General features: G+C 40.8%; 1 protein-coding gene across 1 annotated transcript; it reads left to right on the top strand.

The window, feature by feature from the left end:
- The first annotated feature begins 40,408 nt into the window (after positions 1-40,408).
- Positions 40,409-43,978, top strand: SCL3 (scarecrow-like 3). The gene has a single exon (XM_087694286.1). It carries the CDS (start codon positions 41,584-41,586, stop codon positions 43,318-43,320), a length of 1,737 nt encoding a protein of 578 aa, XP_087550412.1. The 5' UTR covers positions 40,409-41,583; the 3' UTR covers positions 43,321-43,978.
- Positions 43,979-72,089: the final 28,111 nt, after the last annotated feature.

The raw sequence follows: 72,089 nt of genomic DNA, 5'->3' as shown, positions 1-72,089 counted from the left end.
TCATGAGTGGGAGTGTTGAGATGTCAAGCTCAACATGAGATAACACCCATGTACCTGGATAAGTACTTCCATATTTATATTATTGATATGATTGGTACTTGCATCGGAATATCATTCTAGTGATACTTCACACCTATTAGTTAGCTCACCTACTCAAGTTACGAGATATCTATCTAGAAACTTAGCATGTTCATGCTACAAACAAATTGTATACTATGTATGTTTTACTCTTTCTTATTCTTGGTGGACTCATATAGCAAAGAAGAAGAAGAAGAAGAAGAAGAAGGCTAGGATTTTCAACTTCCTATCAAGTGTGCATTCTATGTGCACTTTGTGTCTTGCAAGAACTCAAGCTCCCTCTCTCTCCCCCCGTCCATTCAAGACAAGATCATGGGCAAGGCATGCCTTCTAATGGAGACCCCATTGCTTGTTGGAATTATGGGCAATGAGGACATGTTTCCTCAAGATATCACAAAAATAAGAGCAAGCTAAGGAAAGCAAAGTTGACTAGCAATGCCTTAAATATGGAACCTGTCAAGAATTGTGTGGTGGGGGGACTTGCTTGAGCTCGTGCACCAAACACACACTGTATACATAAGAGGAATCTCACTCAAGAACACAAGAAGATTGATGGAGGCCAAAACGTTTTTTTACTGATTTTTTCTTCTTCTTGCACACATTATACAATGTACACAAAGTATAGATAAGATACAACAAAAAGGAAAGTGGCCTATTAAGTCAAAAAGTGCATAACATACTACACTAATCAACTGATGTTATATCTTTACCAGTTGTAGGTAGGTGTAACAAACTAAATATAATAAGTGATAAGTTAGTGCTCATGTGAGTATCATAATGACCACCAATATGCTAACTGTAAACGTGCGGACCCATCTAGCTAGGCGGTCCATCATCAATGTCTGCACATGGTGAGCTTGCCATCTCAACACTCCCCCTCAAGCTCAACTCTATCTCTGCAACTCCAAGTAAGCTTCAAAACTTTTGAAGCTTCTCTGTACCCAATGCCTTTGTGAAAATGTCAGCTATCAAATCATGTGTGCTGGCATATACCAGGTCAATCTCTTCGGCAAGTACCTTCTCTCTCACAAAGTGGTAGTGCACCCCTCAATGTGTTTTGTCATAACATGGAACATTCGATTCCTAGCTAGCTGTATGATGCTCATGTTGTCACAATGAATGACAACTCAACCATCTCCTTGCACATCCAAATTACCTAATAACTTTTGTAGCCATACCACCTCACATGCTACCATAGCAGCACCTCTATACTCAACCTCTGTACTCGATAAAGCAACTGTAGGTTGCTTTTTGCCGCTCCATGTAACTACTGCACTATCAAGGGAAAACATGAATCCACTAGTAGATCTTCTGTTTGACATGCTACTAGCCCAATCTGCATTTGTGTATCCAAAGACTTGTACATCCTTACTTTCCTCATAAAAGATTCCATAGTGTAAAGTGGACTTCATATACCTCAATATACGTCTAACTACATCCAAATGAAGCTTTCTAGGCATGTGCATAAACTGACTGACAAGGCCAACATCATAGCTCAAGTCTGGCCTTGTGATAGTCATGTAAATCAAACTCCCTACTATCCTCCTGAACATAGTAGAGTCTTCTAACTCATCCCCAACGTCAGCACTCAACCTCACATTTTGCTCCAATGTGGTGCTGAAAGAGGCTTACATGTTGTCATACCATACTTGCATAACATATCCAAGCCATACTGCCTTTGGGATAGCCATATACCATCATCACATCTGATCACCTCAATACCAAGAAAGTATCTCAACTCACCCAAATCCTTCATCTCAAACTTCTTCAAGAAATCCTTAACTTCAGCAATCCCATTGCCACTGACACCTGTAATAATCAAGTCATCCACATAGATGACTATGATGACCAAACCTGCATCTCCCCTTCTCACATAAAGTGAGTGATCAGCATCAAAAATACAAAATCCAATATTAACAAGATACACTCCAATTTTGTCAGACCATGCTCTAGGCGTTTGCTTCAGCCTATAGAGCACCTTCTTTAACCTGCACACATATGTGGGATGCTCTAAATCCGCATAACCTACTAGCTGCTTCATATACACTTCTTCTTAAAATTCACCATGCAAGAATGCATTCTTAACATCCATTTGCTACAAACTCCAACCTTTGGTTGCTACCAAGGCAATCACACATCTAATAGTTGCCATCCTAGCAACTGGACTGAATGTCTCTTCATAATCTATGCTATATATTTAAGCATAACCTTTTGCAACTAGCCTAGCCTTATACCTGCTAATGGAGCCATCTACATTATGCTTAACCTTGTAAACCCACTTACAACCAATAGCTTTCTTAACCTTAGGCAAGGGTACCAAATGACAAGTCTTATTGGCTTCTAATGTAGCCATCTCCTCATCCATTGTTGCATCCTAATGAGCATGACCAATGGCATCCTCAAAACAAGTAGGCTCAAAGTCCTTAACTACCTTCACCATATAAGCATAACAGTGAGCTGCATAACCTTCAAAACCAAATCTTTTAATAGGGTATCTGACCCTGCTAGACCTATGTGTCACTGGATCACTCGATGGAGCCTTTACATTACTATGTGCTCTCTGTACACATGGTGTACTAATTGAAGGAATACTAAGCTCATCATCCAAACTCTTTGAACCACTAGAATCTCCATCAAATCCCAAATGACTAGTAGATGCATCATTGCCATCTAACACTTTCTTCTTTCCTTTGTCTTTGCCTGCAACACTTATAGATACACCTAAAGATGTGGGGCTACTCCTTAGTCTCCCAGACCAAGGGTTCACCGTAGGTGTAGTACCAGATGATGTTTGTAGTCCACTAAGAGTTCGTGATTCTTACTTTTCTTTATGCACATAGCTATCATGTTCATTATCATCATCTAATACATCAACAGCAAGCAGGTACATACCAACTGCTAATCTCATAAAAAATAACATCCTTGCTCACTCTGAACTCACCTACGTGATAGCGTTATAACAATGATAACCTTTCTACTCTAAAGAGTATAAAATGAAAATACATTTTTCAGTATTTAGATCAAGCTTCTTCTGTAACTCACCTAGCACATGAACATATGCAACATAGCCAAATACCGTCAAGTGTGATACATCGAGCTTCTTGCCTATAAAGAATTCTTCAGGAGTCATCCCATGAACTGCAATTGTGGGAGTTCTGTTCATAATATAGACAATAGCATGAACAACTTCAGACCAAAAATATTTTGGCATATTCTTTTCAACCATCAATGCCCGTGCAGCTTCTGCAATATGCCTCTTTTTTCTTTCTACAACCCCATTTTGCTATGGGATATACCTGCAAATAAATTGCCTCTTTATCCCATGAGTCCTCAAGAAGCCACTAAACTCATTAGAGAGGTACTCTCCCCCTCCATCTGATCTTAAGCACTTAACTTTCAAGCATGTTTCTATTTCAACAATTGCCTTGAAAGATTTGAAGTGCTCGAATATATCACTCTTTTCTTTCATGAAATATACCCATAGCTTCCTTGAATAGTCATCAATAAATGTGACAAAGTATTTGCTGCCACCAAGAGATATATTTTATGTAGACCCCTGAACATTTGTATGCACTACATCAAGTATATTTTTGCTCACTTCTCTATCATGCGAAAATGGTTGTCTTGCCTGCTTACCAAACTGGCATGCTTCATAGACTTTATGAAATTTTGCAACTCTAAAAGAAGGCAACTCTGTAACCAATCCTTTGGACTGCATTAATTTTAGCCTTTGCACATTTGCATGTCCAGTACGTTTATGTCCTATTTCAATGTCTGCAACCACTCCTTTTCCTTTAGCATACATAGCACCATCCATTGCAAGAATTCTATATTCTAAAGTGAACATGCAGCCAACTCTACTTCCTTTTGTGACCAACCTGCACTTATAATTAAAGTCTTCTACAAAATAACCTTTTGCATTGAATCGAACCTACAACCCTTACTCTACCATTTTGCCAACATACACTAGATTATTTGTGATTAATGACACATGTAATACATCTGTCAAACTCTTTGTCCGGCCATCATGCAAGGACAAGGGAACCTTTCAAATGTATGAAATTTGGTGGCATGAATCATCACCAATCTGCACATAACCTAGATTTTGTAAGTCCTACATCCCTCCAAACCATTCAACATGATAGGTCATATGATTAGATGCATCTGAATCAACATACCATACATCATCATGTGTCCCCTTTCCTATAACTACATTCATCATATGCTGCATAACAAATAAACACTCATTTTTGTCTTCATTCTGTCGTGAAGATGATGCATAGTTTCCTTGCTGCAATTTATCATTGCAAATATCATCCTTCTTAGCATAACAACGGGCTACAATATGACCTGTTTTGCCACAATAATGATAAACAATATCAAAATTTTCAAGAACCTATGTTCTGCCATCCATCTCTTTGTCTAGAACCCCCCTGACTCTAAAGTTTTCTCGGCCTCCTGAAACTTGCATTTCACCAAATTGCTTATTGAACATGTTTTGCTGGTTATCACTAGCACATTCCATACCACAGTCTCTCAAAGAGGATGTACAACGTCCCCTTTCTGAACTTGAGTAAAATGCTTGGACTTATTCACCATTTCTTTCAAACAAGTCACCTTGCATATTGATCTCTTCGATAATCATGAGAGAGACCAACTCATCAAAATCTAGAAATAGCTTCTGTGCGTATACAGAAGTGACAAATGATTTCCATGCCTTCTCATTATTAAGGCCACTCAAAGTGGATAAAACCAAATCATCATCATCAAGCATTGCATCAATCGCTCCCAGAGCATCTGCCATACTTCTCACCTTCAAAACATACTCATTGACAGACATTTTTCCTTTCTTCAAGGTATTCAACTCTTGCTTGAGCTGAATCTTTCATGCCTTTGTATTTACTAAAAACATGTTCTCAAAAATTGTCCAAGTTACATGTAAAGTTTTTGCATTCTTGATATGTCCCAACATAGTGTTATCCAATGACTACAGATAGCCAATCAATCACCTTTTTGTCTTTTGCATTCTATTCTTTCCATGCCTTTAATTCATCTACAGCAGGCAGTTGGAGAGATACTTAGCTCTAGCTCCCTTTCTTCACTTGAAACAAACTCCTAAAGGCCCTTTTCAATCAATGAGGAAGTTCATTACACAAAACTTCCATAAAGGGTAGTTGTTTTTGTCGAGCTTCCCAATAATGGTATTTTCACTATTCTCTGCCATTATCACAAAAAATGACACAATACAACAAGCTAGTTTTTTGCAGGCTTTTACAACAAGCGCACAACAATACAACAAGCAGCCTTTTTCATTGATTGCTCGATAGTACATGTAATCTGCAACCTGTTTGCAGATAAATCTTATGTTTGCTTCTTGGCAAACACCTCAAAAATTACAGATTTGAAATCTATAACGTATGCACCCACTTTCAGTCAATACAACTGAAATCACAGTACACCCTGAAACTGATATCCGCAACTTTGCGGCTCTAAAACGGGGCCTGAAATGGCCTCAAATGTCCAAAAAAACTATGGGAAATCCTAAAGGATAAAAATCCTCATAATATTCAATGCTCTGCTTGCACACCAAATCTCACAGCAACCTAAGATTTTCACTCTACCCTACTTTTGGTGCCTCCACATGCACTATCTAAGAGAAAGAGTGGAAGAATGGGAGGGCTTCTTACCCATTGCTTGCTTGCTCAAACCTTACTTCTTTTCCTTCACTCCAGTCTTCAAAATCAGTCTCTCTCAATGGCACCTCTCTGATACCATGTCAAGAATTGTGTGGTGGGGGGACTTGCTTGAGTTGTTGTGTCAAACACACATTGTATATACAAGAGGAAGCTCACTTAAGAACACAAGAAGAGAGATGGAGACCAAAACATTTTCTTGCTTATATTTTCTTCTTCTTGCACACACTAAACAATGTACACAATGTAAAGATAAGATACAACATAAAGGAAAGTGGCCTACTAAGTCAAACATTGCATAACAGACTACACTAATCGATTGGCACTATATCTTTGCTAGTTGTAGGTAGGTGTAACAAACTAAATATAATAAATGATAATTTAGTGGTCATGTGAGTATCATAATAACCATAAACGTGCTGAGTGTAAACATATGGACCCATCTAGCCAGGTGGTCCATCATCAATGTCTGCATGTGCTGAGCTTTCCATCTCAACAGAACCACACATACATACCCATACTGTTGTCCACAATGTAAGGCAAATAATAGGAAGGGAATTGTGCCATAAGTATCCTTGATTCTATTTGTAGTGGAAGTAATCAATGATAAATATAGTGTTCCCATTCCTATACATGCTATCACCTACATACAAAGTAAGATAGGGGGAGTGATCATTGAAGGTCCTACAATAGTGAATTGATCAATCATTGGCAAAAACAATGACAAGAAAAGGAAAAAAAGAGACAAAATCCATCTTAAGAGTAAAAAACTCTCAACACTACCACAAGTAGCTGCCACCTCTAGTGCAAACAATGCTAGAAAGGCACATTTGTTAGAAACCCTGGCCAACTGTCTCTAGTGGGTAGAGGTGACACAAGATATATAGATAAGGTGGATCAACAAAATCTTAAGAATTCCAAGCATGTATCACATCTCCCATGCATCTCTTCAAGAAAAGTTGCAAGAACCCAATGAAATTACAATTGAACCCCCAAATGACCAACAACCCAAGGAACAAGATATTTCTCTTGTTCTTGATACAAGACACTCATAGTGTATCTACGAGAGCATTGAATATACTATTATTACAACCCTTGCATCAAAAAAGTTACCATTTCACTTAGAACTCTACTCAAAGAAATCGATTGATTTGGCAATTATTAAAATATTGGGTAGAAGAAACAAACCTTGCTAGACTCCACCACACTAGTTGACTTTTGTGCCCATCAAACCATGCGTGCCTTAGGGATTAACACATTCTAGGAAGGAGATGAATGACATGTTGTTCTTCTTGTAGAAACCCTTGGAGACACTATACGACAAGGAATTGTGGTTACTAGAGTCGATATGAGCATAGTTAATCAAGGAGTAATCCAAACTTGGGAAAGTCCACTAATGAACTTGAACACTTTAATCTTGCCATTGTAGATGGATTTAAAGACCATAAGAAGTGTTAAGGGATTGGTTGGTCAAGATTACTCACGCTCAATTCAAAGTTAACTTCATTATAATGAAAGGAGTTGACTATGACTTGTTGCTCAATTGACCATGGATGTGCAATGCACATCTCATCAGAGACCGGGACAATGGTTTAATCTTCCTAAGAAACAAAAAGAAGGCAACCCATATTGAGATGGAATCTTGGAAAACCTCACTCATTGACTTGGATGCCATCTATATGCTATCACATAGAGACTCTAATGACCCTTAAACCTCCCAACTATAAGTGAGGCATTTTTCCTTCCCCAAGGAAAAGTAGGATTGGATGCACATTCTCATAACCTTAGAATTGTCATTCATTGAGGAGCTAAAATATTGATTTGCCCATGAACGTATGAGTTAGAAAGATGCATAAGACACTTGAGCCATTACAAATGATAAATTTGTTGACTTGCTAAAAGAATATCATGATGTTTTTGCTTGGAACTACCCTGACCTTAAGGGTATACCAACAAAAGTTCTTAGTGCATAATTCCTCTCAAGGCTAATACCAAGCCCGTCAAGGAGAGACCCTACCATATGAATCCTCAATATGCCATCATGTCAAAGAGAAAATCAAAAAATTATAAAATGTAGGATTTACTTATGAAATTGACTATACCAATTGGGTATCATCGATCATCGTGGTACTAAAGAAGAATGGAAAAATTCAAGTATGTATCAATTACAAGAAGCTAAATGCCACAAATAAGAGAGATCACTATCCTCTACCATATCCCGACTGTATAATTGAGGAGTTAGTAGAAAAGGAAGTCTACATCTTCTTAGATGAATTCACTTATCTAAATGATAGACTAAAAATTGCATTCGTCATCGAAAGAGTATTCTCTCATAATGTCATGCCATATGGACTAACTAATGCTCCAATAACCTTCCAAAGGCTCATGTACATAATCCTTAAAGACATGCTAAGAAAGTAGCTCAAGGTGTTTGTGGATGACCTTTTTGTCCATTTGAGCTAGGAGGAACCAACTAGCCTTTGAGAGATGCTAACAATATAACATATCCTTGAATCCTTTAAAGTGTCAGTTCTAGGAGGTGAAATATATAATCATCTTAGGTCATGTCATGTCCAAAAATGGTTGACATTCCTAAAATTAAGGTCATCATGAATCTCTCTCCAATCACTAACCCAAAAGGGATGCAATGTTTCCTTGGCCATACCAAGTATTATTGTTGCTTTATGTTGAACTGGGCTATCATTACTAGACTACTCTATAAGCTATTTATTACCTAGGCTTGGACAAAAGAATTTCAACCTCTTATGAAGCATTGAAAAAGGCTCTCATGTGACTCCTCCTACCTTAAGAGCCCCAAATTGGAGGATACTATTCCATGTACATATTGATGCCTCTAAGATTGCAATTGGAGCAATCTTGTACCAACTTGGTGAACATAATATGGATTTTCTAGTGAACTTTGCTTGTTAACAACTCACTGGTGTGGAGATGAATTATTCCACAAACTAAAAGAGAGGGCTTAGCAAGGATGTATGCTGTGAAAAGTTTTCGACGTTATCTCCTCACTACACCTTTCACATTTTTCATCGCCCACAATCAAGTGTTGCTATAAATTATAAACAAGCCCTGTGCTATCAGACACATCGCTCAATGGCTTCTAATTTTGTTGGAATTTGATTTCTATGTTGTTGTGTGCAAAGCTTAACAAGACTTCATTACCAATCACTTGTCAAGAGTAACCGGTGGGAACATACCATAGGAGTTGATGATCAACTCCCTGATGCTTATCTTTTTCATGTTGAACAAGAATCTCAAATATTTAATGTTGAGAGAATGAATTAGGAGAGAAAAGTTGGACTTGTTGAGCTCAAAGTAGAAAAGGATGCTTTTGCAGCCTTTCAATTAGAAAAGATAAGAAAAATGACGCTATACACCAAAGAAGTGACAACATTGAAAGAGTACCTGAAGACAAGACAGGGTGTAAAGAAAATTTGTGGGACCTATACGAGGAAGAAAGGGAGAGCCACATAGATTTAGAGCAATTGTGTGCCTTAAACTCCAAACAAAACAAATGCCTAGAGTTAGAAAACAAGGATTTGATACGACTAAGGGATGAATTGAGATAAGAAATGCAAGCCATAAAGAAACAAAGAGATGAAGAGGCCATGAAGAAGATGGCCGAGCTGCATAACCAACTCCAAGAAGCACTCCATGAGCAGGGCATCCTAAAGGAGGAGGTGGAACGCCAAGTCCAAGATTAAAAAACAATGCTTGTGATATGGAGAGAACAAGAGCAACTAGTAATCGTCCTCTCACGATAGCAAAACCAAAGTCTCGAGAACAAATGAAAGAGACAGCTGAAGGATGGGCAGAAAGAAATAATGCTAGAATCAGGGATTTAGCAAAGCTTGTGGTGCTATCAAAAAGCAAGTGCATAATGGCTAAAGAAAAAGTGAAAGCAATAGAGACAAGGATGTTGGCACAGCATGAGGCCTTCTTAAACACTATGTTGCATATCACTCAAATGGAAGGAGAAGAAACTATTGATGTGCTCAAAAGGAAATTAGAACTCACAAGGAGAGCACTAAGATATGGCCTCCATGAAAAGACACCCAGAGCCAACACCAGTCTAAGCATGGAAGAGCAAAGGCAACATCTAATCAAGGCAAGGTTGTCTAGCAAGAGCTCGACCTGTTGGAATTTGGGAAACAAGAGCAGCAAGCATAGTCCCCTACCTAAGGAGCTTGTCAAGCCAAATCTTGAAGAAGGGCCTAATTTTGAGTAGGAGAATGATGAGAAAGAGTAGCCTAATGTGCCAAGCCCATCCTCACAACCAGAATTGCAAGCAGAAGTGCATGGCAAAGATCCCACTGCCCTAGAGAGAATTGTGGAAATGAGGTGCAGAAGGAGGGAATTGGTAGAGGTATCACAGAGAAAGCTTAGTACCAAGCCTCAACTGGTATTGCCTGACACCCCCATCCCTCAACGAGAAAAATACTTGCCAATCAATTGGGCATGAGAATTGTCGCTACAAAAGCAATATGAAAGGTGCTTCAATCCATACGAATTCACCTTCTCCTACCCCTAATCACTTGATCAAGTATTGTCACCAAGGGTGCTAGAGGAGTAATCAAGATTTCAATGTGGCTAGGCAAAAGGTGGCTAGAGGAAAGGGCAAGGCAACCAATGTTGTGGCAAAGGGAACCCATCAAATATTGGGAGGATAAAGTGATGGATGAACCTAGAGTAGTCAAGGGCTATGAATCCCAACCAAAGTGGAGAAGAAATATATGAGATGGTAGTATGGATGTATGGGTGGCCTTTTGCAGCACATTGTCATATGAAAAGGATAATCCAACCTACATGCCCTACCCAAGGAGATACAAGAGCAGATTTTGATCCGAAGGTGCACGAAAGATACGATTTCCCTTGAATTTACAATGTTAATGTCACAACCCACCTTGAAGAGTGCATAACCTTCACTAAAAAGGATCTTCACCCATTCTATTATGCACTTCCTCAAGGAGTTTTTTTCATATTCAAATCTGATGTTTATCACCATTTGTAACTATTTATGTGACAGCAACCCTCCCATGAACATAATCAACCACAAATCTAGGGACAAAGCACACAAAATCTATGTGTATGGCTCTACCATTAATCTCAAAATTGAAAAGAAACGATAAATCTTTCTTTTAATAATAAACAAATTTGTCATCTTCATCCATAGCTTCAACCATTATGCAAGAACAAAAGGGAAAAGAGGAAAATCTGCACAAAAGACAGAGGAGAGAGGAGAGAGAATGACTTTTTGCACCACCAAAAGGGAGAATATGCGATTGGACAATAGAGGGAAGGGAAAGAGGCGCATAACCACTCGTGCACTCCACCCCACCTCTTCCCCAAAAAGCACACCCCTTCATATTTTATTATTTCTTTGAAACTTTGATACATTTGATACTATAAGACCTTTGGCCTTTAATTTTGAGTGTTCCTACCCTTTACAAATGCATACACATAACACTTTTGTGTATACCACTTATTTATTATGGATGTGGATGATGGATGTGGATGTGGCCCCCTCATATCTCTATCTCTTTTTGGTGATTTTGTAACAATGTAGTATTATTCTCTTGACAAAAAATAAAAATATGACGCATGCTTGGATTCTTTTGTGCCTTGTTTTTATGCTTCTTTGGGTGTCATCATATTCCTCCCACACTGAAGTGTGAAGCATCCTCGCGAACCTTGTCAAAGAAGAACCACTGTCTAACACAAACACTTCCAAAATTGTTAGTAAAACAACTTTGATCATAAGGCCTAGCCATGGTAGGGTATGGGACTCCAAATCCATGACCACCAGAGTAAGGGAACTCCTGCCTCCACTATACTCCCGCATTGAAAAACTTTACTAGTCTTCAAAGGATAGGGTTTTGTCTTCCACAAGGAATCACAAGCCCAACTTTCTCCATCCCAATAGAGGAAATAATGATGACTTCCTTGATCATGTAGCTCGAAAGGCACTAGGAAGAATAGGATCAAGTTGTAGATATAACTTTACATATTTCTCCTTATATGGAGTGGGGTTTGTTAATGTTATGAGATATGAGGATGAAGATTTTTAGATTGATATCATTAGGGTTTTCATTTGAAAGCTTAATTATAAGTTTTAAGGGTCATGGAGTTTTAACTTGTCTCATTAGGTCATTGCACGGATTTCATAGGATAGGACAAAGGAAAGAGAGGAATTGAGGAAAAAGACGAGGTGGGCTAGGAATACCAAGCTTGAAGGAATAAAGGGAATTTTGAAAGGGGACTCCGTCGACCACACAATGAAAAACTTCTTATCTCTCCTCCTTTCCTTTCATGGGTGTCTTTGGTTGCTCATGATTAGGGATAGACTTCTTCTTCTTGGTCTTGTCTCACTTTATATTGTTGACTCTTCTCATGGGGTATATAGGGAATGTCAAATGGTCAAAGGTCACATAGTATTGCTGTAAGTATATGTATGTTTCTAGTCGAGATAAGGGCATTATTTATTTAAAGGTGAGTTACTATTGAAGGAACCACGATGACCTAGGAGCCATGATGGAGGAGTAATTTCCTATCTACCCATCTGCATCTAGACATTTGAGAAACATGGAAAACCTATTTATATAGTGGCCATAGGAACAATGCTTTAAACACATTTGAAATACCTTGATTATTTTCCTAATCTTTTAAATAGGTGCCATTGCTTAATTATCTTATGGCTTATTGGATGTAGCATGTGTGGATGGTAACGGTGATGGGGAGGCGTGTAGGGCTGTTGCTTGTGCTATTATGTGGACCAGGAGTGGGTTGGTGCAAAAGGATGGGGCATTGGTAGACATAGAGGCTGGTGGCTCTAAGAGAAGGCAAAGGACAAACAAGGAGGGAGAAAGGGAAGCACAATCATTGGACCTACTGAAGAGGGGGAAACCTCTCTCTCTCTCTTACAATCTCAACATCAATAAGGACGGAAAGCTGATCGGCTCTTTGACGATGAACAAGGAAGTGAGTGCTTATCCTTATATTTGCAAGTAGCAGCAGGAGGACCAATCCGCGGGTATCTGAGGTGCTCCCTAGGGAAGGTCTTGAAGCAGGAAGTACAAGCATGATCCCTGCTTAGGAGATGACAACCTCTCTCGAGGAGGTAGAGGGCGATGAAGGAGGAAGGCTCGTAGTTGGGGAGGACGGGAGGACTAGAGGGACATTGGATGGTGGGTACTAAGTCATCCTCAAGGGACATTTCCGATGATAGGTTGTCCAGCTCCCCCCACATCGTTCGAGGTGGGTAAGGGGGCGGGGATAGGTGGGCAAGAGAGTGGAATAGGTCGAGCCTTGATGACTGTCATTAGTATCATCAAAGTTGGTGTGGATGTAGAGAGGCCAGAAGTTGAGGCTGAGGTTGTTGATGGCGTCGAAGATGGCACATGCCTAGCAATAGACCAGCCCTGTGTTCTCCCTCACCACTGGCAAAGGCATTGGGCACTTTTCGCATCTGCAGCACCGGAACACATGACCCTTATAACGGCCGCCAGATTCTCCATCCTGCATAATACAATCATGCCCGTTATCACATACAATATCAGGACCACCAATGCCACTACCCTCTCCACCATGGGCGGTGCCATCCAGATCGACAACATTGAAGGAGTCTCTCCCTCCATAGTCTATCTGTGTGAAGTCGTCACCATTCGTCATTGTCATCCTCGCTGTCATCGTTAGCGTTAGAATCATCGCCGTCGTCTGGAGTATCGAAGACATATTCCTCGTGCACTTCCTCTCCGCAATCGTGAGCTGCAATAGCTACAGCGTTACTATCACTCTTGCGGGGGTTGCGATTCTTGGGAGATGCCCACCAGGTTCGTTTTCTTTCATGAGCGATAGTGGCCTTCTCGATGGAGACGGCAGAGATATCGCAGAGCAGGTTGTCATAGCAAAGGATGGAAGGACTGAATGGACAAACAGACATTTCTCTCAACATGTTTGTCTGCAGTCGAAAATGAGCAGTGTTATAGCGACTCTAGTAATGATAAAACCATAGAGAGTTTTTCTCTCGATCTCAGTCACCTTCTTGTGGTTGACCCCCTCGATGCTTCCTTTGCCTTCACCTCTTCAAGCAGGGATGACATCACACAGGTCTGCCCTCGAATGAGGTGAGCAGGCTCTATAGGTGCTTGTTGAGAAGCTATTCAACCTTCCATCAACTATTTAAAAGATCAGTCAGCTTGTCAATCTTCCATCACCCACCACCCAAGTTCCCAGAGAAAAGCCTCTTCCACCTTAGAATCTGAGCCTTGTGATGCTTGGCTCCTATTCCTCACAATCTGAGTTGTCGTCTTTGTCCATTTTTGCAATAGTGTATGCATGCTTGGAGCAGGGGCTGGAGAAAATGCTGGATGGGAACGCCGTCCTTGTCTTATTCTCCTTTTCCTTGGTCCTCCCCATTGCATTTGCATTTTCCATCACCAGATGATCTCCCCCTTTTTGTAGTTGTTGAGATCAGCTTCTTCCCTGCTGCACACCAAAATGACAGCAACCCTCCCACGAACATAATCAACCACAAATCAGGGACAAAGCACACAAAATCTATGTGTATGGCTCTTCCATTAATCTCAAAACTGACAAGAAACCATAAATCTTTCTTTTAATAATAAACAAATTTGTTATCTTCATCATCTTCATCCATAGCTTCAACCATTATGCAAGAACAAAAGGGAAAAGAGGAATTTTTGCACAAAAGACAGAGGAGAGAGGAGAGAGAATAACCTTTTGCACCACCAAAAAGGAGAATATGTGATTGGACAATAGAGGGAAGGGGAAGAGGCACAGAACCACTCATGCACTCCACCCCACCTCTTCCCCAAAAAGCATACCCCTTTGTATTTTATTATTTCTTTGAAACTTTGATACATTTGATACTATAAGACCTTTGGCCTTTAATTTTGAGTATTCCTACCCTTTACAAATGCATACATGTAACACTTTTGTGTATACCATTTATTTATTATGGATGTGGATGTGGATGTGGATGTGGCCCCCTCATATCTCTATCTCTTTTTGGTGATTTTATAACAATGTAGTATTATTCTCTTGACAAAAAATAAAAATATGATGCATGCTTGGATTCTTTTGTGCCTTGTTTTTATGCTTCTTTGGGTGTCATCGTTATGTCTCCTAAGAATACTTCTTAAGCAAAAGCCCAGTGCAGAGGAAGAGTGACTACCGCCCCTCTTTTTTGATATAAATATGGGCAGATAGTTGTGTTATGACTAATCTCATGATGAGAGCTACTTTATTGTCAGCCTTTTGTATGAACCTCTTAGAGGATATGAGTGATAGTCAATTCACGAGGTGTAACCACCCATTTTTGTCCACTATACCTCTTAATGTGAGTTAACTTAAAAGGCCATATGCTAAGTTGGTCCTTTCTCAGTAGTAAGGTCGCTTAAATCTCCACACAGCTCTGCCCCTGCAGGAGAACGGGATGCAACTTAATATCATCCCTTGTATTTTATTTTTATTTTTTTAAAAGAGAAGAAAGAAAAAAAAAAGAAGAGGAAGAAGAGAGAGAGAGAGAGAAGAAAAAACAAAATTTTCTCATTTGTGATGTATGAGTGCCATGAACACTACATGTAAGGATCATTAAATCCCTAGCCCCTCCCCACTTCATGCACTTATTAGGGCACATCAAGGGAGGACATTGTGATAGGTCTATCCCCCTAAGTCATGCACAACACCTCCCCCTTCCCCACGAACTGGGTCCTAAAGTGTGGGACAATACCTCAGGCTTGCCTGTGGGTCTTAACCCATCTCCCATTTCCACCACCACTTGCACAATGCACTACATGATAAAGCAAACACTCCCCTAGGTAGTGCACCTATTCTTTCTTTACATGTATATTTTGCAGTTATGCAGCTAGCCAACAACTCTGGAGGCCCTCTCCAATCGGTCAACATATCTTTAGCACCAAAAATCTCCAATCATATGTCACAAGCTTATCCTACAAGACCAATTTCTCCCAAAATCCCCAAGTACCATTTCCCAAACCACCCTCAACTCTCAAATCCATACCATCCAGTGCCATGGGATTGGTACTCAACTAAGAGGGGGGTAATGTTAACTCTTGAAATGACATAAGGCACAAAAGAAGGCTTAAGAAGGTGCAAAGAAGGCTTGAGAAGGAACATAAAAAGATAGTTTAATGGAAAAAGAAGATCAAGAAATGCAAGAAAGCTATTAAAATTAAGAATAGGGCACACAAGAGATAAAGCATATTTTTGTCATTTGTAAAAGAGCACTAGGCTCCCTTTGTTTTGTAAATGAAAAGGCGCATATAAAGGAGCCATGAGAATAAGAAAAAATAGGAAAGGAGTGGAAAAGAGAACCAAGGCTGATGGTCAATCATGGAAAGGGGTTGGGTACCAAGGGGAGAAGGGCATGTATAAAAGTCAAAAAGTGAATGGATAAGCTCATTCTTGGTGTGTATACAAACTAGCTCTTTTCTTGTTCTTGCTCTTGCTTCCTTCTTATGCATGAGAGGGAGAGAGGGAGTGTGAGAGAGGGAGAGTGTGAGTGTGTGAGAGTTAGAGTGAGAGTGAGAGACCATGGAGAAGCTCTTCTTCTCCTCTTTTCTTCTTCTCCTCTCTTTTCTCATGTGTGTGGCTATGGAGGTTGCTTGAGCTAGCGCCTTGAATTATGAAACCATCAAAGGATTCGAGAAAGAGGACTATAACAATCTGATTCAATGATAAGCTCATGACAACCTTGTGTGAGAGCATGCATGGCTATGTGAGAGGTAGCCATTGCTAGTCACTTGAAACACTTGACTTGATAAGTGGTCCATAGGGTCTCTGCGGTTGCTAGTGATAGCAACAACAACTTAGTACTTCGATCACATTTTTTGGGGACATGGTTTTATGGTTCCTACTAGTGGATTCATGGAGGGAGGGTAGCTAGTCCAAGTACATGAGCATAAGGACTTATTGAAGAGAGGGGGTTGAGGAGGTGGGGAAGAGGAGTTTGGGAAAGGATGGGAGGATCTAGAGATAATACATACTATGCAAATCCTTCTATATGACAATGACACAATGTAAAAAAAACATCATGGTTCCAAATATCATTGAATTTATATTATACATATTTTAGGGTTTTATATTAGTTATTTCTATGTCAAGGTGGAAACCCTTAAAGGGCCCACAATTGAGTTGGGATAAGACTCATGGTGTTTTAGACCATCAATGAGGAGCTAATGGTAGTATTTTCTTATTGAGGACCTTTTTTTAAAGGGAAATGTTTCTATATTATGTTGAGTTTTATTTTTCCTTGAATTGAAATGGTTTCTTTGAGAACTAATTTTTGTGATATGAGTATCACAACGTTTATAACTAAATGTAATATTTCATTCATCTACATCATTATTAATCATTTTCATAAATAATGTAATATTACATTCATCTACATTACTATTAATCATTTTCATAAATAATGTAATATTGCATTCATCTACATCACTATTAATCATTTTCATAAATAATGTAAGCTAAAATGTATCATCAACTCAAGCTTGAATGTCATTTCATTAAGTTAATAGCACTCAAGTACATTCATGATATTCACTCTAAGTTCAAATATTCTTAGTTTATTTTATGCTTGAAAATTTTCTTACATCATACAAACTATGAACTAATGGTCTATCATCTATACTACTTAATTATTTGAGCTGCAGGTTTGGGAGGCACCGAAGCACCAGAGCTCCTGAACCTACAACTCCCAAACTGAAGCAAATTTGAATTGGTGATGGGAAATGTGAAAAGATGAAAGTGACGGTTGGTGAAAATGAGGCTCGTGATTGCACATGATTGCTCTCTCTCTCTCTTAATCGACTCTTTCCTCTCTCTCTCTCTCTCTCTCTCTCTCTCTCTCTCTCTCTCTCTCTCTCTCTCTCTCTCTCTATTTGTGGCAACCTATGGGCCCATGTTGGGCACCCAGCAGTCACAGCCGAGGTTAGGGCTGCCATGCCACCATGTGCCCACGAGTTGCTGCCCAGGTTAGGGTTCGTCATCAATTTGTCATCGTCATAATCATTGTCATTGGCCAACAAAACCATCTTGGGGGTCACCATGCATGTTGTTGTGCAGAGCTATCTTTGCATCATCATTGTCATCATCATTGCACAAAATCCAAACACAAAGTCGGTCCGATCGCATGGGTAGGGTGCCCACCTCGCAACAGTTGATGGTGGAGATCAACTAGGCCAGGGAGGCAGCCCACCGCCCCTTGACTAGGGCAAGGATGACTGGAGAAACCATTGAGGGAAACTCGCTAGAACCACCCCCACTACCAGCATCAGTGCAAGTTGCCCACCGCCCGTGAAGGAGGAGGTTGGCCCAGGCACCGCAAAGCATGTGTATGGGCAATGATAGCACAGCTAGGGTAGCTTGCGGGCCAACCTCTCATACTTGCGGACTATGTTGCCATCATCAGCAGAGAGGCACTGCCCATAGGAGCAATCGTTGTTGCGTAAGAGAGAGAGAGGTGGAGAGAGGGAGAGAGACAATGTGTGTGTGAGGTGAGAGAGAGAGGTAGAGAGAGAGAGAGAGAGAGAGAGTGTGTGTGTGTGTGTGTGTGTGTGTGTTTGTGTGTGTGTGTGTGTGTGCGAGTGGGAGAGAGAGAGTGTGAGAGAGAGCAAGTGTGTGTGAGATGATGAGAGGTTAGAGAGAGAGGAAGAGGGGTTAGTGAGAGGGGGGAGTGAGAGGTGGAGAGAGTGAGTGAGTGAGTGTGGGAGAGTGCATGTATGTGAGAGGTGGAGAGAGAGAGAGAGAGGAGGAGGATTGGTGAGAGAGAGGAAAGGTGGGTGGGTGTGTGTGTGTGTGTGTGTGTGTGTGTGTGTGTGTGTGTGGAAGGGCGAGAGGGGAGGTGGTGAGAGGTTGATGAGGGAGAGGGAGAGAGGTTGGTTGAAGAGAGAGAGAGGGGGTGGGTTGGTTGGAGAGAGAGAGGGTAGGTTAATTGGAGGGGGAGAGAGAGAGTGTGTGTGTGTGTGAGGTAGTGAGAGGTTAGAGAGAGAGAGTGTGTGTGTGTGTGAGGTGGTGAGAGGTTAGAGAGGGAGAGGGAGAGAGGTTGGTTAGAGAGAGAGGGGGATAGGTTAGTTGGAGGGAGAAAGAAAGAGAGGGAGAGAGAGGGGTGTTGGTTAGAGAGAGAGAGAGAGAGGGAGGGAGGAAGAGAGGTTAGTTAGGGAGGGTGAGGGAGAGTGGGTGAGGTCTATTATTATTTATTTATATTGGTTTATTTGTTAATATTTGGTGTTCTAGCTGTGTGTTTATAAGCAAACAGGTTTTGCTTGAGATGATTGGTCTTTTGGACAGTTTTTGACAACTATTATCTAGGTTGGTGATCTCTCTCTCTCTTTCGGGTTGTAATTTTGTTTTGTTCTATTTGTTGGTTTATTTGTTATTAGTTTGGTGAAAGAGAGAGAGTTTTGTTTGTGTAGGTGTCGGTTAGTTTTATTGGTAGATCAGTTGCTTTTGTTATTGGTTTGATGAGAGAGAGAGAGAGAGGAAGAGAGATCATATGTTAGTTAGTTAGTAAGTTGGTTAGTTAGCTACCTCTTCTTTGTCATCATCATCATCTTCTTCTTCTTCTCTCTCCCTCCCTCCCTCCCCCCTCCCTCCCTCCCTCCCTCCCTCCCTCCCTCCCTCCGTCTCTCTCTCTCTCTCTCTCTCCCTCCCTCCCTCCCTCCCTCCCTCCCTCCCTCCCTCCCTCCCTCCGTCCCTCCCTCCCTCCCTCCCTCTCTCTCTCTCTCTCTCTCTCTCTCTCTCTCTCTCTCTCTCTCTCTCTCTCTCTCTCTCTCTCTCTCTCTCTCTCTCTCTCTCTCTCTCGGAATAAGGAGGGGTGGATTGAGGTAGTGAAGAAGAACATTAAGAAGGAGGTCCAGGAAGAAAATAAAAAGGAGGAGGTAATCCGGGTTCAGGAGACCTTAGAGGAGGAGAGGCTCAGGAACGCGCGTAGATTGAACGTGCGTATTACCGGGCTCCCCGAAGGGGCCTCTCCAAAGGAGGACGCATGCGGGCCATGCACCCGACTAGGGTACACGAGCATGCCCTTTACTCAAGCATGGCGTGCAGGACGAGATACTACCAGGGTCAGAGCTCTAATATTACATATGAGCACACCGGAGGACAGAGCCGCTTTCTTTCGGAAGCGGATTTCGCTCCGAGGGATGACTGGGGCTCCCATCTTCATGGATGAGGACCTGACTCAGATGCAGATTGCACACAGACGAGCATGCATGCCACAGATACTCCAAGCACGTAGAGAAGGCCGTAAGGCCTTCTATCGAGATGGCCGGATTTTTATAGATGGATGCCCCACCAAATAGGGGGGCGTGGCCTATGAGACGGGGCAGAGGACTGTACAGGAGACCCCGATACGTGTGGCAGTTTGGAACTGCAACGGCTCCCTATGGTCACGACCGGACAGACTTGAGGAGATTTTACCCGACCATGATGTTATATGCCTCACAGAGACACATGAGAGCCCAGAGAGAGGGCTCCCATGCATTACAGGATTTGAGTGGGTATCTGCATACCGGGCTACTACCAGGCAGAGCACATCTAGGGGCTCAGGAGGGGTGGCAGTTCTATTCCATCAGGGGATACAGAGACATATCCAGTTAGTGAGACGAGATGAGGAGGCTAGTTACATAAGGATCAGAGTGCAGATATCAGATGAGAGATGGATCTATATGGTAGTATGCTACTTTTCACCACGAGGGTCCAGATATGCTACTACGCAGGGTGATATTCAGGCCAGAGATTCCCCCTCCTCTTATTCACAGCTCTCAGAGGACATTATTCTGTATTCTAGTTTGGGTGAGGTCTTCCTTATGGGGGACTTCAACGGGCGCACACAGAGCCGACAGTGTGAGAGTTTTGATATGGAGCAGCCAGAGATCATGAGAGCATTAGACCTTGAGGAGTTGGGGATCAGTAGGGAGTCAGCAAATACTGGGCCAGACGCCACAGGGTATGGAGGGCATTTACTTGAGCTTGGTAGTAGACATCATCTCGTTATTTATAACGGGATGGCACGATGGCCATATTCAGGAGGTCTTACATGCTTCCCACATGGGGGGGGCGAGAGTACTGTAGATTATCTGCTCGGACCGATCGATGGGATGCATACTATCGAGTCCTTCGGCCTTGGGAGACTTCCACTCAGTGTCGATCACACCTTTCTCAGTTTCTCACTCCTCACCTCATTACCATCACCACCTGCAGATATCATATCCCACATGCATACTACCATACACTTCACTCATGAGCTCTCACATGTTTACTCACAGCATCTGGAGGAGCACATCACGTCACTTGATCCATACACACCCCTTGATACACTGACCACTGATATCACACGCATTCTGCATGATTCTGCTACACTCAGTTTTCCACATCACACATACACGCACCCCCTTGGACCAGTACCATGCCACAGAATAGGTGGTATGATGATGAGTGCAGAGATCTATGTCGACAGCTACGCAATTTGGAGGCCAGAGGAGAGATCACACACAGATAGGCGCAGAGACACATGCACCGCTTGACCCGCCGTAAAAAGCGGGAATGGGAGGAGGAGAGATATTGGGATATATACCACCTTATTATGAGCAGAGATTGTGCAAAGGCATGGAGGCAGATCAGAGAACCACGCTCACCCATACCGATACATGACCCTACAGTATGGCATGGATACGCACAAAGTTTATATCATGTACCTGCACAGCCGCTGATACCCATACCATGTACACCGAGACCAGGTATTTCATCCTTTTTCACCACTAGTATGGTGAAACATGCTATCTCACGGTTATAGCATGGCCGCGCTCGAGACCAGTTTGATCTTCAGGCAGAGCATATTATATATGGCAGAGACACATTGGCTCCACTCATTGCTCACCTCTTCAACCGTGCATTGTCTGAGGGGTTTCCTAACTCGTGGACAGAGCACACCATTGTACCTATCCACAAGTCAGGGGATCCTATGGATCCTAACACATATAGGACCATCATGATTGGGCCAGTTTTGTCCAAACTTTATGGCACGGTGATGGAGGAGGAGCTCAGCACGCTAGCAAAGAGAGAGTGCATGCGCACACCCGGATAGGCAAGGTTCAGACGGGCATTTTCTACCATAGACCACATCTTCACTCTCCGTTGTCTAATCGACCAGACACAAGTGAAGAAACAGAGATTGTACTGTTGCTTTGTGGATTTCCGCAAAGCCTTTGACATGGTTCTGAGAGAGAGGCTTTTCAGACGCCTACTTGATTTGGGGGTGGATGATGACATGATGTGGGGTATTTATGCACTATATGAGCGGGTTACTGGCAGAGTCAGATGTCCGGGAGGTATATCAGATCCCCTTGTGAGCACCATTGGTGTGAAGCGTGGATGCCCACTCTCACCGACTCTATTTGGGCTATACATTGATGAGATAGCAGAGTTTATTCAACAGCAAGCCGGTGGAGGTATAGATCTCGCTGGAGCCACAGTTCATATCTTACTATATGCAGATGACATTGTGTTGGTCTCAGACTCAGCTCAGGGATTACAGCAGCATTTATTAGCATTGGATGATTTTTGCATACAGAGAGGCATGACAGTGAACCTTGGTAAAACCAAGGTTCTTATATTCCATACATCAGCTCAGATACGCAGATAGCGTATTTTCATGGCAGCAAGAGGGAGTATTGAAGTCACTGGATCATATGTATATTTGGGAGTCACCTTTACAACAGCTTCAAGGACTTTCTCGATGACACAGGCAGCTCGTGACCGCCTCACTAGAGGATACTCAGCATTGGCTCTTATGGAGCGACAGTGTCATCAGGCACATTTCCAGGAGCCCCACACCAAGGGGTGGCTCTTTGATACTCTAGTCACTCCAGCACTGATGTATGGAGCAGCTATATGGGGGCCAGGCCTTGCCGATTATGTATGGACATTGATGGAGAGACCTCAGGTGATCATGATATCTAGATTGATTCGCAGCAAGGCCTCAGTCACAATGACATTGTGCGAGCAGAGCTTGCCACACCGCCCATGCTAGTCAAGGCATTATTTCAGACAATCTGCTTCCTACACAGATTTCAGGATATGGACAGAGATCGCATTGCATATAGAGCATATATGGCATCTCAAGAGATGGCTCGAGCGGGGGATACCACATCATGGTATGCACAGACTAGAGCTTGGTTTGACATACATGGGCTGGACATTGATAGACTCCCACCTCTTCTATATGATACTCAGGCTCCCACTTACACCCTCTCTCTCTCTCTAAGAGGAACAGAGTCATCAGATAGGAGATATGGCATATTTATATACAAAGGACATGGGTCAACCCTGCACAGCCACTACCATCGAAGATGGCACATTATTATACACAGTTCTTGAGGATATCAGAGCAGGGATTCATAGAGATTCCGAGATATATGCAGATCTATATGCCACATCGATTGAGAGTTCTTATTGGACAGCTCAGGGTATCATCACATCAGCTTATGATTGAGAGTGGCATGGCCAGTGGCATCCCATGGGAGGAGAGGATATGCCCCCTTTGCAGATCAGAGGTGGAGAGTGAGGAGCATTTTGTTCTTAGATGCCCGGCATACTCAAAGTTGAGATCTAGATACACATTGAGCAGCTCACTTCAGGGATGTATGACTGATATGGATTAGAGATCATTTGGCCGTTTTCTGGGAGAGGCATGGCACATCAGAGAGCAAAGCACACAATGGGTCCTAGTCAGAGAGGGGCCCACCCAGACGACTATTACACAGTTCTTTCAGACAGACAGAGTGAGAGCTACTGTACCAGCCTCCAGCCAAACCTCCAAGCTCACACTATAGCAGGCTGAGGACCAGCGTACCCGATGCCACACGAGGATCCGTGGGTTTCGGACCCCACAGCCACACCGACAGGAGATCCGGAGGATTCTTGATCTACATCGACGGCAGATTGAGATCCAACGACACTCGACACATTGGATCTCAGATCTCTAGTTTGCTCTTTCTCCACCGCCGATGTACCACATCCTACATCGAGGAGGGATCACCTGCTATTAGCGACTTCGACGACTGCTACTACATCCCAGGATAGTATATCTCCCTGCATTTGTTACATATACACATCGCACCACTTTATCACAGCCGACAGTTGTTCCCCTATCACAACCGACATTTGTTCCCCTTTTGTAGCCATTATCTGGAGTACCAGAGCTACATACGCACATACACATACACATACACGACACTTATCACACTCACAGCACCGTATTTTCAGTTTCCTGTTTTTAGCTTTTCATTCACCACTTTTATTTTGGATAGCTGGACCTCATCAATTGTATCACAATTTGTCTCATAGGCCAGTTTTGGTCTTTAGAAGACGTTAATATAACTTTCTTTCTTTCTTTCTTTCTTTCCTTCTTCTTCGTGTTCTCCTCTCCCTCTCTCTCTCCTCTCTCTCTCTCTCTTCTTCTTCTCCTTCTCTCTCTCTTCTCCTTTTTCATCTTCTCTCTCTTTCTCCTCTTCTTCTTTTTCTTCTCTCTCTCTCTCTTCTCCTTCTTCATCTTCTCTCTCTCTCTCTTTTTCTTCTCTCCCTCTCTCTCTCTTCTCCTTCTTCATCTTCTTCTCTCTCTCCCTCCCTCCCTCTCTCTTCTTCTTCTTCTTTTCTCTCTCCTCCTTCTCCTTCTCCTTCTCCTTCTCCTTCTCCTTCTCCTTCTCCTTCTCCTTCTTCTCTCTCTCTCTTCTCCTTCTTCATCTTCTTCTTCTCTCTCTCTTCTCCTTCTTCGTCTCCTCTCTCTCTCTTCTCCTTCTTCATCTTCTTCTCTCTCTCTCCCTCCCTCCCTCTCTCTTCTTCTTCTTTTCTCTCTCTCCTTCTCCTTCTCCTTCTCCTTCTTCTCTCTCTCTCTTCTCCTTCTTCATCTTCTTCTCTCTCTCTCTTATCCTTCTTCGTCTCCTCTCTCTCTCTCTTCTTCTTCTCACTTTCTCCTTCTTCTTCTTCGTGTTCTTCTCTTTCTCTTTCTCTCTCTCTCTTCTCCTCCTCCTCCTCTCTCTCCTTCTTCTTCGTGTTCCTCTCTCTCTCTCCTTCTTCGTGTTCTCTCTCTCTCTCTCTCTCCCTCCCCCTCTCTCGCTCTGTTTCTTTCTTCTTCTTCCTCTTCTCTCTTTCTCTCTCCTTCTTCTTCATCATCTTCTTCTCTCTCTCTCTCCTCCTTCTTAGCACGCACACACACACTCTCTCTCTCTCTTCTCCTTCTTTGTTTTCTTGTCTCTCTCTATCTCTCCCTCCCTCCCTCTCTCTCTCTTCTCCTTCTTTGTTTTCTTCTCTCTCTCTATCTCTCCCTCCCTCTCTCTCTCTCTCTCTTCTTCTTCTTCTTCTTCTTTTGGCTTTCTCCTTCTTTGTGTTCTTCTCTCCCTCCCTCTCTCTCTCCTCCTCCTCGTCCTCGTCCTCCTCTCTCTCTCTCTCTCTCCCCTCTTTCTTCTTTGTCTTCTTCTCTTTCTCTCTCTCTTCTTCTTCTTCTTCTCTCTCTATCCTTCTTTTTCTTCTCTCTCTCTCCTTCTTCTTCATGTTCTTCTCCTTCATCTTCTTCCTCTCTCTCTCTCTCTCTCTTTCTCTTTGTGTCTCTCTCTCTTCTTCCTCTTCTTCTTGCTCTCTCTTCTTGTTCTTCCTTTTTTTCTTCTTTCTCTCTCTCTTCTACCTCTTCTTCTTCTTCTTCTCACTCTCTCTCTCCTTCTTCCTCTTCATGTTCTCTCTCTCTCTTCTCCTCCTCCTCCTCTCTCTCTCTTCTCCTTCTTCATCTCCTCTCTTTCTCTCTCCTTCTTCTTCTTGGTATCTCTCTCTCCTCCTTCTCACACACACACTCTCTCTTCTCCTTCGTTTCTCTCTCTCTTCTTCTTCTTCTTCTCTCTCTCCTCCTTCTTCACACACACATTCTCTCCTCTCCTTCATCTTCTCTCTCTCTCTCTCTCTCTCTCTCTCTCTCTCTCTCTCTCTCTCTCTCTCTCTCTCTCTCTCTCTCTCTCTCTCTCTAACCAACCCATAAAATTCATAAGAGAGAGAGAGAGAGAGGAGGTGAGAGAGAAATAGGTTAGTTACGTTAGTTAGTTAGTTATGTAGGTGACCGCTACAGAGGATTGAGAGAATATTGGAAGAGAAGTATAAAGCAAACATTGCTGATGGAGTAATGGTACAAGGTGAGTTAGAAGAGATCGAGGGTTATATAGGTGACATTTATGAACACATCCAAAAAAATTGGTGGCCATGTGCTGAATCTTCAGATGATTAGGAAGAGAAGATGAAGGACATTATTAGCAGTGCAGGTCATATAGAGGATGGAGTATGTTAGTTGATTGCTCACAAGGATGAGAGCTTGGTTGCACTGGAGAACATTGCTCTCGATGTGCAGCTTACTTCTTTGAAAGTTTATCTTAATAGAGGCAATATTAATGCCATAGTTTACTTAATATATGTAATCTTTGCACGACATTTGAAATGAGTTTTTAATGAAAATCTCCATTTTAAAGCACATTATCTACTCTTGCGGATTATAATACTATTTTTAAGCCATTTTGATAGTGCATTCTTCCCTTTTTCTCACTCTTGATTTGCTGATGTTGTGACTTGGCCTCAAAGTTCCTTCATGCATTGATGCTCCATTGTTCCTTATAACCAGTGTACCTTAGGACTTATGTGGTAATAAATAGTTTCCCTAAATCAAACATGTTAGACACAATTTAACTAAAGTGCTCACATTACTACTTGGTTTAGATACATAAAATAGTTGAAGCCTAAAGGTGTTGGGACACATCTATACTACTTTATTATTTGAGCTGCAAGTTCAGGAGAGGTGCCAAAGCACTAGAGAGTGCTCTCAAGCAACTCCCAAATCGAAATAAATTTGAATTAGTGGGAAAGGTGAAAATGTGAAAGCAACAAGTGGTGAAAGTGAGGCTCATGATTGCACATAATTCCACATGATTGCTCTCTCTCTTGGCCGACTCTTTCCTCATCTATATATATATATATACACACACACACATATACTTGGTTTAGATACATAAAATAGTTGAAGCCTAAAGGTGTTGGGACACATCTATACTACTTTATTATTTGAGCTGCAGGTTCAGGAGAGGTGCCAAAGCACTAGAGAGAGCTCTCAAGCAACTCCCAAACCGAAATAAATTTGAATTGGTGATGGGAAAGGTGAAAATGTGAAAGCGACAAGTGGTGAAAGTGAGGCTCATGATATATATGCATATATGTGTGTGTGTGTGTGTGTGTGTGTGTGTGTGTGTGTGTGTGTGTGTGTGTGTGTGTGTGTGTGTGTGTGTGTGTGTGTGTGTGTGTGTGTGTGTGTGTGTGTGTGTGTGTGTGTGTGTGTGTGTGTGTGTGTGTGTGTGTGTACACATATACATACATACATACATACATACATACATACATGTATATACATACACACACACACACACACATACATATATATATATATATAGCAACAGTGGCAGGGGAGTAGCAACATGTAGCAAGTGACTCTCTCTCTCTCTCTCTCTCTCTCTCTCTAATATATATATATATATATATACATATATATAGCAACAGTGGCAGGGGAGTAGCAACATGTAGCAAGTGACTCTCTCTCTCTCTCTCTCTCTCTCTCTCTCTCTCTCTCTCTCTCTCTCTCTCTCTCTCTCTCTCTCTCTCTCTCTCTCTCTCTCTCTCTCTCTCTCTCTCTCTCTCTCTCTCTCTCCCCCAACTAATCAACCCATAAATTTTGTGAGGGAGGAAGGGAGGGAGAGTAAGTTGACTATGTTGGTACTTAGTGAGTGTTAGTTGGTAAATTAGTTCGTTAGACAGAGAGAAAGAGAGAATATCTCTCAAGGTTAACATGTGCATTTTGTCCAATATGGAGGCTCCTACAGCAAAGAAGAATGTGTGCATAGAAAATGTTGTGCGCAAAAATGAAATAGGCCACAAGGAAGAAGGAGATTCGTCGTGTGCTCAAGTGTATTGGAGGGCACAATAGCTTTGGTGGTTTCTTGATGATCATTCTTGCTTGTATGGGATTGAAAATCAGGTGAAGATATTGTCTTGGCATTAAAAAGCTTCAATTTCTCTTGGTGAGAACATTCGTGATCGTCTCTAGAGGATCGAGAGAATATTGGAAGAGAAGTATGAAGGATACCTTGCTGATAGAGTAACGATACAAAGTGAGTTAGAAGAGATCAGGGGTTATATAGGTGACATTTATGAACACATCCAAAAAAATTGGTGGCCACATGTTGGATCTTTGAATGATCAAGAAGAGAAGCTGAAGGACATTATTAGCAGTGCATCATATAGAGGATGAAATATGTGAGTTGATTGCCCACAAGGATGAGAGCTTGGTTGCACCGAAGAACATTGCTCTTGATGTGCAGCTTACTTCTTTAAAAGTTTATCTTAATAGATTTTCGACAATGTTAATGCAAATGAATCATCATGTGGGCTCATCACCATAGTTTTCTTGATATATGCAGTCTTTGCACGACATCTGAAATGAGTTTTTGATGAAAATCTCCATTTTGAAGCAGATTCTCTAACTCTTACGGATTATAATACTATTTTTTAGCCATTTTAATAGTGCATTCTTCCCTCTATCATCTTGCTCTCGATTGATGATGTTCTGACCTCGCCTCGAAGTTCCTTCATGTATTGATGCTTCATTATTCCTTTTAACCAATGTACCTTGGGGCTCATGTGACAATGAACAATTTTGTTAAATCAAACATGGTGGATACAATTTAACTAAAGTGCTCACATTACTTGGTTTAGATACATAAAATAGTTGAAGCTTAAAGGTGTTGGGACACAAAAATGAATTCATAGCATGTTTTTATGTGAAAAAGTGATGTCATCCTTGAAATGTGAGGTTTGCAATTGAATTTGTTGTTGAGAAGTCATGTTCTTAGGCTCTACCACTGTATTCTTCAATAATAATGTATTGCTATGTTACTCATACTGAAATGAGCAAGTCTCTAGGTGTTTGGGAGGTGGGTAATGATACAACCATGGATTTATGATATTTCCCCTTAGTGCAAGTTGTATAGAGGATGGAGTGTGTGAGTTGATTGCCCACAAGAATGAGAGCTTGGTTGCACCACTAGAGAACATTGCTCTTGATGTGTAGCTTACTTCTTTGAAAGTTTATCTTAAAAGATTTTTGGCAATGTTAACACAAATGAATCTCCACATAGGCTCATCCCCATAGTTTGTGTGATATATGTAGTCTCTCCATGGCATCTGAAATGGGTTTTTGATGAAAATCTAAATTTTGAAGCACATTGTCTAATTCTTGCAGATTTTAACACTATTTTTAAGCCGTTTTGATAGTGTATTCTTCCCTCTGCTCGCTCTCAATTGTTACCGATGTTGTGACCTGGCCTCAAAGTTCCTACGTGTATTGATGCTTCATTGTTCCTTTTAACCAATGTACCTTGGGGCTTATGTGACAATAAATAGTTTCATTAAATCAAACATGGTGGATACAATTGACCAAAGTGCTCCCATTACTTGGTTTAGATACATAAAATAGTTGAAGATTAAAGGTGTTGGGACACAAAAATGACTTTATAGCATGTTTTTGTATGGAAAAGTGATGTCACCATTGAAAAGTTGGGTCGAGATTCGCAATTGAATTTGTTGCTGAGAAGTTGTGTGCTTAGGCTTTACCACTCCATTCTTGGATAATAATGTATTGCTATGTCACTCATGCTCATTTCTTCTAAAATGAGAGAGTCTTCGAGTGTTTTGAAGGTAGGTAATAATACAACCATGGGTTTCTCACATTCCCACTTTGAAGTCAATCATGAACACGTGCCTTTATTGGCTATTGTGCATTCTATTGGTTTTGTTTTATTAATTGGCTCTGGCTTTTTTAGTGACGGTGCTTATTGCTCAAAATTTAGTGCTGTGGGATGTCCTTATTTTACAAATGTACTCATCAACCATAGGTCTCATGAACCGTTGAGTTGTTTATCCAGTGTGCTGAATAACCTTCTTGTAGTTCCAAGACTTCGACACTTCCCATCTAGGGCATGTTCTTTTCCCTCAATAAATATATCTTTGTACAGGTGTAGATGAATAGACATCCATTGGTGGCAAGGCCTTTGGGCAATGCTTGGCTAGGCTTTAGTGAGAGTTGTGTGTGTATGGCACTCTTGTATGGCCATATATGCATCTATTCATGCATTTAAGATTTGCGGTTGTGTGTCTGTCTCTCATATACTGAATAGCTTTGAGATTTGTTTATTGTGTGACTCTTATGTTTTCTTGAAGGTTTGGTGTGGTTATGGAACAAATCAGAGCCATGGGAGATGTTCTAGACATAGTGCTTTCAACTCCATTGAATGCAATGGATTCAATAGAGTTAAACAAAATGACCATAATATCGTATCTTTGATGCTTGCCAACTTGGAGCCATTCACATGTGTATGAAAGATAGTTGTTTTGTTAGTGCTTGCATGAAGGTGCCATGTATATTTTTGGAGATAACCATTTGTATGCTTTGTTGCAGCCAAAACATGGGCTCTAATAGAGTGAATGTGCGAAAGATGGAAGAGGTGGCAAGGAGACAAAGAATACATGTTGCTAAGTGTGTAAAAACTATAAGGATTCAAAGAAACATGAGGAGTACTCCAAGTTCTTCAAACTTTAAAAACTCGAAGAAAAAGGAGAAATAAAAATTATAAAGAGAATTGAAGGGGGGGGAGAGAAACCAAGGGGAAAATTTATATAGACATAGGGAATTCGGGGGAGGGGGGAGCAAGGCACAAGGAGAGGGAGAGAGAGAGGGAGAAATGAAACAACTTGGAAACGGAGAGGGGAAAGAGGGGAAATGGGTTATTGAGCAAACTTGTCGTGCGGTAGCACGGGAACTTCGCTCATTGCTAGCGGTCTAGTGATCTAGCATTCTGTGCACGCAAAGCGCGCACAAAACGCTAGTATCAATAGTATTTGGAATTGCATATTCAAAATTTTATTTCTTCAAGCTTAACTATGCTAATTCTTAATATGTTCATGTGTTCTCTAGACTATACATTAAAATCACATGCCTCTAGATCATCACTTTGTGTACGTGTGGACAATTTCTTTTTCTGTGAAATGTAGTGTGAAAACTTTTTGTTCATATGAGAGTGTCTAATCTAAATATGAATTTGTCAATGGGATCCCTTAAACATGCCAAATGATGTCTATAACAAATGTTTTAGCAAGCCGCATGTAGAATGTATCACAAGTGGAACATTAATTTCATATAAACCTGCATTGTTTTAGATTATATGCAAATGTATTGCAAAGATATTTATGTTGTTACATGTATACATGTTATCAAAATGAATCTATTGCAAGGTCACATTATTGACATCATATGTGAGCATATATGTAGGTTATATAACAATGGACCTAAGTATCTAGTCAAATATGTAGGTTATACCCAAAAAGAACCTATTGTAAGGCCACATTACTTAGAAATCATTATTAGTAGGGATATTTGCATTTATTCAAATCAAGATGAGTTAGAGATTATACAATTGTATCTTAGTGTATAATTTATCCTTAGATTGTAGAGGCATCCTTGAGTGTGTACAATCCATTGGTGATTGCAAAGTGAAGATATATGTATATGTAACAAGTTCTACCAATAAGTAGATGTTGCAAGCTTCCTACTTGCAAAATGACTCCATAATGATCATGCTTCTCTGAGAAGAGAAGTTGTATTCCTCATATGTTCTATCCTTCTTGTCTGAACACAAAGATGAGCTCACACCCACACCACAAATACATGTGGGGCTATACAATGCATACATGGAGGCTGCTCATAGCCTTTCATGGCACCAACTCTAAGCATGCTTTCATTCTAATGACTCTCACAAAAATCACATAAGTAATGTAGGTGTAATAGAACCAATCACATATATGGTCACATATGTAGATATACTGTAGTGAATTGTATAGGATTTGTAATAGAAGAGACTTTGATCAATCAACCAATTGCCAACATTTGATGATCATGCACTATTGATGTTTGCAATTATTAGAAAGTGATCATGTTTTATTCACATATTCATGGTGTTCCATTGTGCACAAACATCTTTCAAAGGCATTCGCTATTAGAAAAGTAGTAAAATTGCAAATCCCACAACTTAAATATAGTTACAAAATGAGTACTTTTCATTGCCTATGTATTCTAGGTTAGAGTCAGCTCCAATGACCATTTTACTTTGCATATGTATTCCATGTGTTCTACTCTTTGTATAGTAGACTTTGACCTTTGACTAGTCCTTATGCTTGCTAACTCTATTTTGCTTCCAAAGATGCTCATTGTGGTTTACAAAGGTACATTCCCATACCTTGAATACTACATGTACAAGACTGAGTGGATCCCAAATTCATGTCTTGGTAATGATGTTTGATCTATAAGGGCATCTTTTTTTGAAAAAGATGTTGCATGTGAGGCCCGCTAAAGATTGGCCAATGGCTTCTACCTATAAGCTACAATTCTCATGTACTAGAGAATTAGGTAGACCTTGTTTGATGACTTTAGATGCTTTAGTGTGAAATAAACTCATTAATTGGAAAATTATTCCCATCCCATGTGCAATTATGTATGAAGGGGCCCAAGTAACAAGATGTCTCTAGTTATAACATTGATCCAAAAACACAAATACAAAGGTAGAGAGAGTGTACTACAAATAGTCTTAAGTTGTAGCAAAAAGGTATGGACTTTCAACCAAATGAGGAAAAAACAGTGTTTCATGCATACTATGTTTGTTAATGATAGCTATGCATACTCAAATAGCTTAGCATGTACAACTAATTTGGTTGAATTGATAAATAATTTGTCAAAGGAGATGGATAAGAAGTAAAATAGCTAATCACATATGCCTAATTGCTAAAAATCTTAATTGATGATTTAATTCCAATATCACCAAATGCAAACAACAAAAACTCCAACATTAATGTCAAATTATCACCTTGTATTCACATTTGAATTCCAACTTGTTAATACTAGGTGGGTTGGTGTGAATTAAATTGTTGCCAACAAAGAATATGTTTTTCCAATTAGAAAATAGACCTTCGATGATGCAAGCATAGGAAAAATGGTGGGGATAGAATATGGCAACATGTTGATATTTTGCCTCCCACAAATCCCTACAACATCCACAATGTAGGAACGGTGGTGGAAACAATTGGTACAAATATTGGAGCTTGTAAAACTAAACCTACAAGTGCATGCTTCAAATTCATGTGCCAATGGGAAAGAGGTAGATTATAAGTTTTACAATTTGACTACATTCTTGAAAGATTAAGACAATGCTTTTACCAATGTTGTAGTCATAACTTTCCATAAGATTGAAATTTTGAGATGATATTGCTTGTATGAACAAGAGAATCTTAGGTCAAACAAGCTCCCCACAAAAAACAAGTCATTGCATCCTTTATAAAAGGAATTATTACGGCTTGACATTGGTTCTTACAACTTTTGCATCTTTGGTCTTGTCTTTTTTTTTTTGTAGCATTGAAATTTGAGGACATAAAGTTAATTTATCACCGTGCAACTGTTGCATGCACACACAAGTACAATTAACTAGCTTTGAGTGTAGAATCATGATTCAACTTTGTTGTTTGTGTAAAGTCCAAAGGAAAGGAGGCAACCACTCCCTTCTTGGAGAGAGGTTCCTTGCCAGTTCTTCAGTGTCTTGTTCAATAGTTTTGTTGTAAGTCAAGATTTTTAATAGTGGGTGGCAGCAATTGATGACACAGTAAACAAGCAAGATTCTAAGTGAAGGAAAATGCCAAATGTTTGTGATGAAGAAAAGGATATGAGAACAGTAATGGTACAAGGAGCACTGTGGAAAAGTTGGGAGTAGATGGAAGTGGAGTACGGTGATTGAATGTGAGATGTAAAGAAGAGGCTTTGATAAGAAAAAAACAACAAAGAGGCATAATTGAACAAAGATAGGAGAAACACATGGAGGATCCCATGAGGTATATCCTGTGTGGTATAATGGAAGAGGATAGAAGAACTAGATAGTAATGTGGTAAATGAGAATATTAAGGTCCCATAAAAAGTCGGAGACCATGAAAATGAATTGGACTACTACGAGAACAAGAGATCATTAGTCAACAATTCTTTGTCTTATGTGCTTGCTCTTTTTTATTTTGTCTTATGTGCTTACTCTTTTCAATTTTGTCTTAGTTCTCCTATCTTAATCAAATATTTTAACTTCCTTGAATAAGCCTAATGATGATAACTTACATAGCACTAAAAGCATGGACGTCAACTATATAAGGGTCTTTCAAAGCAATGTCAAACTTAATAATCACAAGCAACGTTAACTAATTATAATTCTTTATAGGATCTAGAGACCTACTTTATCTACCATAAAGGTTTGATTTTCTTTCTGGGTTGTGATGGTGAAAGAGAATAGATGGACATTCCGATGCACATTCAATCAATGCACACACACAAACATATATATATATATAGAGAGAGAGAGAGAGAGAGAGAGAGAGAGAGAGAGAGAGAGAGAGAGAGAGAGAGAGAGAGAGAGAGAGAGAGAGAGAGAGAGAGAGAGAGAGAGAGAGATGTGAGAGCTTTGATGTTTCTATTTAAAAAGGTCTAAAAGAAAGGCATTGTGGTAGGAAACAATGTTGAAAAGAAACGAGTGTAGGACAAATAAGACTCGAGAGATAAGAGGCATTAAAAAAGAATTCATGTGGGTCTCTAAAAATTGTGATAGCCTTGAAAGTTGGGAGATGTCTTCACAAAACATGTGCATAAAGGGAGAGAGCCATGATAAGGAGAGAACTTGGAAGTTAGGATAGGGATAAAATGTCATAAAGGCCAAAAGCCTTTGGTATATATAGACAACCCACGTATAGTACAAGACCTTAGGCCTCTCCTAAATGGACAAGCATGGAAGCTTGGAAGCTAGGATAAAGCTAATATGACACGATGCACATTGTTTACAAGGCTTGTTTCCTTGTTTTTGCTTTGTTTAACTTCTTTCTCATCCTCAATGGAACATTTTTGCCACCATTATTGAGCAAAATTTGAGTTTCTTATCGTCACTAAATTAGGATTAGGACAAGCAAGAGTACCCAAGAGGGGGTCTTCTTGCAAAGAGATAGAACAAACGAGGATAGAAACCTATGTTGAATTACAAACGAGGATAAAAACCCATATTGAATTTACGAACTAGCTCAAAAATCACGTGAGACATAGAATATGGCATATTGGGCTAGAAGAAAAAGAACTATGGCTCCATGTGAGTCTCTTTTGTACTTACGACAAGGGCTTGGTTGTATCAATATCATCCATAGAAGAAAGACACTTGGACATCTTTTCTAACAACATCCACTTGTAAAAACGATGTAAAAGAATGAGGAGATAATAATTGAATCGAGATATTATTGTTGTATTGACCATCAGTGCAATAAGATTGTGTTTGTCTAAATAAAATCTCTTATTTGTATATATTGTTATTAGATCTCTATCCTTCCCAAAATAGAATTTTAAAGAGAGAAGCTATTGTGATTATTTAAAACCATGCTTTCTTTGTAATGTCCTCAAAGTAAATATATTAGTCAAACAACACCTTAGCTTTGTTTTCTTTGTTTGTAGCAAGAAAGCACAAAAAGCACCTTTTGTTGGTGATAGCAAGGGAAACTCTTACAATGCTACTTCTCTAGCATGTTAAGACTCTGACAAACCCCAGTTATAAATGTTAGGGGGGCATCAATAGTCCCTAATGTGAGATATTCCACCAAGCCTAGCTAGCCAATTAGAACTCCATCCCTTGATCACACACAACATAGGTTATTGTCCCACCAAGTTCGCTCCCACTTGTGGGGTACAAAATAGGAACTTGTGAGATGCCACTAGGTTGATTAAGCCTATACCATGACACATCACATCATTGGTCTCACGAGAGAAACTTTATAAGTCCATCACATCACCTATAGCAATGGATTATGCTATAGGTGCAACAAGCTAATAGAAACTATCCCCCACGTATTCATCACACTTGCACATCCAACCAAGACATACTTAGAGGTTAATCAATTGAACTATATGCAACTTGTGCTAATCAATTCAACCTACAAGAGGCATGGGACATGTCTTTAAAATGAATTGCAAATATTCTTAAAATACCTCCAAAGTTTGAAGATGATGATTTAAAACCTTTGACTTTACTAAAAATTCATTAGATATACCAACTAGCGACAACCTAGCTGGCTGGTAGTATTGGTGAGTTGTGTGAGGTCAAAAGTTCAAATCCCACGATTGGGCGCCTCCAAGGTGGTTCACTTTCAGGTGGAAAAAATGGATGTTATTTCCATCAACAAATAGTATCAAAAGGCGCAACAAGCACATCTTTTAAAAATTTGATCAAGCTCCCAGATTAGATGCCCCCTTACTACTTTTTGCTCATCTATCGATCAAAGTTAGGACCTTTGGGTCTAAGAGAATAGAAGGGTTGCCTCTTAACATTAGAGGGGTTGTCCCTCAAGTGTGATGTGTACATAGTACAACCTTTTTGTCTTTATGTAATACAATTCACACTTTCTAGGATATAAAATTTACTATGTAAAAAACCCTCCATCTCTAAAGTTTAGACATGAAGGTATTGAAATTTAAAGGCTGTTGAAGAGGTTAATTAATTTTAATAGTTGCGAGTAAATGAAAATGAAATAGAGGGGTTTTGTGACGGGACGGACGCCCATCAGGTGGGTGCCGCCCAGCCTCACAGGACGCGCAGGTTTATTATTAATAATTAACTAATTTATGCTTTGGTTTACTTTACAATCCGGACGTTTGAGTCTTTTGGGGGATATTTCAATTAAAAGCATTGTTAATAATTGTTAATCTTCATTTGTTATTATTATTATTATGATTAACGTTTTATGCCCGATATTGTCGCGTAGCAGGCACACACACCACAAAAACCGTATTTCTCACACCTCAAGGCGGCCAGCGGCAGCATTATGTCTCCGAGATATCTACTTTTTTTATTTAAAAAAATACAAATCGCACTTTAAAAATGAATCAATTTTTTTGATTAAAAAACAATAAATAAAAGAAGAATTCTGAATTATATTTGTCCAGAAACAACTCAGACTGATGATTGGGCGAGAGCTCATGGTACATGCTTAGATGGGCATCTTGCTTTATTAGTTGGCCGTTTCTATGCCTTTACCTCTATCTATATATGTACCTTTCATTCTCGTTGGTCAGTTCGTTTTTAGAAGGACGCATACAATCAGCCAAGGCAGCCGGCCCCTTCCATGCATGTATGGCTTATGACCCCTCTCTCCTTATGTCTCATGTTCTCGACCCTCTAGAACCATTTGGGCCTAGCTCGCTTGTCGTCACACGCTAGGCTTGCCTGTGACTACAACGCCCAAAAGCATGCCCACTTACAAAGCCAAATGATCACACTGCCATACCCTCTCTAGGGTGGTCACAAGGCCACTGCCATCTACAGATTCTTTGAGAATCACACAAACATGAGAAGCTGTAATGCAAAGGAAAGGTGAGGGTGATGTGGCAACTCAAGGAGAGTGTAATAACTAGTTGGACCTACTCTCTTTGAGTGACTCGAGCTCTATCAACTTGATTGTTCAAACGGGTACTTAGGTTTAGCACATGTGACATGCAACGACAAATGTCAACATCTTTGGTGTGCTTTGTCAAGCATGTTGTTTTCACAAACAACTCATCATCCTATGCACTTGTATTATGTTCTCACAAAGTGAATGGTTTCTAATCATACTATTTCAAGGCCATATATTTTTCTTGAAGGATCATTCCATAGGAGCAACTATGCAACATCCCCACAAATCCCCACCCATGATCCACATCCACATCAAATGCATTTTTATCTTCCAATAGGGATCCACGGGAGTAACTTCAATAAACATGGCCATCAAACAAGTCTAAATGTGCCTAATCTAGCTTCCACCCTCATGAAAGAGAATAGAGTTGTGCACCATTTTAGGAAAGTCCAAGTTTATGTAGTCACACATTGAGACACACAACTTGACAAGTATATAAAAACAAATGGCATACAACTTTATGAAGCATGGTTGATAATTTGATTGAGTTGTCAAGTGGTCACTTAAGAGCCTAGACACATGCAAGTACATGAACTTGCTCGTATGGATAAATGGGCACAAGCACACACAGGTCTAGATAATGCTGGATCCTCAACTCAAATCAATGCCAATGGGCTATTTGGGGGACATAGAAATAGGGGCAATTGGTATGCAAAGGAGATAAACATGAGTGTAGAGTGACAGAGTGAGTAGCTAAGTGGAATGTTACACTAACTTCACCCAGTCAATGTAGGACCCTCATTGTTGGAGGGTACTATGTTTATTCTTTTGAAGTCCCTCATTTCTTAGGGTAAAAGTCAAATGGTGTAGGACATGCACAAGCCTTTGACAATTGTGGTGACTTGCATGGGGTAATTGACATGTTGATCTCCTGGCTTAAGAGTTTAGAGCTTACGTGATGTAGCATGAGCAAGGTGGGGATAATTAGGTGTCCATAAACCTTTATGCAAACAACTTTTTTGGTTAAGGAATACTACATTACTAATCTTATGCTCCTTAGCACCCTTATGGTATTCATGACGATGACCAATCATTTGTACGACACCATTTATGCACACCCTTTTTAAACTTCAACAACATGTGATTAAGGCAAGTGATTGAAGCATACTGCTTTATTCAACCTCTACCCTTTTGCATATTAAAGTTTCTATTGTTCTAGCCTTGCCTTATCATTGAAGTGTCTCTTTTATGTGTTCCATCGACGATTGGTGTATGTATGGTCTTCTTGTTCATGACGGGGTATGTTTCAATTAGGTATTCATATGCTCTTGTTCAAAATGATGCATTGTTCCACCAAAGTGTTCGTATGCTTTGCTTCTTTATAGGGCAAATATATGCAACTTTCCAACAGAAGATGTCCAAGTGGGATCTATAAATGGCCTTTATAAAACCATATCTCACCTAAGATCCCCATCCTAGTTCAAGAGGTTATGAAAATAATGTGAGAGGGGATCATGCATGTAGGATCCCCACAAACATGTCCGTATAACCAAGGATTTCAAGAGTAGTAATGATTCTTCCTTTTTTAAGCACGAACCCTAATGGCTCACTCAAAAGTCACAAAATAGTCATGATAGTCATGTTTTTCCTTTTTCAAGCACGAACTCTAATGGCTCACTCAAAAGTCACAAAATAGTCATGATACTCACATTTTTGTCTATTTTTAATGGCATAAAATGGATGTTAGAATGGAGGTATTTACAACAACCAGAGTCAAACTCTCCTAAGGGAATTGCATCTTCTTTTCCAATAGCTTAGTAGCCAAATTGAGCAAGGCATGCTTGTTCATGGGCTTAGAACTCATGAACATTGAATACCATTAACTGTGCATCTAGTATTCAAGTTAAAAGATCCATGAATGCTAAAAGATGCATATGATGTGTGACGTAGGCATCAAAGCAAAAGAATTTGTAAGTTCATGACTTGCACATGCTCATAATGAACTTGTAAAACAGTTGCCACATGCATGGTAGAGTTGATTGAGGACCCACAAGGTGCGATGTGTAGAGGAAAGAGAACGAGGGAGGCTTGCATGTTGAGATGAGAGAGAAAACCCTAAACCCTAAGGTGCGTGATGGTGAGAGAAGAGATTGGACATTGATCCGATTTCCATAACTTAAGAGACATGAAACACACATAGGTTGAATCAACCTGCCAGTGGACATGTCATGTGGTAGGCTCATTGCAACTTTGTGAAAAACGAAACTCCAATCGGTTGACGGAGTACCCCTTAAAATGGTTGAATTGAAGCGTGGTACAAATTTGTTTGCGAGCTTTATTAAACCCTAGATCCTCTCTCTTGCTTCAAAGTGGAAGTTCTAGGCTCCATCGTAGTTAGAACTTGCATGTGGTTGGCATAATGGGAGTCTTCAAAGTCCCTTGCATGTGGTTGACATAATGGGAGTCTTCAAAGTCCCTTGCACAAGTTGATTGACTTGAGCGGGCTCAACTCCTTTTGTAAGGTGCTAGTCGATTGTAGTAGCATGACATGTGCAGGTTATCATCGACTATGGGTGCTTTATTAAACCCCCCCACCCCAAATTAGATTCTCTCTCCTGCTTCGAAGTGGATGTGCTAGGCTCCATCATAGTTAGAGCTTGCATGTGGCTGGCATAATGGGAGCCTTCAAAGTCCCTTGCACAAGTTGATTGACCTGAGGGGGCTCAACTCTTTTTGCAAGGTGCTAGTCAATTGTAGTAGCACGACACGTGCAGGTCATCATCGACTATGGCGACTCGCATAGCGTGTGTCCTGGCCCTTAGATCGGGCCATGGGACACAGTCGACTCCACCACACGGCTTATTTCAGGTTGAATCCTGATTGATGGGTACACCTGAATCGAGATACGTTGCTATAATGATTCAACACATAATCATGCCTCTCTCTCTCTCTCCACACACACACACACTCTCTCTCAGATGAGTAATTCAATGTTGAAGCTCTCGAACTGCTTTTCCCGTGAGTGCCCATCCGTTCAGGATCCTGAACCCCAAGTACCCTACTCTCTCTTCCATAGATGATAGTACATACTACATATTGAGATAACCCCAAATAATAAAGGAGTTGTGTACCCCTCACAAGGGTATGAATTGTTATTCCCCCATCCCTGCCCCTTTTTCCTGTCAGAAAACAACCCCCCCCACCCCAACACACACACATTCGTTGATTTATGGGCTTGACGAGTGGGAAGCCAGGAGAAAGGGAATCGTCAGATGTGGTGGAATTGAGAGACAAGTCGGGCTGCTGCTAGCTATTATATGCTCTCTTGTTTGTTTTTCTTGCCTGCATCCAATCCAGGTTCTTGAACCTTCCCCGTCTCTAATCTACCCTGTTTCTTCTTCTTCTCGTATTGCCTTCATTCATCCATGGATAGAGTCATTGCGTCCTTGTAAATTTCGCCCTTTCCCTTCCAACATCCCTAGATTAACAGCGCTTCTGTCTCAACTTAGAAGGATGTTGATCAGATAGCTACATGTATCTGCCTTGTCAAATACTTCTTAGAAAGTTTCTCCTCTCTCAGAAGGCACCGCCAGATTGCCTCTTCTTAACTGCCTGCACAGCATTGCCGTGGCCATTATTTGAAACTGAAAGAAAACATTGATGTTGTTCTGTTTTATGTTATTGCACAGTATCCTCTAGTGAAGAAGAGCGAGAATCCTTTTTCCCCTCCTCAGAAGGAGAGGAAGGGTCCTTGCTTAGTAGTTTCAAGGATTATCAGTCTGTTACTTGGACAATCAGCACATTTCGTCTTAGGTTACTGCAAGTACATCTTCATTTTGCTTGTGAATTCCTTTCCTTTTTCTCCGAGGAGAGCATGATCCATCATCGATATTTCTCAAGGAGAAGCTTTCCGGAAGGTCAGTCTGTTATTAGGAAGATGGAAAACAGAGGCTTATGCACCTAAGAATAGGCACGCCTTAGTCCTATAGGGATTCATAGGTCTCTGATAACAGATGGAAGACAGAAAAATCTTATGCACTTAAGGTCAGGCTTTGGTCTTATAGGGATTCACAGGTCTCTTTGATAAATGTCCCTCTCTGACGGAAGGGATTTATCTTCCATTCCAGTGTGGGGGTTGCTTATGACTTGAGGCAGGGCATCTTGCCAAAACATGCCAGGAATGATTCAGCTGGAGGGTTCCCCTGTTTCCCATTCTACTGTGTCTCAATCCTCCCTCTCATCCCCCCTCCAATCCTTCTCATCTCTCACCCTTTCCCCCCTCTCCACTGCAGGTATCTCCCCCCAGAACCTCCTTCACCAGCCCCCTGCCTCCACCTCCCTCAACCCATGTTTTCAGGAGCTCAAGTCAGAGGAAAGAGGCCTCCTCCTCATTCAGCTTCTCCTCAGGTGTGCCGGTGCTGCAGCAAGCGGCAACATCGATTTCACAAACCTGTGCTTGGAGCAGCTCTCCTTGCTTGCTTCCCTCACAGGAGATCCAATGCAGAGAGTGGCTACCTACTTCATGGAAGGCCTTGCTGCCAGGATCACCAAGTCATGGCCTGGTGTTTACAAGGCCCTGAACTGCACCCACCTCCCGACTGTCGCTGATCTCCTGTCCGCACGCCAGATTTTCTTCAACCTCTGTCCTTACCTCAAGTTTGCCTTCACCATAGTAAATCAATGCATCTTGGATGCCATGGAAGGAGAGAAAGTGGTGCACATAATCGATTTGGGCGCCTCAGAGGCCATTCAGTGGGTTGCTCTTCTGCGGATGTTGAGCGCCAGAGTGGGGGGGCCTCCTCACTTGAGGATAACAATCATCAATGAGAGGAAAGAGGTGTTGGATCAGTTGGGACAAAGGTTGTCTGAAGAGGCTGAGGCCTTGGACATACCCTTTCAATTCCATCCTGTTGTCACAAAGCTGGACCAGTTGGATGTGGAGATGCTGAGGGTGAAGACAGGAGAAGCTGTAGCAGTAAGTTCAGTTCTGCAGCTCCACTACCTTCTATCTGATGATCCTAGAAACTTTCCTACTGGGTGTGGGCAGCAGTCAATTTACCGTGGATCACCTCACCTCGGTGAAGGAAGCCAAAGCTCTTTGGAAAGGAACATGAATTTAAGAAGCTCCAACCTCTGCCCACGAAGTGGGCTTGGAGAAGGGGCTTATTTTTCAGAGAGTTTAGATGACAGGGTTGTAAAAAGAACTAGGGAGGACACCCTCATTAATATTTCTTCTCCCTTGCAGCAAGAAATGTGCAGGTTCAACAATCGTGTCAAAGTGGATGCTAGCAACAATGAACGGACCCTGCGTGAGCTGTTTGACAATGAGGCCAAGGAGAGTGTATTTCTGAATGGTAGAGCAATACAGTATGGCAATCTGATGGAGCAAAGTGGATCAACTTCTCCTTCAAAAATGAATGCAACTAGGGGAGATAGCTTTTGCACGACAGCGGATCGCATTCTATGCATGCTGAGAACTTTGGCACCCAAGATTATGATTGTAATGGAGCAGGAGGGCAATCACAACAGCCCAAATCTAATGGAGAGGTTTGTGGCTGCTCTGCATTATTACAGTGCAATGTTTGACAGCTTGGAATCTACTTTACCTCAGAAATTTTTCATGGAAAGGGTCACCTTGGAGAAATTTCTGTTCGGGAGGGAAATACATAACATAGTGGCCTGTGAAGGTGTGGAAAGAGTAGAAAGGCATGAGAAGCTTGAGAACTGGAGGCAAAGGGCCGAGTGGGCTGGCTTCTCCCATGTGCCTTTTGCTTTGTCCACCATGATGCAGGCGAGGCGGTTGCTGACATATACCTGTGAAAGCTACAGGCTTGTGGAAGATAGAGGATGCCTCACACTTTGTTGGCAGGAAACCCCCCTCTTCTCAGCCTCTGCCTGGCAAGCCTGATTCGACCTGTTGGCCCTATGGTAGAAATGAAATTCTCATATATACAGATACATACAAAAAATTATACAACCTTGAATGTTGGGATGCTGGCCAACAAAGTACTGAGCTGTTGTTGGCATGCTACTCCCTTAACCAGTATACCCCTTTATGTAGAGATCACCCCTGATACCATTCCTCTGCTTTATTTAGCCTTCCCTTGGTGGCCTCAATTCTTGTGGGCCTCTTTAGTCTTTCGAGGTCATTCCAGCATAGCTTGTTTTGAGTTGGCCGAAAGGATCACTTCTTACTGTGTGGAGGGTGTTTTTCACAAGTAGTTGCTACCACCCCGACAGTTGATTGGCAAAGACCCCTCCATACATCGGAGTTATCAGGATTATGCTCACTTTTCAAGTAATGACTGAATGATGATGCACTAATGGAATGTTTTTTCTTCACTTGTCTTCCTCTGTTCAGGTGGGTTATAGCTTTGAACTTCTTAATAGAATAGTGGTCATGGCCCGTCAAAAAGAAACCATTGACAAGTCCTTGCTTTGTTTTACTTACAATAGCTTCACTGTTATGTACTGTAGTTGAACACCTAAGAAACTGGCAAAAACATGTTCAGAAAATCAATATATTGGATACACCTACTTCAGATAAGGGATATATGCCTACTTGCAAGCAAGGCTATGCAGCTTATTTGTGCAAACTTCAAGAGGAGAATGTTTGTTTTTGTCTGTCTCTTACAAGAACTTGAGTGGAAATACGGTCGAATAGTTGTGTGGTGCAGGGAGCGTTTATGCAGGCTCTGCATTTGAACTTGTCTTCATTCTTGCTATGTGGGCTTGGGATGGTATTCTAAACAATTGGCATGGGTAACATTGCCTTGTGGTTCTTGGTTGGGATGGCATTTTAAATCCCAATTTGCACTTTTGTTGAATTTTTTTTTTCCGATTGACACAGGTAACATTGTCTTGTGGTTCTTGGTTCGGATGGTATACTAAACAATTGACATGGGTAACATTGTAGCAGAACAATTGGTACTTAGGTCTCCACTATTCCTCTTTCGTTCAGAATTTGCATCATTCTGAAACGATTCAAAGAAGAAACTTAGGATAACAAGTGTGCCTCAAGGTTGTGACTAACCTTACATTCTTGGCATTCAAGAACGAACAGTAGGAATCTTGTGTGCTTGTTTTAGGTAGAGGCCTCTTTACAAAGAAATCTGGGAAATAGTGGTCAATTATTGTGCGTGCATTTGAGACTTTGGGGTTGTAGCAATGCTTGTAGAAGCTAGTGCAGAAAATGAAAGAGCTTCACAAAACCTTTGTGCCCTACAATGGCAGCTCAGTTGGCAAGTACACTGCATCTCTTGTGTGAGGTTGATGTTTCAAGCCTTGGCTGAGTGGTTGGCAGTGGAATACTTAAGTTGATGCAGGATTTTGACCCAAATATGGGTGTTGGCCATTGTTTCTATGTTTCTAACCATCTCCATCCTAGGTTCGAGCTTTGGACAGTTGAGACATCTTCTGGAACTAGGTGCCCACGTTGTAGAAAGAGGATGGGTGGCTTTCTAGAGGGAGAACAAGTGTGCTGCACATTGAGGTTAAGCTTGAATATTGGCTACTTGAATTGTAGCCTTATGGGGGGCAACCTTGAGAGTGTTGAGGTCACAGGTCCATAGTTTCAAGCTTTTGTGGTTTGGACCTGTTTTGAAACCCTTACAATGAAGTGTTTGGTGTTGTGGAAATGAAATGGATGGCCATTTATAAAACAATATGTTATTTCTCTTGATATCATATGAAAAGCCCAAATTGAGGGCCTTGCTACTGTGATTTCAAGGAGGGGGTGCTGGAAATGCAAATACGATTTTTGAGAGCGCTTTCAATATTGAGATCAGATTCAAATGTCAACTACTCTCAATGAGGTTCAAATGTTAGCTACTTGAGATGACTCCACAAAAAGGTTTGTTGTTGAGGCCCACCACCATCGGTGGAAAGAGAGTAAAATGCCATCCCCAATTTTTATTTTGAGGGCTCTATTATGGGGCTCTATTATGATATTGTGTAGGGATTTGGGTAAGCTTTATACACTAAGTGAAAGTGGCTTGAAATGATCTAAAAGAGTTTTACAAAGTGAGCCACCAATGGGGTCTCCGATGGGTTGAAAGTTAAAATTGTGGGCAAATCAACAAAGAACGATAGCTTCAAAACATGGCTAGTGCAAAAGTTGCTTATCAACAATAGAGTTGGATGTACACCAAGCCAATTGACGAGGGGTGGCCAAGGAGGGATGCACCTAGAATCAACCCTTCTTGATGGGCAACTTGTTAGGATTTTCAAAATGGTCATACATTGGGATGGAAAGTGGGATCTAGAACGTATTTATTGGGAAGTGCTAGTCCAACCGTAATGCAAAATCCACCCTCAATAAAGGAGGTAGGTTTTGTCACCTTAGCCTCCTAAAGGAAGTTGTGTCACCTACCTCAGCCTCAAACCTCATATTGCCAATGAACAACCTTCTTAAGTGATGCAACCTAGACTCAACTCCATTTGATGAAGCATCCTTTGCAAACCAAAGGTGCCTTTTTGTATTGCTAATAGTAGATAGTGCAAGGCTCTCTTACAACAAATCAAAATATAGGTGATTTGTCTCTCAAAGGCATTCAAGGACGGATTCATCTCATGGCATATATAATAAGCATATAATCTTCTTCAACTAGAGACGAAGAATCACATGAACTCTTGTTGAGGACTTGAGTCATCCCTCAAATAATTCTAATGTCCTTTTGGAGTAAAAAATGGAAGTCCATAACTAAGTTGGGTATTGGAGTAATGGTTTTTGTTAAAAACCATCTAGGATGTGTCCTCCCTGATGTGCAACCTTATTAGGCTATTGACAACTCCCAAACATTGGGATGGAAAGTAATGAGCTCTAAAGCCCATCTATTGGGGAGTGCTTGTAGTCTCCCCACAATACGACCAATCCTCAATAAATGAGAAATGAGGTAATTTTAGGAAGTTTCGCCTTGTAAAGGAGGTAGTGTCGTGTACCTCATGAGCCTCATTCAATTGACACATTCAATCTAATATAATTTGAATGATACACAATATAATACAATGTTCATGAGCAAGACAGTTCTCAGCTTTGTTTGTATTTTGTACTATTTCTATTCTTCTTATGCAATGAAGGGATGTACCTTATGTATTCTTGTGTGTCGTGTTCTTGGATTTTTGTATTCTTTAGATCCCGATTACATGGTAGTTTGAAACACCATACATGTCATGTTATTGTGCTCTCCCAAAGGGGTCCATCTACCTATCTAGTGCAGTGAACGGTACGCGTGTGCTATGCAATTGGGATGGGTTGAGTTCTAAGTCTACTTGGAACATTGTCCCACACTTGAGGACCTAGTTGGTTAGAAGTTAAGGTGTTGTACTAATCTTAGCATGATAGGTCTATTAAGCTTGCATGGATTGTCTTGCCCTTAATGTGCCCTAAGGTTGTGACATCGGGATGTGAGCTAGGGGATTAACCAAGTGCAATGGTTGTGTGTTGTGCTCTCTCTCTCTCTCTCTCATTTTTAAAAAAATATAAAAAAGAAAAAAAAAAGTACAAGTTGACATGCATCACACTACTTAAAGAGAGTGGCCTAAGTGCATGCTAGAGGTACCCCTTACTAAGTAGATACTCTTTAACATAGTTTTGCAGCTATAGTTATGACTTTCGGTAGAAAGGATATGTGCACATGGCAAGCTTCCTATTGTCTTTTAGCATCTTTACGCAATATGCGGGTCATAATATGGCTCGAAGATGGAGTCAGACCATCATCACTCAATCAATCCCTACATTTACATCAAATAACAATGGATGGAGCTTATCTTCATATGGTGTGATAGGCTACCATTATCAACAATAATATAATACTTTTAAGGTAATTGTAGGTAGTGATGAAGGAGGGGTCTAGCAGTTGGCAAATTGTTATACAAAGTGAGCAAAGAAAGGTATTAAATCTATGGACGGAATAGGTAGAATTTATTTACTTGTGTGTCTTTGATATTTGGGATCCTAGGAAAGTTGTACCTATTTTCTTCACCTTCCTTAAATGCTTTGCCATATAGTTAGGGGTAGGGATAATAGAGTAGGCTTGCTTTTTTGGCTTCTTTTGAATAGATGAAGGCCTCCCACACCTTCTTGTCACTTTCAAGGATGGGATACCTCCACTCTGGTGATCTTGGCTGCTTCCCTTAGCTTTAAGTCTAGATATCCACTTTTACCTCTCTTGGCTTGGCATGCTTCTTGAAAACCACTAGATCTAATTGGGCGGCCCATTTTTAGCTATACTCTTGCCTGCTAGAATGATTTATCTGCACCATGCATACGAGAGTGGTTTCCCAAATCTAGTTTTTTCATTTATTTTGAAATCAAATATCACCATCTCTTTGGATATCCATCTTTTCCTTGGTACCTTTCCATATTCTCTTCTAGGTTCTCCTCTTCATCATGTAGTAGAAGCTTAGGAAGGATAGGATGATGAATTACTTTTTGTGATGACCGAGGTCTTAAATCTTTCATCATGGCTACAAAAGACTCCTTTTGTGGCTCTTTCTCAGTTGACTGCTCTTCTGACTCTCCAGAGTCAAAATCTGGTAAGTTTGGTTCTAGTGATTTTGATAGGTCTATTGGTGGTGTCATGATTGGCAGTGGCTCTAAGCAATAGGAGATGCTAGGGGGTTAGGTTGCAGTTACCCTTCTATTGCAAGTGATGGATGAGATTTTGCTTGATTGGCTATGAGTTCATTAGGCTAACCTCTCTAATTTGCTGCATACCTTCCAAAATGCCTATAACAATTCCAAGCTAGGCCTTGAGTTCTTGCATGTCTTCTATTTCTGGAATGTGGGTTGATAATGTTGCCTCTTCGAATAGCTCATTGCTTGTCCATGAAGAACTTATAAGCATCCAATTGAACCTTTTGCTAAAGCTCTCTAGATAATGCGGTTTCCCCTTCCACCAAGTCAACTATCCAAGTCAAGCTAGTAGCTATTGTTTTTTGCTTCTAGTTTTGCCTTTCCTATGATGCTACTTTTTTGTTCTCTTAGGAATGTTGGAGTTTGATCAGCTTGATGATTCATTTCAAAACACTTGCTTGCATAGTTTATCCACTTCTACTTCTCTAGCCTTTAATGATGTCTCCTTTCGTTGAGTTCCATGGCCTCCTCTTGAAGAGCAGATTATTTTCCTGCAATTGCTTTGGAGCTCTTGTACCTTATTTTTTCTAATTTATCTTGAATCTCTTGTTTCTTGTTAATTCACCTACTTTGCCTTGATATTTAGGACATTCCTATGTGATGTTGGTGGATACAATCGGATGTTGTTTTTCCTATGTTGTTATGGTATTGATCCACGGTGAAGTATTTGCCTTGGCTAGCTCTGATATCCATGCTTGCATTTGCTCCATTTGTTTCTTTAAGTCTTGTAGGAGAATGTTGAGATTCTTTGGTTGCCTTCTCTTTCCCCTTTTTTGGAGCTACTTCTCCCTCTCTCTACTACAATCTCACCCATGTGCTTATGCATTGACTCCTCAAAGGATTCTCTTGTAGCTATTTGATACTCTTCCCATTCTTTCCTCATAAGGTTTTCACTTTTTTATGTACAACACGAAAAGGTTCCAAAATCCACTAGATAGAACTTAGGGTTGTACTCTAGTTTGGCCAAAGTGTCCTAGGAGCTGGTCAAACAAGTAGCTTGCAAAGGCACGATGTGAAATCATTCATGAGTGATAGTTTATGGAATCAACTTGCAATGTGGAGCTCTTCCTCACTCAAAATCTTATCAATAAGTGGATGATCTAGTAGCTTCTTTGCAAGTGTCAACATATGAGATTCAATGATTGCCCATAGTGACATGGTCTCATAGTACATAGTCATATTTGAGTAGGCTAACAATTCTTCGTTGTTTGACTATGGTGACAACTTTTCTTCCTAAAGTGGCTGCTTCATGGTGAACTAACTACCATTTCTTGAGGAAGTGAGTAGTCAAGCTACAAAGGCATTGTAAGGTGTTGACGACACAAGGGTCCTTGAGGATGGGTTCTTTTGTATATGAAGGAAGTATTCTTCATGTTTGCAATTGTTGTTGTTGGTTGTAGAATGGAACACTCTTGCAACAGAGGTATTCTTGTTCCTCCCATATGGAGTTTCATTGGGATGCGAGCAAGAGCATGTCTATGTCAATCATTGCAAACAATTTGGAAAAGGTGTGGAACGTAGAATCCATTTGCATGAAGCAATCAAAGATTGGCCTTTTTGCGAGGTCGATGAGTCTTCATCCATCTTGTAGCTCGAGAAATGTTGGTGTGGCTTCTTTAGGGTGGCAAGTAAAGAGGTCTGATATTTGCACATGCAATATAGGGGAAGTTTATAAAGATTGGAGAGGATATCCTCTTCCAAAGGTAATTAGTTGTTCTTAGACAAGCTTGTGTTAGGGGCTTGTGTAGCCAATTCAGATGATTGGCATGTTGGGTTATCTTGGGCAGATTTGGGAGGTAGGGAGGGAGTGGTAGTGAGAGAGGATATTAAAGAAGAGTCTTTTTCTTAAGTAAGAGTATTGCACTAGGGCTCTATTTGTAGCTTGTTGGTAGATGTAGTGACTTTTGTGGATTGGGGTGACTCTTTAAATGGCGTCAAAGTTGCTACAAGTGCAATCATGGATAGTTTTGGTAGGTAGAGCTTATGATAGCCTTATCCTTGCACTTGTAGAAGGGCTCTTGGGATCCATTGAGTTGTAATATGTGGGTTATTAAGGGGTTGGTGATGTTAGCATATTTTCCTTCTCTTGTGTTTCCTTGGTATATGATGTATAGATACACAAAAAGGCTTTAGGTTTCTATTGCCACTATGGTGTGATGCTAGCAGAGGGCTTCTTGTTGGCTTGATCATTCAAGTGATGGCTCAAGAGCATGGTGGTTTTAGCTGGTTGGATAGGCTAAGAAGTAGGGATCTTTTGAGTAGAGGTAGACCATACCTCCTTAGAGCCAAATGTTGTAATCATGTGTACATCCACCAACTATAGGTGAATGTGTTTGTCAACATAGTTAGTGTCACAAGGATGCGAAATTTTGAGATGCTTCAATCTTGCTGATAACATTTGATTAATTTACTAATCAAATGTGCAAGGTTTTTTAGCACATGTGATGCACATGGCATCTATTTCATGGTAAAAGGCCAAGGTCCTTGAGGATGCAATGGAGGGTGAAAGGAAAAAATTGTGATAAGTTATTCCAACTGGGCTTTGGTACTTAGTTGTGGTGTGAATTTTGACCCTAGAAAAATTGTTTGGTCAATGAGTGTCAGTGGTTGGTGACACTAGGGACTAGCATTGATTAATTAAATAATTTGAGTCCAAGGATCTGTAATGTCTCCATTACTTACTGTGCGTATACATTCTAAAGAAAATTGATTCATGTCACACATTTATTAAAAAAAAAAACTAGCTTTAATTATGAAATTGACTCTCATTATGAAGATAATTAATGAGGTATTATATGCCAGTTCATGGAAGAAAGACTTGGGAGACCCTTTCAAGACTAGCTTATTAAAACTATGTTTGTAGTATCGAATAATAAAAAAAAGAACTAGCCTAGTGGATGGTCACTTGGTAGTTAAGCACACTTGGGTGATAACACTGCCGAGATGGGTGACCTCCCAGGAAGATTTTCCTACAAGCTAGTGGGAGCTTCTCATGCGTAGCCAACGGCACCAACGAAGCCTTCGTATCCTATTGCCAAGTATGCCAAGGCCAAGATGCCAAGGTGTATGCCTTGGTTGCCGCCCTAGTCATGAGCCTTGGAGTGACGGTCCGCACCGCACGGTGCTCATTGATAGATTTGTAAATTTTTATCTTCACACTACAAAAATGGATCTCCCTCTCTGGCATCATCAATGATGTCATCATAAGCGCTCAAAGAAAGTGTTCTCTCTATGTAATCGATGATGTCATCGAAAAATGCTAAAAAAGCAAGTATCCTCTCTTTTATCCCCCCCCTCGTTCCCCTTGCAAAACTATAAATTGAGGGCTTGGGGATGGCCAGAAAGGGCGATAAGAGTAATCTTGATGGGACGAGACATTGAGATCGAGAAGGAGGAGACTCTATCCCACGAGACGAAGAGACATCATTCCATTCAACCCAAGGAAGGGGATACACTGAAGGTCTCTCATCCCCTTCTACTTTGATTCGAGAAGAGAAGACACTGAAGAACTTTATCCTATTCTATCATACCTCTCCTCTTGTCTCTATTCCATCTACTAGAGAGAGTGCAGTATTGTTCTCCACGAGGCAAGAAGAATCATCCGCGAGGCCTACATCATTGAATCCCACAATATCCATCATCATCATCGAGAGTCTTACACCCTTGCCAACCGGTATTACTGCGGTGTTCTTCTTCTTCTTCTTCTACGAATCATATTTCCGTCATGGCCCCGAAGAAAAAGAATTCAAAAGTAGAAATCGTGAATGATCCTACTACCATGGAAGAAATAGTTGGAGTTGTGAGCACGAGAGTCACTATAATGGAGTCACGTGTGTGGATAACAACCCTTTACCAATTGCGATACCACGTGTTTTTCTAAAAAAGTTCAATCCAAATAAGATAAGTCTCTTGAGAAATACTAACTTAAGGCCAAGAAACTTGGTTATAAAAACTGGGAAGTTAGAGATCCCAAAATCTAGATATCCCTAGTTAAATTCCAAGGGGAAGATTTCATTATGTGAAACTCAAGTGTCGATTGCTATTACGATTAATCATCACTTGAAAGTTGCATGATTGATTGAAGTCAAAACTGCTTGTAGACATCAATCTTGTTTGTGATCTTCTAGATTAGATCCTAATTGAATTAAGTATTGGACCATATAAAAATTGAGGAGCCCTATACCTCCCCCAAGGATAGGTGCTGAATCCCCATACCAAGAGGGGATGTTTTTACTCTTGTTCAAAAGAAAGATGACACATTTAGGATGTGCATTGATTATCGAGCCCTCAACAAAATCACTGTGAAGAATCGGTTTCCTATTCCCAGAATTGAGGACATTTTGAATCGTCTAGGAGGCTCAAATGTTTTCAGCCGCATTGATCTAAAGAGTGGTTATCATCAAATTAGGGTAATACCACAAGATGTACACAAAACTGCTTTCCGCACTTCATACGGTCTTTATGAATTCTTGGTGGTTCGTTTCGGATTAACCAATGCACCAGCCACCTTTAATCGAATGATGGAGCGCATCTTTAGAGAGCATCGACAATATGTCGGTACTTTCTTTGATGATATTCTTGTCTTTAGCAAGAATGAAGAGGAGCATCATCAACACTTGGAAATTGTTCTACAATTACTACAACAAAATCAACTCTTGGTAAATGGTAAAAAGAGTGAATTTTTCATGCATAAAATAAATTACCTTGGGCATGTCATCTCTTCTGAAGGGATTCAGATGGATCCTGAAAAGATTAGGATAATCCAAGAATGGCCTCATCTTCATGATGTACATGAGGTGCGATCGTTTCTTGGCTTATGTTCTTATTACCGCCGCTTCATCAAGCATTTTGCACATATGGCTTCTCCACTTCATGACCTTACAAAGAAGAAGATCTCTTTCCAATGGAAGGAAAAAGAGAAGGCAGCCTTCACAAGGCTGAAAACAGCTCTTACTTTTGGACCTGTTCTTATCATTCCAGATCTAGTAAAACCATTTGTGGTGGAAGCAGATGCTTGCGGTGATTGTATTGGTGCAGTGCTAAATCAAGAAGGCCATGCTGTAGCCTTTGAAAGCCGCCGTCTAAATGATGTGGACAAAAGGTATGACATTTATGAAAAGGAGCTCTTAGCAGTGGTTCATGCTTTAAAGATATGGAAACATTATCTTTTAGGCAATGAATTCCTTATTAAAACCGATCATCAAAGCTTGAAGTATTTCAAGACTCAAAAGCATTTGCAGGAGAAACATGCAAGATGGGAAAATTTCTTGTCTATGTTTCATTTTCAAATTATGTACACTCCAGGGAAACAAAATGTAGTTGCTGATGCACTTTCTAGAGTGCCTCGCATTGCAACTATTACAGTGGCTCATCATGAAGATTTTCAAACGATGAAGAATACTTATGATGAAGATACTGATTATTCCATCAAATTTACATCAAGGACAATTTCCAAGGAGGAAATTTGATTTACAGCAAGGAGGTTCTCATCTAGATTATTCCATCAAAGACGGTTACCTTCTCATGAACAATCGCCTTTGTGTCACTCTTCCTGTTCGACAAAAGGTGCTTAAAGAAAGTCATGAACCCCCTTATGCAGGGCATAGAGGGAGGGCAGCCACTCTAAGTGCAATTGAGTGCTACTTTTATTGGCCAACATTACGAAAAGATACACATAACTTCATTGAAGCTTGTCTGGTATGTCAAAAATCCAAATATGATAGGCAGAAGATTCCAGGATTGTTGCAACCTCTTCCAGTGCCCAAAGATCCACGGGAATCTATCACAATGGATTTCATCTCAGGTATTCCAAGAACACCTCAAGGTCATGATATGATTTGGGTCATAATTGATAGATTCAGCAAACAATCACATTTTATTCCATGTCATAAAACATTGAAATCCGCACAAGCTGCAAGACTTTTCATTCAACATATCTTCAGATTACATGGTATGCCTTCTGAGATCATTTCAGATAGAGACTCCAAATTCACAAGTAACTTTTGGCGTGCTTTATTTGAGAATTTGGGAATCACTTTAAAGTTCTCCTCAGCTTTTCATCCTCAAACTGACGGCCAAACAGAGGTGATGAATCTCACTCTTTTGGATATGTTGAAAGCTTATGTTAGTGAACATAAGTCACAATGGGAGAAATATCTTCCATTATTGGAGTTTGCTTACAACAATACAGTGCACTCATCCACAGGGAAAGCTCCAAATGAAGTAGTACAGGGTAAAGTGATTCCTCCTCCAATTATTCGCACTAAAGATAAGATTTTTGCTGCTGATGAGTTTGCTTCAGATTTAAAAACCGCAATGGATCAAGTTCGAGCCACTATCAAAGTTGCCCAAGAGCGACAAAAGAAGCAAGCAGATAAACGAAGAAGACCTTTGGCTTTTGAAAAAGGTCAATATGTCTTGCTAAAGTTTGATAAAAGCAGGCTCAAACAAGGTTCTGGTCAAAATTCATCTTTTCCAAAGCTCTCCAGTAGATACTTTGGACCCTTCAAAGTGATTGAGAAAATAAATGAAGTTTCTTATCGACTTGAGCTTCCTACTCATTGGAAAATGCACAATGCTTTTCATGTAAGTTTGCTAAAACCTTACATAGGACCAAAACCAAAGGAACCCATTACTGAAGATCCCCCAGAAGTTGAAGAAACAGAGCAACTCTTGGAACCTGAAAAGATTTTGTTTCTCAAGGAATCGAACCACGAGAAGTGGCCTTGTGACACGAAAATTCTTACTAAAATTCAAGAATCTACCCACAACAGATGCACAGTGGGTAGATGAAAAATTCATGAAGGATTACCCAAATATTCTACAGCAATATCAAGAAGCTTTTCAGCTGAGGACAACTGAATAAAAGCCAGAGGGCTGTCACAACTCTATAGAAACAGAATTTGTATCCTTTTTTGTTAATTTGTCTATATAATGATTTATTAAATTTATTTCCTTTGCACTAATTAGATATAAAGAAAAGTGCATTGGAGCTGGCCACTGATGAGTAGTCACAGGTTATGGTGGACCCACGCGGTGGGTTAGAGAAAAGATAGTTCACACTTCCACGTATATGGCCCGATTGGGCGCCTGTGACTAGAACTCATGCATATCAGGGTTAGACTCGCACACAGAAAGGATTGATGCCTTGAAGTGTGGGCTAGATCCACCAGAACAGACAGTTACAATCAACAAGATGGCATGATCATGAAATGCTTGTATAATGTGCATGTGTGGGCTGAAAGCTTGAAATGCACATTTCTTTGCATAGGAAAGTCACATGAAGATTTGGATACCATTTTTGTGATGTACACGAAAAAAGCTTTCATATGACACCCATATTGGGGGGGTCTCTAAATTTTAGGAGGTCCCTAAATTTTAGGAGCCTCGAATTAGCCTAAAAATACTAGTCTTAAAAAATAGGGATGTCATTCTAAAAATAGTAAGTTCTGTACTCTGACTGTGCTTACTAAATTTGGTTGTTTCTATTCTTGACAGTATTCAACCCAAAAAGGAAGGCCATAGAGAAGAGACAAGTGTCAAGACACTTGTCACACAAGTTTCCAAGTGTCCCACCACTTTTCACATCTCATGACATGTGGCTGGACACTTGTCTTGTGCTACTCCACTTTCCCCTTTTGTACTAGCTCTCCCCTCTCCTATAAATAAGAGCTCATTTTTCTTCATTCAACATCATTTTTCTTTGCTGTAAACTCATGTACAGCACCCATAGATAGCCAGAAACTGGCCCCATCCATCCCCATCATCATCCCCCACTTCTCCATTATCAAATTCCTCCATATTCCCTCTTCTATCACTGCTGTTTTACAGGACAACAAGCCTGTAAATTCATTGCAGCACCTCCTTCTCGAGCTCTTTCTTCCATTTTAGCTACAAGAAGAAAACCCTATCCATATACTGCTGATCAACGATGGAGAAAGGTTGAATTTCCCTTTTTCTTCTCTCATACTGTAAAGAAATCAGTTCTTATCATTGCATAATAGATAATGCATGTGTGTTTGTACATCTTTGCATGATCTTGTGAGAGTGAGAATTACTTCTTCTCACTCTCAGGTTGATGGTAACTGAGCTCTTCCCTAAGGGACTTGGGTTGAGCAGAAATACATTTCTTCGGGGGGGGGGGGGGGGGGTTTCCCATCTTCAACCCTCAATCTTGTCTCCATTACTTTTACATTTTCATGGCTGTAATTTTGTGAGTAATTTTCATTTTCAGCTTTAAGTGTTCATTCTCTTTTATATTAATTCTCGAAAACAAGTGAATATCATAATTGTTAAGCATACTACGTTGTTCGGGGCGCTTACAGACACTTCTGAATGTTAGTTAGTTGTTGATAGGTGACTGTTAGGTTAATTAGGAACCTTCAAGTCGGTCCTCTGTGGATAACGGCAAGACGCTTCCCTTGCGAGGTAGACCTAGGGTTAACTAGTTAAAAAAAATCTAATCATTCTGATTAGAGTACGAATAGCGACATCTAGAAGGTAAACTTTGGGAAACTACTAAAACGTTATCCGTCAAGAAATCAAGGCGGGTACGTTACAGGATCAATAGAGGCTGGGGACTGTTCCAGGTTACAGATGGCCTAGCCAATTTAATTATGGATGGACACATTCAATTATGGGCAAGGTTAGCAAGGGCTAAAATTAATTTTTAAAATTATTAAATTGTGAAAATTAATTTAATGGCCAAATAATGCTAAAAATTAGGTTTTGAAGTTGCAAACTAATAAAACGTTTTTGTGGTTTGGTCATCTCAGTCTTTCAGATTAGTTTTTAGTCGGAAATAGAGAGAGAGAGAGAGAGAGGGCTATTGTCCAATTTTTTTAGCAGAAAAGGGTAGATTACAATAGGTGATAGTCATTTGGAGCCATCAACAGGAAGCTCACAACAAGACAAGGCCCATCAAGGGCTAGCAACATCATTAACTAGCTAGCAATAACAATTCTGGTGCTCGCAAGCTGTAGGCGACTGCTTTTCTTGCTAGTTGAAACAAACAATAGGCAAATATGAAGGTTTCTCCATGAGAAATATATGAATTTTCTCACTCTCTCTGACATTCTCTCACATCCTTTAATCAATTCTTGGAGGATCTTAGTTTATCTCAACCATTTGGTGTAGATCTTAGCCATATTTGGTGGACATCAAAAGGAATTCTATTGTAAACACTAAATTTGTGCAAAAATTAGGGTTTAATAGTCACCTCAAGATCCATACCATTAGTAGAAGGTATCATACACTAAATTCAGCACATGCAATTTGTGGTATTATCAATGATTTCACATGCTAGCCCATCCATTATGAATTTGGGGTAGGATTTGGCTAGTTGGAATCCAATTATAGTAAGTCTTGGGTAAAAATCAAAGGGCAATTTTCCCAATTTGTATGTTGATTGTTGATCAACAAAGGGATTTTGGATTAGCTAAGGAGACTATGAAATCTTAGCTTGTAATCGATCCATTACCATTTGAAGTTAAAGAAATACCAAAAGGGACACAAGTTTTGGGGCCAATAGGGTATCCATTATCCAAGGATTTTGAAGGTAAAGTGTGTGTTTCAATTTATATTTATTTATTGATTGCTATAACTAAGTTCTTGATCATGGAATTGCCACCGTATCTGAGAAGGAAGGCTGGCTTCATGGTTCCATTGATGGAAGATATTGCAGTTGGTCAGGAACTTGAATGTACCTCCCAAGAGGATTTGAGTGCCAGCTCCTCCAATATTCAATGGAACATAGAAGAGGAGAGGGATGCTGTCAGTCTCAATGGTGACTATTAATTTACATTTGCCTAGTAAGGAATAAGGTTAACCCCCATATAGATTTAACTTTGTGTTCGTTGGTCAACAAACTATAACTGTCCCAAGTTTTTCCAGTAGCAATAAGAAAGTGTGTTATAATTTGATATGTCAATCAATAATTTTATCGGCCGTTACTAATGACATAACTACTATGAGGCATATGTACATGTATGTTGCCGAAATAATGGGCTCATCATACATTTGTAAGTTGTTATGCCAATAGCTCCAATATTTATGATTGAGCTTGATGGATTAGGTTTGGAGGGTGCTACTGCAGGGTGTTGTTGTTTTTGCTTGAATTGTTCATAACAAGTTTGTTCCACATGCAACAAGGGATTATTAACAATTACCATGGGTGGTTCATGTGAGGGATATCTAGGTGGATAATATTTATTGATCTTTCTACCATTTGACATGGCCTATAGGCTGGCCATCTAAGGTTTCTAACTCAACATTCCTTGTCCCACTATGATTACACAGACACAAAAAGGTCAGAGGCCTCAAAGTTTTAAATTTTTCTTATAACCTTTGATTGAGAAAAGTAATACAAGGTCCCACTTTGTTGAAGGATCTTTGTTTAACATGCTTGTCAAATCAAGCCTTACATTTGGCCTTTTAAGCAAAGTAGGCTATGAGTGGCTAGGAGTCATGTTTTAGTCAAGCACTTGAGCTCTTCTAGGAAATGTTGCCATGCCTTAGTACCTTCCCAATATTCTTGTATAGCAATGCGTAGACTAGGGATTAGGAACTCTATTGGCATAAAGGCATCAGTACCATAGGTGAAGCAAAATGGGGTTTATCTTGCGGTAGTTTTATAGGCTGTATGATAGGACCAAATTGTTGCCATGAGCTTATGATCCTAGTTTTCTGATAGTGAAGTAGAGATAGTCTTAGTCAATATGCTAATAAGAATCTTTCATGATCTCAATGGGGCATCCAAATTTAAAATTTTTAAGTTTGCATGTATTTGTTAGGAACTAAACACAAGGTTTATCTATAAATAAGTTGCATATTATATGATTTGTTAAGTAGTTGGCAAAAAGGTTGTTAGATTTATTGTTATGCACATCTTGTGAAAGGTTGTACAAGACTTTGTTGTTATTTAATATTCAATTTTATCATAATACCTGAGAACAATGGGAATCCTATTATTGACAAGAAAAACTATCTATCATGGAACTCAAGGGGTTCATTATATGATGTAAAACCTCCATATACCATATGTTTAGTCATGTAGTTTGTAGTAACTACTATGAGTATTGTGTGGCTAGGCTAATGGGTCCCATGAAGTTGATACCCCTCTTCTCAAAGGGTTGGTGGGAAATTTACCAGTGTGAGTTCCATCTTATCTTTTCACATGGGTAACTTCATCCTATGGCACTCATCACAATGCTTAACAAGCTTGGTCACATCTTTAAAGAGAATGGGCCACCACAATTGAGATTGAAGCACTTTTCATGTTGTGGCACAATGTCCTCCAGCAATGCCACTATGTGTTTCTTGTAATACATCCTCAATTTCATGTTGATGGACACATTTCCTGAGGAGACCATCTTGCCCTAGACAATACAATTGACCAGTGGTCAATTGGTAAGCTCAAGTCCTCATGAGGAGGTGTGTGAGTTGAGCTTTCTTGATTAGTCATTTTGATAGCCTTGCTCAAGAATATGAATAGTATCATCTACCCAATGAGGGGAGCTCTTTCACAAGCTCATCATCCTCTTCTGTGTGTTGCACCCTACCGATGGTACTGAAGTGGTTGATACCTCAAGGCATGGCACCTTAGGTCCTTGGTAGGATTCAGCATCTTCACTCTGCTGCTTTATTGGTATTTTGGCTCCTACTGTTCAGGCCCCTTCTAATGTTATTTGGTAGTAGTATTGCACCCATGCCATCACATTACTTTCATTGACCACTACTTTTGTGGCTCCTTGTGTTGGGGTGGTTGTGGTAGCCATGATTGATGGTATTGCATGCATGGGGGCTTTTCCCTTACCTTTTACCACCTGTCTTCATTCAGTCTCCTCTACAATGACACTTGTACTAGGCACATCTTCATGTGTTGGGCTCATCATGGCCAGTTCTTGGGCTCGAGAGGTCTATTCTATTGATCTCCTGCTGGCAATGGCCACTTGCTCCTCCTTGCCTCATCTTAATCTTTCTTTCTCCTCACATTGTCTCTTTTTATGTTCCTCATCGAGTTTCCTTGACCCTTCTTTAGCTCTCTACAAGTCTCTATTTTCTTCATTAGAGGCTATGGTCTTCCTAAAGGGAATCCTTAGCATATTTTTTGCCTCTCTCCTTGACTAGATGGTGTTGAGCCTTGCTCCCCCTCGTCGCTAACCATTCTCTTGCTTGAGGTTCCTTATTGTTTCATTTGGTGATAAGCTTTCCTTTTCTTAGCTGCTTGCTTTGCTTCTTCTTGCTGAATTCTGTTAGCTTCTTTTTCCCTAAGGTTCCATGTAGAGAAAGAGACAGGAGGGCTCACTAGAATGGGTGAATGATGCTCATGGATTGGATATAATTGTGGCGTTTCCTCCCCCTCATCTTCTATGTCCATCTCCCCCATGGCCTCCTATATTAGGGCCATTAGCACTCCTCCAAAGATTATGTTCGTTGATGCCTTGGATGTGGGTTATTTCCTTTCTAACTCAACCTTCATTGTCACTGGGGATTCTCTACCTTTGGCCCTTGGAGCTGATGTTGGGGATTCTCTACCTTTGGCCCTTGGAGCTGATGCTAGCACCTTAGTTGACACCTGGATTGTTGTTTGGACATAGGAATTCATATTTACTTCATCCAGTGCCTTGGTTGCAATGCTCTCGAGTAGTGGTACCCCTATTCTGTTCGTGAGTGCATTGTACATCTAGCCCAAAAAGAGAGATCTGAAAGTGGACTTGTGGATGTCTACTATGGCTAAGCACAATTTTCACCCTCCTGGTTACATCTCCTTGTTTGATCGTCACAATATAATGTTCTTCCTAGCATCAAAGGATTTGAGAAATTCTGTGCAATGTTGTGATCTATTTGCTGGCTGACCTTCTCTAGCTACTTGGTTGGATTGCATTGCTTGATAATCTGCCTGGCCATGTCCTTAGTTTTGCCACAAGTTCTTCAAGGTTGTGTATGCTTTAGTATCATAACTGGTGGAATACCTACATGCTCGTGGTTAAGTGATATTTGTTTCATTATTCCTTGGAAAATGGAAGCCTTGCCATTTGGATTCCTATCATAATATAGTAGCCCACAATGAGTTTTCTTTGAAGGATGATTTTTGCTTAAAAAGTGAAGTGGTTAGAAGGAAACATGATCAAATAGTGAAATGTTTAAGCCAAGGAACGAAAATTTTTCATATCAATCAATCTATACATTTCACGCAAGAACTTTGTGAATAATTTTTCACTAACTATCATATTTTGATTCATATTTACCTTCTTTCATCTTACTCCCTCCCCTCTTGGAACAATGAGAATCCTTCCGAGGATTGTTGAATGAAGGGGTGAGGATGTTTGGTATGCTCTTGTGTGCCCTAGTGTTTCAAGAGCCAATTGTAGAAGTTTGGGTTATACTCCAATGTAGCGTGACAATTCATGTCTTGTGGGCTATGTGTGATATAGGTCAAGGAATTGGTCAAGTGGTTACATGAGTGCATTCTGCTAGCAACATGAAGTTCTTCTTTTGTTAGGATCCTATCTAAGTATGGATTCGATATGACATTGTCTTCTAATGGTATGTTTCATGTCATAGCCAAAACTCTAAGCGAAGTTAGGGCCATGTAAGTGGGGTCATATTTGGAAGGCTTGATGCCATGTCTTTGCTCTGCTAGCATTGGTCATGATTTGACAACCCTCTTGTTCCCATTGGATGCAGAGATTGTACCATTTTTGTAAAAATTGGATTTGGATTTAGTTAGCTTTTTCAACTCATCAAGTTCATGAGGTAACATCGGAACTCTACTCTTCTCGAAGGATGTGATTAACCGTTGGTTTAAGGCTTGTTCTCAAGAGATTTCAGTGGCAATCACAACTCCTCCATGTAAAAAATTACACAGTGTAGCAAACAGAATCTGAGAAAGAGATAGAGAGTACACAACATATAAGAGGAGAATAACAAATTTCTTTATCTCCAAACAACTGATACAAAGATGGCTCTGTCCACTCGTGCGCTTCCACTGTGAAGCTTAGATGGAGATCTAGACAGAAGATAGGTGAAGAGCTTAAGGCTAGCTGGAATAACTCTGACTGGGTGAAAGATGGATAATAGATGGTTGTGAAGGGATTTAGCTTTTATAGCTTGTGAAGGGGGTCATGAAGGATGACCTTCCATATGCACATGTCTGTTGGCCTTCCATGTGCCCATGTGTCTGTTGACCTTCCATATGTACATGCATTTGTTGACCTTTCATATGCACATGTGCTTGTTGACCTTCCATGTGCCCATGTGCCTGTTGACCTTCCATGTGTACCTCCACTAGTTGGCTAGGGAATATTCCCTTTACCATTGGCTAGGGCCCTTGATAACTCTCTTACCCCGCAACTCGATGCAATGTGCCTCGAGTTGCTACCAGCTTAACTACTCTGTCTAACCCAAAGATTAGATCCACAACGATCACCTTTTTGCCATCCGGTCACATAGACCTCATCTGACATACAAGTCAGGACTCAACCAATGTCTGGGCTCACATATGACTTCTCCTCATAATGGGGGCCTTATAACTTTGAGCACCATGGATCATTGGTGACACCATATGAGGGTGGGGCATTGAGCATATCTAACACCCCCCCTCAATGTCCACCTGCAGAGGTGAACTATATCCTCGGCCCAATGTCAAGTCTCTCAAGATGAACTTGAAGTAGATCCTTTGTAAGTGTTTTGGTGAAGATATTTGCTCCATTCTCCTTTGTTGGATAGTAGACCAATTCCACTATCCCATCCTCTATCAAATCATGCACATAGTGATACTGGATCTCTATATGTTTGGTGCGTACATGAAACACTGGATTTTTGGCAATGGTGATGCAGCTCTAATTGTCACATCTCAACATAGTTGGTTCTTCATCCTGCACTCCCATATGCCATAGGATCCTTCTCAACCATACTGCTTCACATGCAGCAAAACAAGCTGCCTTGTACTCTGCTTTGTTAGAAGACAATGCCACTGTTGGTTGCTTCTTACTAATCCAAGAGAAAATTCCTGAACCTAAAGAGAAACAATAACCAGAAACAGACTTCTGGAATCACTCCAATCTGAGTCACAATTCCCCACACAAGAGAAGTTCCGGAATTGTATGTGATACCATAGTCAAGAGTTTCCTTCAAGTATCTGAGCACCTGCATCCCAGCTTTCCAATGACTCTCATGAGGTTTGTTTGAGAACCTACTCAAAACACCAACAACAAAACTGATATCTGGTCTGGTGTTACACAAGTAGATCAGATTGCTGACCAACCTCTTGTACCTCCCAATGTCTACTAGTGCTGATGTATCCTCAGTGGATAATTTTGCATTCACCTCCATAGGTGTAGCTATCTCCTTGCACTCGGACATGCCAAACGCCTTCAAGATCTCCCATGCATACTTCTTCTAAGAGATGAAGATCCTTCCTGGCTCTTGCCAGACTTCAATCCCCAAACAATAGTGCAGCAAGCCTAAGTCTGTCATTTCAAACTCAGAACTCAAAGCCTTTCGAGTTTGGGTGATCATATCTTCATAGTCACATGTAATAAGAAGGTTGTCCACATATAGGACAATCACTACAGACTTTTTACCATCCTTGTAAACATACAAGTTAGCATCTAAGGCACATCTTTTGAAGTTTAAGCTTAAAAAGAACTTATCTATCCACTCGTACCATGCTCTAGGGGCTTGTTTTATCCCATACAATGCCTTCTTCAGCTTACACACTTTGTTCTCAGAATGGGGGGCCTCAAACCCTAGTGGCTGAGCCACGTACACCTCCTCCTTGAGGTCACCATTTAAGAACGTTGATTTAACATCCATTTGGTAAACTGGCTATTGCAAAAACTGTGCAAATAGTGGTCATTCTGGCAGTCGGGGCAAACGACTCTTAAAAATCAAACCCTTCAACCTGTGAAAATCTTTGGCAACCAGTCTGGCTTTGTATTTTTCTAAGGTACCATCAGCCTTGTACTTTACCTTCTAGATCCACTTGGTGCCAATAACCTTCTGCTTTGTTGGCCGATCCACTAGCTTCCAAGTGTCATTCTTCATTATGCTGTCATACTCGGCTTGCATAACTGCCTTCCGTGCTGGATCTACAAGTGCTTTTTCCAAGTTAGTTGGCTCCTCTACTTCTCTCACAATCTCAGCCATCAAGGCCATATTGACTATGTGAGCAGAGCTCTCCTTTGCTCCCCTATTCTTTGAGACGTCCTTGGTTCGTTTGCCTTCTCCTCAACAGATGCAAGCATATGATTATTGTGGTCATAGAGTTGCTTCACCCAATGAAGCAATGGCTTTTCCGGTGGGGTGATGTCAGGTTGGTGAACTTTTTCCTTATCATCTGAAGATGATGCTTCCTCCTCCTTAAGGATAGGGACAGCTCTCAGGATAGGTTCATATTGGACTACTTCTTCGCTTGATGATAAAGTGGAAGAACTTGCCTTCTCCTTCTCCACTGTATGTGGCTCCTCCTTGAACACCACATCATAGCTCTCGATTATCTTCTTTGCCTCTTGCTCATATAATTTGTAAGCCTTCTCCTCATCACTATAACCCAAGAAGATACATTTTCTACTTTTTGGTTTTAACTTGTTTCTCTTCTCATTTGGAACATGTGCATAACATTCACATCCGAAAATTCTGAAATGTGAGACAGATGGTTTCTTACTAGTGTAAGCTGTTGAGATTCAACAATCACACTCACTGACAATCTCTTTGTATGGAGCTTTAGGGCCAAGTACATGCAGGCTTACCTATCCCATATGCACAGTGGTGCCTATTGCAGTTTCCTACTTTCCTATAAAGCATTGTACTTGCTTCCTTTTCTTAATGCAATGATAGTACTCTTTTCTTTCCAGTAAAGTGTCAGTGTCATTGTCCACACACAAGATTGTGTTTATGACTTCAAGTCTCAATCTTGAAACCTAATTCACTTGTGTGATAGTTAGTGTATGAGTCTATGTCTACATGAGTCTTCTTCTACTCTTTGAAAGACCATAGCCATGCTCTAGATCTATGTTTCTCAACATGGTATCAGAGCCCAGTCAGGCATGGCTCAGCTCGGCTTAGCTCTCCTCTGCTCTCTCTCAGCTCATATTAACCTCTGGTTAGCTCAGTTTCATCCCATGACTTCATCTCCCAACTCTATCTTCACTTGAGCTTCCATGGCAGCCATAGCCAGCAGCACCCTGTCAGATTGAGTCGCTTATATCTCACTCCACATGTCAAATATCTTGGAGCTTCCTTCTAAAAAGTGTTCCCCAACTCAAAAAGCTTCCATGTATCACATCAATCCATGACATTTGGCTATTTGAAGCTCAACATTGTGAAAATTCTCAGTCACTGCCATAGTCTTCAATTTGACTTGCAGGACATACCCTCCATGGAGCCTTCATATCTCTCTCTGTAGAGCATATCTTCATGAACTCTCTTCTAGACATATATTTCTCTACTTAGGGCACTCCCTCCTGGCATAAAAATCGTCCACATTGTTGATCAACCAGCACGGCATTGTCAAAATTCATGTTTGCTGACAAAATCTGCGCCTGGTCTGTTCATCCGCTCTGCGCATGTTGTAGATGCTGCAATCTTGACGAGGAGGATAGGGGTTTGGAAGAGCTTTAAGTAAGCTTTATTTCTATAAATTTTTTTTCAAAATGATCAAGTACAGCTCCTGCAATCTGCAAAAAACCAGGCCCATGTCTGAAACCCTAAGCTGTCAGCCCCATAGCCAGTTTTATCAAAGCTAAAAAATCTCATCATTTTCTCTCTCCTGCCACCTGGAGCAACCCTTTGCCACTTTGATCTACTATCCCAGCACCAAATCAAGGAGGGGAAGGACATGAGAAGATTGAAGAAGGATCGACGACCCCGAGCAAGGAAGATTCAAGCTCAACATCAAGTCTCTACATAGTGTGTTTTCACACTACCATTACTTGTGTCTCTTGACACATTGTAATCTGCCCTTTCACTTGTAAAATCTGAGAATCTTGGAGCTGATTTGCTGCTGCTCTAGCCATCCAACATGGGAAAAGACTCTCCAAATGTTCGGTTCAAGGGAGTCGGGTTTCACACCTAGCAAACCCACATCAAGCTCATCCTGATGAAGAAGGGACTCTAGGCCATCACAAATGGCAAATAAAAGAAACCTTGAGATGCGGACTTACAGTTACTTGGCAAAAGAATGATGAAAAGGCACAAGCCATCATTAAGCTGGAATTGGATGACAGCTACATCCATCATGTGGATGCCTGTGACACGTCCCATGACACTAGGGATAAATTGGATATCTTGTTTGGTGCACAGTCAAAGTTGTCTAAGTATGGTCTATTGATTGAATTTTTTCGACTTGATATGAAGCCTCATACATCCTGGCATCCCATCTAAATTACATGGAAAGTCTCCTAACCCAGCTTGCAGGGATAAAGCTAAAAATGGATGAAGATGTTTGTATTGGTGTCTTGTTAAAAAGTCTGCCTCCTGCCTATGATAATGTATCAACCACTCTAACCAATATGCTAGATCCTCAACTTGTTGATATTAAAGCCTCTCTGCTAGAGGAAGAAAAGAAACTTAAAAGCAAAGAAGAGCCTAGCACTTCAAAGGATGAACAAATGTTATATGTAAACAATAGATACAAAGGTAAAAAGGAACCGCTCTTCTGTGACTTCTGCAAAAGGACCAGACACACTAAGAAGATCTGTCATGCTAGGAAGAGGTCCCAAATGGCCTATCTTGCAGTTGTGAAAGAAGAAGAAGACCATGGACCAAAATATGAAGATGAAGATGAAGATGAAGACCACAAGGATCGGAAGGACAAGCCTCATCAGTCCTTCTACTCTCATTACTCTGATAGACTGTTTTAAAAGCCTTGTATTTCCTAGCCCTAATGCTTCTTGCCATAAGCTTTGTAAACTCCTCATGTAACTTGGCACTACAGTCCCTATACACTTTGTGAGGCCCCTGTTATAGCCTCTAGATGTCCATCATGTTTTGGTGTCCACTCTTAGCCTTTTCTGCGACAGCCTCTGGTGTGTACCATGTTTGTGGTGTGCCCACACTTTGCAGGTGGTTCTCACTAGAGCCTCTACACACTTTGTGCCTTTCTAGTTGTGATTGAGGAGGGGTGTTGAGATTCAGCAATCACACTCACTGACAGCCTTTTTGTATGGAGCTTCAGGGCCAAGGACATGCAGGCTTACCTATCCCATATGCACAGTGGTGCCTACTGCAGTTTCCTACTTTCCTATAAAGCATTGTACTTGCTTCCTTTTCTTAATGCAATGATAGTACCCTTTTCTTTCTAGTAAAGCGTTAGTGTCATTGTCCACACATAAGATTGTGTTTATGAGTTCAAGTCTCAATCTTGAAACCTAATTCACTTGTGTGACAGTCAGTATCTGAGTCTATGTCTACATGAGTCTTCTTCCCGTCTTTGAACCACCATAGCCATGCTCTAGATCCGTGTTTCTCAACATAAGCCTCATGAGGTGTTTTTTCCTTGAGAGCCTTTGTGTAGCTCCGATTTAGAATGTAGATTGCAGTATTAATAACTTCAACCCAAAAATGGTTAGGCAATCCCTTGCCCTTTAGCATGCATCTTGCTATCTCCACAATGGTGCGATTCCTGTATTCCACAACACTGTTCTGCTGAGGTGTATGAGGCGTCGTCCATTGATGCTTGATCCCTTTGCTCTTGCAAAAGTCTTCAAACTCCTTTGAGTTGAACTCACCACCACCATCTGTTCTAAATTTCTTCACACTTTTCCCTGTTTCATTCTCAACAAGTTTTAGCCTTTCTTTAAACTTACCAAAATCTTGAGCCTTATCATGAAGGAAGTACACCCACATCTTCCTACTGTAGTCGTTGACAATCAACATAAAATAAGAAGATCCCCCCAAGGCCTGTGTAGGCATCTTACCGCGCAAGTCAGCATGCACCAACTCTAGAGGAGCCTGTGCTCTATTCTTGCTTTTCTGTGGAAATGCCTTTCTCAGTTGCTTGCCCATCATACAAGCTTCACATGGTTCCTTCAATTTAGTCACTGTAGGTAGGTGAGCAACCATACGTTTCTTTTGCATCTCCTTCAACATTGCAAATCCGATGTATCCAAACCTTTCATGCCAAAGCTTACTTGTGCCCACTCCAGCGGTGGTTGTAAGAGCACTTAGCTCATACAGGTTGTTCTTTCTTTCTCCTTTGCCAAAAATTTTGCCAGCACTGTCAAGAATTTCTGCACCTATCTTCTTGAACCTCACTTTATGACCAAGATCAGTTATGGTAGCAAAACTGATAACAGATTTCTCCTAATTTCAGGAACATACAACTCATCTGAAAGATTTTTGACTTCACCATTTGCAACAACAAAAGAAATAGTACCTGTGTCCACAACATGGAATTTTGCATCATTTCCAACTATCATAGTGATGGATTCTTGTAGAGGCTACATAGAACTATATAGACCTTTCTTGTTGGTCATGTGACAGGAGGCCCCACTATCCAACACCCATGAGTCAGTGGTAGATTCTTCTTGTGCCGAGGAGCACACTTCCTCAATGGTCACCATGAATAACTCCAATTTTGCTTCAGCCATATTGGTTGCCTCTTTCCTTTTACTTTTAAGGGTATCATTCTTTTCATCTGCCTTCTTGACACGACAATCTGCGATTGCATGCCTTTCTTCTTGCAGTAGAAGCACTCTCCTTGAAGCTTCTTCTTACCGCCCTTCTTCTTTTTGTCCCCATCATTTTTGGTGGAGGAACCACCTTTGCCTTTTGCATTGGGAGAGAATGCAACATCTCCATTGTTGCTTCCTTCTAGGGCTTTCAGCCTCAACTCCTCCTCTATCAATAATGCACAAAACTCCTCAAAAGTCAAAGCTTGAGGTTTTACTTGAGTATCAAGGGAAGTTACTAGTCCATCAAACTTTTGTGGACAAATCCGAAGACACATCCGAGCTAGCTCTTTGCTAGTCTTTTGTATCCCACCACTAGCCATCTGGTCGTGCAGATTCTTAATCCGAGTGATGAATGCTTCAATCGTCTCTCCTTCAGCAAACTTCTATGTTGCTAGTTGATTCTCTAAGTTTTGAATCCTTGTTTGGTTTCGTGTTTCATACTAATTTAGTACATTCCAAGCCTCTGATGCTTTGGTTGTATGTTGAATCAAAGTCAAAACACTATTAGAACAGCTTGTAACTAAGGCACACAATGCATTTGCATTCCTTCGTTTCCAAGCTCGTAGAAGATCTGCGTTCGGAGGAATCATCACACTAGAATTTGATGGGTCAGGGGGGGGGGTAGGCTGTGGTTCTACGTCAGTCCCCAACACAAGAATCAAGGATAGTTGTAATTTTGAACTTCCATAAGGTGTAGTTTGTCCCATCTAGCTTGCCTTCGTTGAAGGTTGGTGGATGAATCCTCAGTGTTTGAATAGTTGGTATAGCAGCACAACCTCCTACACCACTTCCTGATGCGCCAGAACCGCTTTCGAAAGACGACATCATTCCTCTTTGCTGTTGAAGCCTTTGCCTCTTGCACACTCTTCGATCCCTAGAGCCCCTTGGGCTCTGATACTATGTAAAAAATTACACGGCGCAGCGAACAAAATATGAGAAAGAGATAGAGAGTACACAACAGATAAGAGGAGAATAACAAATGTCTTTATCTCCAAACAACTGATACAAACATGGATCTGTCCACCCATGCGCTTCCACTGTGAAGCTTAGATGGAAATCTAGACAGAAGATAGGTGAAAAGCTTAAGGCTAGCTGAAACAACTCTAACTGGGTGAAAGATGGATAATAGATGGCTGTGAAGGGGGTCATGATGGATGACCTTCCATATGCACCTGTGTCTGCTGACCTTCCATGTGCCCATGTGTCTGTTGACCTTCCATATGCACATGTGTCTGTTGACCTTCCATGTGCCCATGTGTCTGTTGATCTTCCATGTGCACCTCCACTAGGTGGCCATGGAATATTTCCTTTACCATTGGCTAGGGCCCCTGATAACTCTCTTACCCTCCAACTCGATGCAATGTGCCTCGCGTTGCTACCAGCGTAACTACTCTGCCTAACCCAAAGATTAGACCCACAACGGTCACCTTTTTGCCATCCAATCACATAGACCTCATCTGACATACAAGTCAGGACTCAACCAATGTCCGGGATCACATATGGCTTCTCCTCATAATGGGGGCCTTACAACTTTGAGCACCATGGATCATTGGTGGCACCTTATGAGAGTGGGGCATTGAGCATATCTAACACTCTACAATTGTGGGAGTTTTTGTGAATATAATTCAAATTCCTCCCAAGAACAAGGCGAATAGCATATGTCATTTGCTATTTCTTTGTCAAGCATGCCTAGGTCCAAGCGTTCATAGCTTCTAGCAAATAGTGTGAATGAGTCCAATCGTCTGATACAGGTCACTAAATCATCTCCTGTATTCATAGCCATATCACATTCCAATTCAAGAATGGACCAATGTTGATAAGACAATTTAAGGTCTATGGGTGGTTGGGGTTTGACTCGATTGGATTGCTTAGCTATGGTTGCCTCCACTATTGTAACGTGTCCCCTAGTCTACTTGTAGAACACATCTTAGTAGCCCATCGGGAAGGGAGTCTAGAAAGCGCCGCCCAGCACTCCCAAGGAATGTCACGGGGTTTGCGATCTAGGTCTTCTTGAGTCTGCCACGAAGCGGAAGCATTCCGACCGTTCCCACTTAGGACCGACCTGAATCAGGGTTTTCCTAATGGTCAAGTTCCTAGAAGGTAGTTAGTGTCGACCCCCAGACGAACCACCTTGCATAGAAACATCAGGGTCGAAGCAGATTTATACTACACTTGGTTCAAGGAGAATGGGAAACGAGAGGGATGCGAAGCTCGACCTCTCTGCTCGTAAGGCATAGTCCCATTCCGTTCTCCTAAAACAACATAAATCGGAACTCTAACTTTAAAGATTCTAGGTCATCGTTTACCTTGTTGTCAATTCCTTTGAGAAAAGTTCCTGGCCAACCGGGACCACCCTTCCGTAGGATGGACCCAGGGTCACATCCACCGCACTTTCCTCGGGTTGCTTTAGTTATCTAATTACCTACTGCATTTAGTTTGACAAGCAAAAATAGCTTCCTTAATTAACCAATTAATCACTGGTTTAGTGATGCATATATGTGGGATTTACAAGAAGTAGTTCTGGATGTCAACTAATACTGTTTAGGGCAAGGAAAAGAAACGATCATTGTAGATCTTATAGCTGCATAGAAGGAAAATGTCTATGGTCTTGAAATCGCATAATTGCATGGAATGTTACATCTTGCAGTTACTTACATCTTTTAGAGGAAAGTACTTGCAAATTTAGAAGAAAGTATTTGCATCTTTAGAGGAAAGTTAGTATATGACGATCATCTCAATGTGCTAGGTAGGATTAAGCTATGATAAAATTCTGCCTAGTATCGCACTTGGGTTGTTGATCTAATATTTTCGATCTCAAAGGTCCTACCCACATTCACGGAATGTTAGGGTTATCTAAACACCCATACAAGAATTGATCTAGGTTTCTCACCCTAAGGATCAATTGACCAAATAATAGACTTCTGTATGAACTTAGGAACCCTAGGGCCAAAGCGTTATCGGCCTAGTAGGGTTAGGGTTGGATTGGGTCAAGAGGACTCCCAAGCTCTTATCTTAATCAAAGGTATTTTTGATCAAGAAAGATCGTACAAAGGGAGATATATTCCCACAAGTTAGATACTGACACCTATCTCGTGCTATGAGCTACAACGTCATATGGTCTTGTGTCTAAATCACAAAATAGTATTGCCACTCCTTAGACCAAGTTTGGTGAGTTCTAAGTATAAGTCTAATTTTCTAGAGGATGAGTAGTCATCCTGCTACATCGCTCTTCCTTGGGAATTGATTTGCCAAGTTAGGGCAGTTATGAATTGCCAAGAAAGCAATTGACCAACCAAGTTAGGACAACGGGGTTGTCCAGGATTTATTGACTAAGACAAAAGGATACCTAAGGTAGTGACAATTTGG

This window comes from Lygodium microphyllum, chromosome 15 (genome assembly GCF_053477565.2).
Source record: "Lygodium microphyllum isolate KBCC chromosome 15, Lygodium_microphyllum_v1.1.10, whole genome shotgun sequence".
Classification (NCBI taxonomy): Eukaryota; Viridiplantae; Streptophyta; class Polypodiopsida; order Schizaeales; family Lygodiaceae; genus Lygodium; species Lygodium microphyllum.
This window is presented reverse-complemented; position numbering and strand designations above follow the sequence as displayed.

Coding starts and splice junctions, on each gene's coding strand:
- SCL3 (XM_087694286.1), top strand. CDS start 41,584: ATGCCAGGAATGATTCAGCTGGAGGGTTCCCCTGTTTCCCATTCTACT.